The 72,089-nt window shown below is 46.2% G+C and overlaps 1 protein-coding gene and 1 long non-coding RNA gene across 3 annotated transcripts; one reads left to right on the top strand and one right to left on the bottom strand.

Moving 5' to 3' along the window:
• Positions 1–27,922: 27,922 nt before the first annotated feature.
• On the bottom strand, positions 27,923–63,871 carry LOC141100289 (uncharacterized). 2 transcript variants are annotated; one of them, XR_012234669.1, is made up of 3 exons: positions 63,759–63,871; positions 30,972–31,522; positions 27,923–30,677 (listed from the first exon to the last, which is right to left on the bottom strand). It is a non-coding gene; the product is annotated as an uncharacterized lncRNA (long non-coding RNA). The 2 variants fall into 2 exon arrangements; XR_012234670.1 differs by having other exon boundaries at positions 31,225–31,522; positions 63,759–63,869.
• A 24-nt stretch (positions 63,872–63,895) lies between these two features.
• Positions 63,896–71,173, top strand: TMED4 (transmembrane p24 trafficking protein 4). The gene is made up of 5 exons (XM_073588640.1): positions 63,896–64,134; positions 65,102–65,202; positions 66,012–66,137; positions 67,474–67,620; positions 68,447–71,173. The coding sequence occupies exons 1-5, from the start codon at positions 63,969–63,971 to the stop codon at positions 68,594–68,596; spliced, it is 690 nt and encodes a 229-aa protein (XP_073444741.1). The 5' UTR covers positions 63,896–63,968; the 3' UTR covers positions 68,597–71,173.
• Positions 71,174–72,089: the final 916 nt, after the last annotated feature.

Raw genomic sequence — 72,089 nt, 5'->3', positions numbered from 1 at the left:
TGGCTGCTTGGTCTGCTTGGTCGCTCCCTGTATTCTGTGCCCCTGCCCTCTGCCCTGTCGTGCGTCTCTGCACACGCTCTGTGCTTGTACTCTGCCTCTTGTCTTGTGCAATGTCTTGTGTTGCCTCTCGTGCCATGTTTGTCCTTGCCTTGCTTTGCCTTGTAGTACTTCCGCTGTTCTCTGCCTTAGCCTGTTTTGCTATGTCTCGCCTTAGCTATTCTTTGTTTTGTAGTCCTTCCTCTGTTATCTGCTTTGCCTGTTTCCATGTCTAGTCTTTGCTATTCCGAGTCTTGTAGTACTTCTCATGTTTCTTGTCTCTGCCTGGTTTTCCGTACTCTGCCCTTTGGTGCGCTCTTGCACATTTCCATGTCTAGTCCCAAGGCTCTGCCTTGGCCCGGCTCTGGGCTTCGGCCTACTCTCCGCTGCTAGTTCTATGTCTCATTTCCTGGCTAGTCCCAAGGCTCTCCCTTGGCCCGGCTCTGGGCTTCGACCTACGCTCCGCTGCTAGCTCTGTTCTCTCTCTGACCTGGCTCTGTTTCTGCCCATGTTTCCGCTCCGTTTTCCGTACGCTGTCCTGCATTGTCCCTTGCTTGTCCTTGCCTTGAACCCCGGCGTGGGTTCCCCTGGCCGCCTCCTGAGCCATGGTAGTGCCTCGTGTTTGTGTACAGCCGTGTGCACTGGCCAGCGAGGTGTGCCTCCTGCGTGGCTCCTAGCACGCAGCCCTTCCTTGAACCCTGGCGTGGCTCCTAGCACGCACCCTGCTTTGAACCCTGGCGTGGCTCCTAGCACGCAGCCCTTCCTTGAACCCTGGCGTGGCTCCTAGCACGCATCCTGTCTTGAACCTGGCGTGGCTCCTAGAACTAAGGTTCCCTTGCCCGCCTCCTGTGCCTTAGCCGTGCCTCGTACTGGCGTTACAGCCATGTGCACTGGCCAGTGAGGTGTGCCTCCCCATGGCTCCTAGCACGCGTCCTGTCCTGAACCCTGGCATGGCTCCTAGCACGCACCCTGCCTTGAACCTTGGCGTGGCTCCTAGCACGCACCCTGCCTTGAACCCTGGTGTGGCTCCTAGCATGCACCCTGCCTTGAACCCTAACCCTGGCGTGCCCTCTGCACGTGCAGGACTCTGCCTTGAACCCTGACCCTGGCGTGTCTATCTGCACGCGCAGGACTCTGTCTTGTACCTTGTGCCCTGGCGTGTCTCTACACACGCACTCTGTCTTGTACTTTGTGCTTGGCGTGTCTCTACACACGCACCCTGTCTCGTTTTGTGAACCCTGGCGTGTCCCCTACACACGCACCTTGCCTTGCACCTTGCTTTGACCTTGCTTTGAACCCTGGCATGTCCCCTACACACGCACCCTGCCTTGCACCTTGCCTTGGACCTTGGCGTTTCCTAACACGCACCATGCCTGGATATCTGTCGTGCCTCCTTGTCTGAACCCTGGTTTGCCTGCCAGATGCCCGGAACCTGCCGATCGCTGCCAGAGATCGTAAGCCTAATGATTGCGGCCTGATGTCCGGAGCTAATGTCCGCAGCCTGATGCCCTGATCATGTCGATCGTTGCCAGCTGTCCGGAGTCCGATGCCATTGTGCCTTTGCCTGTACCCAGGCGTGCCACCTGGCACGTACTATGCTATGGACCTTGGCGTGCCCACGCACGCACCTTGCCGTGTTTGCTTGTGCTCACGTTTTTTGCACTGAATGTTCCTGCAGTTATCTAAATGAAGATACTTTGAACTTACGTTTTGTCTTGTTTCCTGCTTGTCAGACACTCACATAGTGTCCCGAACCGGCCGTCTGGTCCCAGCAGTCGTGGAGGCTCACCCCCCTGGTCTTGCCCCTGACACTCCCTGTATAGGAGGTGGTTCCTCACAAGGTCAGCTCGCCCTCGGTGGGTGGGTGCCACGACCCAGAGGGTCCACTCAAAAAATGGGCTCAGCAGAAGCTGACAGGAATGTAATCAAGAGGATGAGGGATAGTCACAAGCCATCAAATAAAGAAGAACTGCTTACATTTTTGCGCCAGAAGCAGTGTGAAAATATGGTGGCAAGCATGCCAAGACGCATGAAAGCTTTGATTAAAAAATCATGGTTATTCCACAAAATATTGATTTCTGAACTCTTCCCGAATTAAAACATTAGTATTGTTGTTTCTAAATGATTATGAACGTCTGTTATTTGCATCATTTGAGGTCTGAAAGCACTGGGTTTGTTTTAATTTTGACCATTTCTCCTTTTCTGAAACCCCCCCCCCCACAAAATGTATTGCTTGGAAATTCGGAGACATGTTGTGAGAAGTTTGTAGACTAAAAGAACAATTTACATTTTACTCATAATGTCTCAATATGGAAACTGCTACTGGTACCAACCTATTGCACGGTACCACCAGCGGAACACCATCGCACCTCATACTCACACTCTCGCATTCACACTCTCACACTCACGCAGCCTCTTGCGCGATACCACCAGCGGAACACCGTCGCACTGCGCCAGCGCGAATTCCGGAACTAACTACACATGAACTAACACAAGGGACCTGGCAAAATACAGTTGCACACACTACAGAAACTACAAGAGGTATAGGGGGTTACTAAGGCACCTCACAATTGGGGACAGTACATTTTATACAAGATTTCTCCCAGCTATTGGCTGGGGCATATTTGCAGGTGTATGCTGCCCCTTTAAGAATGGGGGGACCGCGCGCACACGCCGCCGGGGAGTGCAGTGTGCAAAGAAAACAGGAGAGTGGGAGGTGACCGCGCAGCTGCGGCAGTGAATATGTAGGCGTCCCTGCATGGAGGGGGAAGGGGAACCATGTAGGCGAGTTGGCATCAACGTTACATACTCAATGTACTACTATTATTGGAATCCCGGAAGTAATGGGCAAAAGCAATGAAATAAAAAAATATGAGTTTTGGAGAATCATATTCCTTGCCTAATATCTGAAACCTTTACAAATGAGGGTAGTTTTATTCATTTGCCACTTTTTGTACCTACCGTACAATTTAATCAAGAGATTACACACATGTAGGGCTTTGCTGGTGGTCCCAATGTTAAAATAAGCATGTCCTCGTGAGTCCCAGGGGCACTGCTGTGCAGGTAAAAAAAATTAAAGGAGCCGCACTCTCACAACCAATATGGGGCTGGTGGTGGAAACCCCACTAATCAGAAAGTTAGAATATATCTGAGCATTATCTCATCACTTTTTTTTACCTCAAAAAAACTTTAGTAGAAGAATCTCTTCTAAAAATTCGTGTTTGTCGAAAAGTTTGTATTTTTGTTACAGCAAAGAACTTGACAATAAAGGTTGTAAAAAAAAGAATACAGCACTAGGTCAAATGAAAGATGATAGCAGCGAGATATAAATGGAAACCTTGTGACACGGACCAGTGTCCTGGAATCTACATTGTGCTATGTGTCTACTCTCTAGTTTTCCTGTTCTCACATTTTACTGTTCTCTTCTACCCAGGAAACACAACCCCTGCTGAGAAAGGACCCCTCCATGCTTGATATAGCACTAGTCATCACTGTATCTTTTTAATAAAGTTTATTAAAGGGGTATTCCCATTTCCAGGATCCTATCCTATATGTAGTAGGAGTAATACAGTAATATTATCAAATGCCTCTGTCATGATTTGTCGTTTTGCCCTGTCCTGTATTTTGCATAATATGTCACTTAACTTTTCTCTGGTTGTATTTGCTGTAAATTAACCATGTCTCCTTCCCCCAATACTTTGCAATGTCTTGTGATGAACCTGGACCATAATCTAATTTAGGCTTGTGTCAACAGCTAGTGGAACTGTGGCTATTGTTTCCTAAGCAGAAGATAACCTACAATACACATCCTGTAGACTCAGTGGAGCCCTTACATTTCTAGAATCTTCTGATGGACCAAACCATTGAATAGTAGGTGTGACCCCCTACCCCCCTTCAGATGGGCTGATCCCAGGAGCCCTGACAATACATTCTTCTTTTAAGATCAGTTGTGATTTGAGTGCAGACGTGAAGGAGTCACAAACTGAGTTGAGGCCAGCTCGTGACGTCCGTGGGATTGTGTGGAATCCTGTGGACTATAGCAAGGATTATTGTTATTGCATCTGGCACAAGGACTATCGTGAGGTGCCCGGATTTGTTTCCATTGTGTGGACTTATTGTGGACTTCTCATGGACTCCAAGGACATTATGGATATTTGATGTTGTATGCTCCCTGCCTTAATAAATCTCGTTGGATCGTCCCTAGGCCTGTTGTCCCTTCTTGCTCTGTCGTATACCCCGTCACAGCCTCTACTTAGAAATGTAGTATACTAGTTGTTCTTTCTCATATAGTAGTGACAGTCAGTTGTTAGCGATCGTAACCACGGATATCTAAACTACTGCAATGCCCTGCACATGGGGTAAGCAACATTGCGAATCAGGACAAATATACATTTCTAATTGAACATAGTTGCTAATACTATTAATAATAATAATAATTATTCATCTACTACATACTGTTACGCTGTGAACGCAGGTGACGAGAGTGGACCCACTGGGCCGTGGCGCCGAGCCCTCCCCGAGCGAGCGCACCAAGTGGACCGACCCCTATACAGGGACCGTTAGGGAACAGACTCGGGAAGTTCTAGCGCCACGGCAGCCAGGACCAGGGGTCGGCTCAGGAGGGTGAACAGATGATGAGGAACAGAGGAAGGTCCGGAGAGGAACCAGGATGACCAGGGTCCAGAGGCTGAGGAAGAAGGAGAAGGACGGAGGATGGCGGGGGTCCAGGAAGAGGCGAACTGAAAAGGGAAGGAGACACAGGGGTTAGCAGGAGGCACAGACCGGAGAGTCAGAGGAACACTGGGGACACAGGCGGAAGACACAGGGACTAGCAGGAGGCAAAAGACACAAGGAGTAAACTAGTGCGCAGCTTGCAAGGGACTAGCAGCAGGGAGCGCGGCCTAGACAACCGAGAGGCAACTCAATAGTCAGGCGCCTCCACTAAGGGAGGGCGGCCTGAAATACCTGGTGGTGGCCTCTGATAGGTCGGGAGGCCGGTCCGGGTCAGGTCACGCCAGACAGGTGGCTGCCGGCAGAGGCGTGCGGCTTATCCCTCCGGCGCGTGCGCAGAGGCACAGTGCGCGCGGCCGAGGGAAGTGGAGGAGAGCGTCGGGACGCCGGCCGCCGGAAAGCGAGGGGAGCGGAGGCGCGCGTGCAGGACGCGTCAGAGGAGAGAGTCGGGGCAGAAGCAGGAGCGGTGAGTATGGCAGCGGTGGCGGCGAAACGGGGAGCGGTGCTAACACATATTGGGATAGGATCTTGGAGATTTGAACACATCTTTTAAAGGGTTTTTTCAATCTAAGCAGCAAATAATTTCCCTAAGGAGCTCCTTGTTCTTGGGATTCTTTCACCCAGGTGTAGTGCAGCAGGGTGGGTGCAATGTGACAAACAGGCAGTGACCCAGGAAAGTTCAAAACAAAGTCTTTTAATGTTCAAAGAAAACTTACACTGGAACTCAAAAGGTATCCTCTAGATCACTGCTGGGAAAACAAGATAGCCCATAACCGGGACCGGTTGCCGTAGGCAACTGCACAGCCGTGTACGCTAAGGGGTGCCAGGCCTTTTGGCTCTGCTTGGTTCTGTGTTGCTTCACACAGGCTGGGCTCTGCAGAGCCTTCCACTCTGCACGCTTGCAAAACCAAACTGACACACCCAACACTCTGCTGCAGGGGTGTTCACAAGGAAAACCTGTCCGGGAAGGAATCGGACCACCCCTCTACCATCCTGTAGTCCAATTCAAAAATAAAAGCCCATGGCAGGTTGTCCTAAATCTGCCTTGGACAAATAGCTTGCCAAGAGGAACACTTACTTTTATTTTGCATTGCAATCACAGCTATGCCTGAGACTGCAATGCACTCCCGCAGCCTCAATACGCTTCTGTGCGCATCCTGGGGGACACATAGTGACCCTCGCATATAACAGCAGTCACTGCCTCACACAGGACAAAGATTCATTTTTCTACCTATTGTCCAGTGTTAGGAATGGCGGAACGCACTAAATAAATAAATAATAAAGTGCGTTCGCCACTTGGGGTCCACCGTGCAGAAGGTGTTAACACTGCTGCTAAATAATGGCAGACACGATATGAGGCGGTATATTGCACGCGGGTTAGACGTCACCCGGTGTGCGCTGAGCGTACTCAGCTTCACAGAGACGCCTAAGACAATAACATAAATGTGGAGCCTGTTGGACTCACAGGTCTCATAGAAGTGCACGCCAAGAGGAGCTGCAGACTTCAGCGCGGCGATAGACACTGCCGCTCAACAATGCCCGTTAGCAGGCGCACTGTTGGACGCTAGAGGATGTTGATGTGGCTTGTAGCTTGCCACTGGCTGGCGCAGACTCTAAAGCTAAGTCCCTATATACACTCGTAATATCAGAGGAAGGGGATCTTAAAGAGTCATTAGCAGGTTCATGCATCCATCATCATTCAGACAGTAGCAACTAGAGACTATACTAGCGCATGGCCGAGGGGCCATGCGGACCTTTTATAGCCGTGCGCTTCCGGGACCTTCCAGATCTCTGAGATGGACCAATGAGATCAGGAGAAGGACCTGAGCATGTGACTCCCGATCTCCAATGGAAGATCGTCTCGTGAGCATGCCCAGTAGCGTGATGAGAGGACTTAGCCTCTGGAGCATTTTGCTGCAAAGCAGCCTGCATTGCTATTGCTGACCCAAAGGTGGCAGCAACAGCCACACAACAGAACAGGTCTGGGCAGAGCATCTGGGATGCTGAGACTGCTGAGCAATCTCCTCTGCGGTCGATAGACAATGAGAGACCGCAGAATGAGAGGCTCTGGATTCCTGGTGAGCTGCTGCAGGAACCCGACGCCTAAAGGTACTGTCACACTTAGCGATATCGCTGTGTCTGATACTTACCTCCGACCGGCTCCCCGCTGGTTATCGCTGATCGCGCGAGAACGTCCAGGACAGTTTCTCGTCGTCAGCTTCCTGCGGCGCTTCCTGTGGAGAGACGAGCGACGAGCGTGGAGCCGGGCAGGAGGACGTCAGGATCGCCTCATCTGACAGGTAAGTAGCGACCCCCGACCCCAGCGATGTCGCTGGTGAGATCTGCCTGTGTGGCAGCTCATTAGCGACCACTTAGCGATGCACCAGCGATCCTGACCGCGTCATATCGCTGGTCGGGATCTCTGGTGCATCGCTAAGTGTGACAGTACCTTAACAGTCCAGTCTATACAAGTCATTGTAAGACTTGTTGGCACTACTAGGGCTTTGTTTACATATGCAGGTACGCATAATTTATGCAGTACACACCAGGGATCTACAATATCATTGTTTTAGCTTGTCCATTTTAGCTACCTTGCTAGGGGATTATTCTAAGTAGGATCCCTATATTGCCTTTTACATGGGATGTATTATGCTGCATATGATTACATTTATATGATGTTATAGCCTATTTATTTTAGCTCGGTGTCCCCTGTTATGGCTATACTGTTTGTAGATATTTTTTCAATAAAATATATACTTTTTTAATTCTATTATCATTGTGGGATCTCTTCTTGTGCCCCTCATATGGTTATGGGGGACTAGTTGTATAATATGGTTGAAGTGCCCTAATTTACATATCTGGACTCTGTTGATATACTATTGTCCAGTCTCTAAATTCCCATGGCTTGTTGGCACCTCTTCATTGGACTTAGTACCGCTACCATTTGTACCCATATAATAAGGCTGAAGATGGGTCCACAACCATACTTATAAGGGTTGTGTCCAAAGACATACTGATAGGGAATTTAGATTGTGAGCCCCATCGGGGACAGTGATGATAATGTGTGCAAACTGTAAAGCGCTGCGGAATATGTTAGCGCTATAAAAAAAATAAAGATTATTATTATAAGGCATGGTGACAGTGGTCAGCACTGCAGCCTTGAAACGCTGGGGTCCTGGGTTCAAATCCCACCAAGAACAACATCTGCAAAGATTTTGTATGTTCTCCCCGTGTTTGCGTGGGTTTCTCTGAATTCTCCGGTTTCTTCCCACATTCCAAAGCCATACTGATAGGGAATGTAGATTGTGAACTCCAATGGGGCCAGTGGTGATAATGTCTGTACAGCGCTGCAAAATTAATGGTCCGGCCAAAGACTTGTCTTGGGTTACTGTTTACCACGTTGCGGTGAAGATACCACCTGGTTACCCAAGTTAGCCAGTTATTATGAAATATCATGTTAACTCCTTATTGACAAGACTATTTTCTTAATATTTTTTCTCTTCTCTTTTCAGCCGCCATATTTTATTTATTTCTATAATTGACGAGGCTGCATGAAGCTTTGTTTTATTTTCTGCAGGACACACTGTAACACTGTTTAGGGCTGTTTTGGGATACATGTAATTTACTGTGTAATTTATATAATTTTTATTTTTTTAAGTACCATACGTTTAAAAAAAGCAATTTTCAGATTTTTTTTGTTCATATTACGATGCACATAAAATAATCTATTGAATGAATGGAGTGTGACACTAGTCATTTCTCACAGCTAAGCCATGAGTCAGAGTCCAAGGTCAGAAGCCAGTAGAGTAGATCATAAACAGAAGGAAGAGACAAAAGCATAGTCAGGTAACGTTCCGAGGTCAGAGTACCGGGAGGATAATGGATCAGAGCTGAAGGGGTTAAACAGGTGGGTGGTCAGAATGAAGGCCAAGGTCAGGCAACAGATCAAGCAAACAGAACACAAGTCACAGGAGAGCACAAACCTCACAAGATGAATGTACGTCTGGCAGTGGTCTGGGAGAAGCTGCTCAGTTAAGTAGGCATGGCAATTACCCGGGATAGTGAACACCTGAGACAGCTGACGCTTCCCAGTCACAGACTGGCTAGCCGAGCTGTCAATAAACACACTGGCAGCTCAGCGCACCCCTGAACCAGTCTGGATGGCCATGCTGTCAATCAAAGCACTGACAGCTTCAGCACGCCCCTGTACCAGATTGGACGGCCAAGCTGTCAGTAACTGCATCCCAGACACCCTGAGGGGTGGAACCGTGACATGGAGAATGTTATTATAAATGTTTGGATACATAATGTCAATATATTTAGAAAAAAATATTTTTTAGTATTTTTTAAGTGTTGTAACACATCTGTAAAATGTAATATCTCTAGGGAAAATTTTTTTTGTTTCTTTTATTGTTATTTTTTTCCCACTATAACTGGGGCATCCTAAAGTCCCAGTTACACGTGAAAACAGCTCCCTATGGTGCAAGGAATCACTAGTTGAGTTGAGCTGGGTCTGCTAGATCCCTGCAGCTCTGTTATGCTGGCAGACACCTGCTGATGCTGACAGCGATCGTCTGACCACCAGGTCCTGCAGAAGCATCGGCTATGCTAAGTTGTGAGCTACAGTATATTATACTACACATCGGCTACTTTAACTTAATGCATTTTTAAAAGTCACCCATTATATCGAAAATACCATCATGTTTTAGAGAGTAATTAGCTGAGCAGGTTTTTGTATATCATTGTGGCTTAACCCACTGATGACGGCAGATATGTGTCACGCCGCACTCACCTGCCCCGTGCCCAACGTCGCCTTTTCTGGTGCCATGGCCACCCGGGGGTCCCGTCGGATGCGCATGCACAACTGTCACAACTAGTCCCATGTCTGCACAACGTTGCTGGTGCGCAGACGCGCACTTCCCTGCTCTAGCTGCAGCCGCGCCATCTCTGTGGTCCTGGAGGACCTGACCTGGAGGTCCCTGTGCTCTTGCCCTGTATTGGGCTGCCACTTCCTATAGGAAGTGCCTGATTGTTGTTGTGCTTCCTGGCTTGGTCTGTTTGGTCCTTGCTTGGCTGCGCGCTGTATTTGGGTCCTCTGCCTTGTGCTCTGTCGTGCTCCTGGCACATGCTTCCTTCCTGTACTCTGCCTTGCCTTGCTTCCTAGCACATGCTCCGTTACTGCACTCTGCTCTGCCATGCTCTCTAGAACACCCTCAGCTCCTATACTGTGCCCTGTCCTGCTTCTTTGCTCGTGTTCTGCTCTAGTCCTGTGTTCCTGTCGTGCTTCTTAGCACACCCTCTGTCTTGCCTTGCACTCAGGCATGCCCCCCAGCACGTGCTCTGCCTAACCCTGTACTCTAGTGTGCTTCCCAGCACGCGCTGTTTAACCTTGTACTCTGGCGTGCTCCCTTGCACGCGCCCTGCTTTGCCCGCACCTGGGCGTGCTTGTCAGTGTGCGCCATACGAGCTCCCGCGTACTCGCCTTGCATTATCCAGTATCTAGCGCACTCCCTTGTACACGTCCTGTATTGTCCTGAACCCTCCGTACTTCTGTACACTCGCCCTGTACTGTCCTATACCCTGCGTGGCCCTGTGTCCACGCTTTGCACACTCTTGTACTCTGCACACTCCCTGTTGCACCATGTTAAACACACTCACTCGTATCTCCTGAGAGCCGGCCACCTGGTTCCAGCAGTTGTGGTACTTTACCTCCTTGGGTCTGCCCCCAACATTCCCTGTATAGGGGGTGGTCCTCACTAGGTCAGCTCGCCCTGGGTGGGTTTGTGCCACGACCCAGAGGGTCCACTCCAGGAGTCGTCACAATATGTGTTTTTATGGCAGTCATTAACGGATCTTATTCCTCAGCGTCACCTTTTACCTCACTGAAGAATACGTGAATTGCACCCCCTAATGCAGGGGTGGGGAATCTTTTTTCTGCCAAGGGCCATTTGGATATTTATACCATCCTTCGGGGGCCGTACAAACTCCGCCCACAAAGTAGATCCTGACTCTGGCACTGGTTTCAGGATGTAATCTTTTATTGCATGCCCTTCAGTGTTCAGTAGTGAACACTGTTGCATGTGTCTGCTCACAGAGAAAGAAGAAATTAATCAGCTGGTGGCAATCAAAAATATAACTCCCTGCCAAAGCACTGTGGTCCCTGAGAATCTGCCCGGGGGCCGTATAAAAGGTCATCGAGGGCCGTAAATGGCCCTGGGGCCTGAGTTTCCCCACCCCTGCCCTAATGAGTATAAATGCAGAGGGTGTTGGCTGTATATTATAACTGACACCTTGCTGCATAGGTCATGATTTGTATTAGCACCAATAGGGACAGTTTAACCCCTTAAATGCCATTGTCAATGTCAACAGCGGCATCTAGATGGTTGACAGGTGGAGAGCCTTTTTAACCTTATCAGCAACCCAGGATTGCAATCCCGAGTCTTAATAGTTGCTATTGGAGCCCGAGGCCAAGAAATTCGTGGCCTGTTAGACCCTCACATAATCAGGGTTTAACAGGCTGTGTGTCAATGTAAAACTGAGAGGTTTCTTGCACTGCAATATAGAAGCATTGCAGTGTATGAGACAGCAATGAAAGTGAAAAATATTTACTGTAAGGCCTCTTTCACATTGCAGTTGTTTGACGTCAGTTGAAATCCGCCAAATTATGAAAAAACGGATCCGTTTCCGTTGTGGCCAAAACAGATGCACCGAATACGCTTTTCGGACGGATCCGCTGCAGCCGGCAGTGTATGAAATTTAAAGGAACAGAACTCTGGAAAAAGGAGAGAGCGAGAGACCCCAGAACGGCTTCTGGGGTTAAATTACATGAATGGAAGCTCTTTCGGGCATGCTTAGTATAAAAAAGTGGAATCCGTTGGCGGATTCCGTGAATTGACGGTTTGCAACAGATCCATCGCCCATAGGCGTCCATTATAGCACATGGCGGACACCGACGGATCCGTTGCTATCCGCCGTTTTAACGCAGACAAAAAACGTTTGAATGTCCGTCCACTCCAGACAGCGGACGCCAAAATTTTGACGGATCCGTCAAAAAACAGAGGCAACGGACGACCATCCGTCACAATCCGCCGCTAATGTAAGTCTATGGGGAAAAAAACGGATTCCGCCAAAAAAAAATGGCGGATCCGTTTTTTTCGCAAATCGGCGGCTTTCAACTGATGTCAAACAACTGAAGTGTGAAAGAGGCCTAAGTCCCAAAGTCGGACTAAATAAATATGTAAAAATATTTTAAAAATCATGGAAAACTGTTTTGTCACGAAAAATGCAGTTTTTTTAATCTAAAAACAAAAATAAACAAACGTACACATAATTGGTATTGTTGCTAGCGGAATTACCTGAACTACAAAACATTCACGTCATTTGTACGTACACGGAGTACCGTAAAAAAAAAAAAAAAACTATTAAAAATACACCAAAAATTTTATCTTTTTAACCCCTTCCAGACATCCGACGTACTATCCCGTCCACGGTACCTGTATGACCGTGGACGGGATAGTACGTCTACCGCGATCAGCGGCGCCCACGTGGTGAGCGCCGCTGATCGCGGCCGGGTGTCAGCTGATTATCACAGCTGACACCCGGCACTATGTGTCAGGGGCGGTCACGGACCGCCCCCGACACGTTAACCCCTTGCACCGGGAGTTAAAGGGAAGCATCGGGAGGGAGGGGGCTCCATCCGTGCTTCCCTGAGCCCCCCACGGCAGCGCAATGTGCAGCGCTGCTGCCGGGGGCTCCTATCCTCCAGGCCCCCGAATCCAAGATGGCGACGGGGGCCTTCGGGGACCTGAGGAAGCTGGCTTCCTCAGTGCCTGCAAAGCGCAGGCAAGAGGAAGTCTTCTTCAATGCCTGTGACAGATTGCTGATCTGTCACAGTGATCTGTGATGTGACAGATCAGCGATCTGTCACAGGACAGTGATGTCCCACCTGGGACTATGTAATAAAGTAAAAAAAAAATTAAAAAAAAATGTAAAAATAAATTAAAAAAAAATAAATCGCAAAATAAATTAGAAAAAAAAATAAAAATATTCCCACAATAAATCCATTTTTTGGAAATAATAAAAAAAAAAACAATAAAAGTACACATATTAGGTATCGCCGCGTCCGTAATGACCCGCCCTATAAAACTGTCCCATTAGTTAACCCTTTTAGCCAACCCCTTAAAAAATAAAAATAAAAAACGAACCAAAAAATAATGATTTATTATCATACCGCCAAACAAAAAGTGTAATAACGCGTGATGAAAAAGACGCATATAAATATCCATGGTACCGCTGAAAACGTCATCTTGTCCCGCAAAAAACGAGCCACCACACAGCATCATCAGCGAAAAAATAAAAAAGTTATAGCTCGCAGAATAAAGCGATGCAAAAATAATTATTTTTTATATAAAATAGTTTTCATTGCATAAAACCGACAAAAACATAAAAAAACGACCTAAATGAGGTATCGCTGTAACCGTACTGACCCGAAGAATAAAACCGCTTTATCAATTTTACCGCACGCGGAACGGTGTAAACGCACCCCCCCAAAAGAAATTCATGAAACGCTGGTTTTTGTTCATTCTGCGTCCCAAAAATAGGAATAAAAAGCGATCAAAAAATGTCACGTGCCTGAAAATGGTACCAATAAAAACGTCAACTCGTCCCGCAAAAAATAAGACCTCACATGACTCAGTGGGTCAAAATACGGAAAAATTATAGCTCTCAATATGTGGTGATGCAAAAACTATTTTACAATAAAAAGCGTCTTTTAGCGTGCGACAGCCGCCAAACATAAAAACCGCCATAAATAGTAAGTCAAACCCCCGTTATCACCCCCTTAGTTAGGGAAAAATAATAAAACTAAAAAAAAAGTATTTATCTCCATTTTCCCGTTAGGGTAAGGCTGTGTGCACACGCTGCGGATTAGGTGCGGATTCATCCGCGTGGATTTTGTAAAATCCGCAGGTGAAACCGCAGGTCAAAAGACCTGCGGTTTTACCTGCGGATTGCTCTGCGGTTTTGTCCTGCGGTTTTTCATCTCCTCAATAGAGGAGATGGCAAACCGCAGGAGAATCCGCAGAAAGAATTGACATGTCAATTCTTTCTGCGGATTGAAAACCGCAGATAATCCGCGTGGAAAATTCTGCACTGTCTGCACTGCGGTTTTTGATTCCCATAGGGAATCATGGTACTATACACCGCAGCAGAAACTGCTGCGGGTCCGCAGCAGCCAAAACCGCTGTGGAACCGCAGCAAAATCCGCAGCGTGTGCACACAGCCTTAGGGTTAGGGCTAGGGTTAGGGCTAGGGTTAGGGCTAGGGCTAGGGTTAGGGTTAGGGCTAGGGCTAGGGTTAGGGCTAGGGTTAGGGCTCAGATTAGGGTTAGGGGTGTGTTGGGGTTAGGGTTGGAGTTATAATTGGGGGTTTCCACTGTTTGGGCACATCAGGGGCTCTCCAAATGCAACATGGCGTCTGATCTCAATTCCAGCCAATTCTGAGTTGAAAAAGTCAAATGGTGCTCCTTCCCTTCCAAGCTCTGCCATGCGCCCAAACTGTGTTTTACCCCCACATGTAGGGTATCAGCCTACTCAGGACAAATTGCAAAACAATTTTTGGGGTCCAATTTCTCCTGTTACCCTTAGGAAAATAAAAAATTGGGGGCAAAAATATCATTTTTGTGGAAAAAAATGATTTTTTTATTTTCACGTCCGAGTGTTATAAACTTCTGTGAAACACTTGGGGGTTCAAAGTGCTCACCACACATCTAGATAAGTTCCGTGGGGGGTCTAGTGTCCAAAATGGGGTCACTTGTGGGGAGTTTCAATAGTTTAGGTACATCAGGGGCTCTCCAAACGCACATGACACCCGCAGACCATTCCATCAAAGTCTGCATTCCAAAACGTCACTGCTTCCCTTCCGAGCCCCGACGTGTGTCCATACAGTAGTTTTCTCCCACATATGGGGTGTCAGCGTACTCAGGCCAAATTGGACAACAACTTCTGGGGGTCCAATTTCTCCTGTTACCCTTGGGAAAATGAAAAAATTGGGGACTAATTGATCATGTTTCTGGAATAAATACGATTTTTTTATTTGCATGCCCTGGCATTATAAACTTCAGTGAAGCCCTTGGGGGTTCAAAGTGCTCACCTCACATCTAGATAAGTTCCTTAGTGGGTCTAGTTTTCAAAATGGGGTCATTTGTGGGGGGTTTCCACTGTTTAGGTACATTAGGGGCTCTCCAAAGGCAACATGACACCCGCAGACCATTCCATCAAAGTCTGCATTCCAAAACGTCACTACTTCCCTTCCGAGCCCCGACGTGTGCCCATACAGTAGTTTTCTCCCACATATGGGGTATCACCATACTCAGGACAAATTGGACAACAACTTTTGGGGTCCAATTTCTCCTGGTACCCTTGGGAAAATAAAAAAATGGTGACTAAAAGATCATGTTTGTGGAAAAAATACGAATTTTTTATTTTCACGCCCGGGCGTTATAAACTTCTGTGAAGCACTGGGGGGTTCAAAGTGCTCACCACACATCTAGATAAGTTCCTTGGGGGGTCTAGTTTCCAAAATGGTGTCATTTGTGGGGGGTTTCCACTGTTTAGGTACACTAGGGGCTCTCCAAAGGCAACATGACACCCGCAGACCATTCCATCAAAGTCTGCATTCCAAAACGTCACTACTTCCCTTCCGAGCCCCGACGTGTGCCCATACAGTAGTTTTCTCCCACATATGGGGTATCAGCATACTCAGGACAAATTGGACAACAACTTTTGGGGTCCAATTTCTCCTGGTACCCTTGGGAAAATAAAAAAATGGTGACTAAAAGATCATGTTTGTGGAAAAAATACAAATTATTTATTTTCACGCCCGGGCATTATAAACTTCTGTGAAGCACTGGGGGGGTCAAAGTGCTCACCACACATCTAGATAAGTTCCTTAGGGGGTCTAGTTTCCAAAATGGTGTCATTTGTGGGGGGTTTCCACTGTTTTGGTACATCAGGAGTTTTCCAAACGCGACATGGTGTCCGATCTCAATTCCAGCCAAAAACGTCAAATGGCGCTGCTTCCCTTCCGAGCTCTGCCATGCGCCCAAATAGTGGTTTACCCCCACATGTGGGGTATCAGTGTACTCAGAACAAATTGCACAATAACTTTTATGGTCCTGTTACCCTTGGAAAAATAAGAATTGAGGGTGAAAAGATCATTTTTGTGGAAAAAATATGATTTTTTAATTGTATGGCTTTATGTTATAAACTTCTGTGAAGCCCATGGGGGTTCAAAGTTCTCACCACACATCTAGATAAGTTCCTTAGGGGGTCTAGTTTCCAAAATGGTGTCATTTGTGGGGGATTTCCACTGTTTTGGTACATCAGGGGTTTTCCAAACGCGACATGGTGTCCGATCTCAATTCCAGCCAAAAACGTCAAATGGCGCTGCTTCCCTTCCGAGCTCTGCCATGCGCCCAAATAGTGGTTTACCCCCACATGTGGGGTATCAGCGTACTCAGGACAAATTGCACAATAACTTTTAGGGTGCTGTTACCCTTGGAAAAATAAGAATTGAGGGTGAAAAGATCATTTTTGTGGAAAAAATATGATTTTTTAATTGTATGACTTTATGTTATAAACTTCTGTGAAGCCCATGGGGGTTCAAAGTTCTCACCACACATCTAGATAAGTTCCTTAGGGGGTCTAGTTTCCAAAATGGTGTCATTTGTGGGGGGTTTCCACTGTTTTGGTACATCAGGGGTTTTCCAAACGCGACATGGTGTCCGATCTCAATTCCAGCCAAAAACGTCAAATGGCACTGCTTCCCTTCCGAGCTCTGCCATGCGCCCAAATAGTGGTTTACCCCCACATGTGGGGTATCAGCGTACTCAGGACAAATTGCACAATAACTTTTAGGGTCCTGTTACCCTTGGGAAAATAAAAATTGGGGTGAAAAGATCATTTTTGTGGAAAAAATATGATTTTTTAATTGTACCGCTGTACGTTATAAACTTCTGTAAAGCCCTTGTGGGTTCAAAGTTCTCACCACATATCTAGATAAGTTCCTTGGGGGGTCTAGTTTCCAAAATGGGGTACATCAGGGACTCTCCAAACATGACATGGCGTCCAATCTGAATTCCAGCCAATTTTGCATTGAAAAAGTCAAACGGCGCTCCTTCCATTCTGAGCTCTGCCATGCGCCGAAACAGTCGTTCCCCCCCACAAATCAGGTATCAGCGTACTCAGGACAAATTGCACAATAACTTTTGCAGTCCAATTTCTCCTGTTACCCTTGGTAAAATAAAAAAAATTGAACCTGAAGTATTTTTTTTGTGAAAAAAAGTTAGATGTTCATTTCTTTTTAAATATTCAAAAAAATTCCTGTGACGCACCTAATGGGTTAATAAACTTCTTGAATGTGGTTTTGAGCACCTTAAGGGGTTCAGTTTTTAGAATGGTGTCACTTTTGGGTATTTTCTATCATATAGACCCCACAAAGTGGCTTCAAATGTGATGTGGTCCTAAAAATAAAATGGTGTTGTAAAAATGAGAAATCGCTGGTCAACTTTTAACCCTTATAACTTCCTAACAAAAAAAAATTTTGGTTCCAAAATTGTGCTGATGTAAAGTAAACATGTGGGAAATGTTACTTATCAAGTTTTTTGTGTGCTGTATCTCTGTGATTGATTTAAGGGCATAAAAATTCAAAGTTGGAAAATTGCGAAATTTTCAAAATTTTTGCCAAATTTCCATTTTTTTCACAAATAAACGCAAGTTATTTGAATGAAATTTTACCACTAACATGAAGTACAATATGTCACGAGAAAACAATGTCAGAATCACCGGGATCAATGGAAGCGTTTCAGAGTTATGACCTCATAAAGGTACAGTGGTCAAAATTGTAAAAATTGGCCCGGTCATGAACGTGCAAACCACCCTTGGGGGTGAAGGGGTTAATCATACTGAAACAAGAAATAGAATAAAAAGTGATCAAAAAGTGATATGTCAAAAAATGGTATCAATAAAAACATCCTCATCCTACAAAAAAAAAGAAAAATGAAAAAGTTACAGCTTTCAGAATATGGCGATGCAAAAACAAATTATGTTTTGTAAAAGTTGACCATAGCAGGGAGCTAATTATTCCTGCTAAGCTGCGGGACATATACCCATACTGCCTGCACTACAAGTCCCAGCAACCAAAGTATTCCTGCCTGGCTAGCTGTCCAGTGATACTGGTCATGACAACGCCTCCATTATCAGCATCGCCCACAGAGTGGATACGGAAATGCCTGGCGACAGAAGCAAAAGACACGTCAGCAGGTCCAGGTAAAGATGTGACAAATACCAAAGTGTTTCCAATAAATCTGTAAAATTAATCTTTTTAGTAATCTGTGGTCTATTATTTGCTGCCGTTAGTCTGGCCTGCATCTTTAATATGACAGGTTCCCTGCACTCTCTGTCCTAGAGGCAGAATAATTTCATAATTCTTATTATTGTTGTTTCAGTTTTTCTTTCATCCTAATCTTACGTAAACTAGACCAGAACATCCAGGGTGGACAAATAATTCAGGTTGTTCCACATTTAATGTATGTTGACTTTGCATTGTTCATAGAGGATCCCATATATCTTAGGTAAATAGGAACTTCAACCCTAAAAGCAGTCCCTGTACTGAGCATAATGTACGTCATTGTCTTATGATCGGTTGTCTCTACACACTTCTTCCATGGCCGACAACCAGTGAACATCATGATGACTTTCAAGGGTGGGTAGCCATAGTCCTGGCCATTAGACAGTGTGGGCCTCCAGACACCTGATGTATCAAGTAATATATTATGATGGTGGAGGTCATGTAATGGAACAAATGATGGACACACAAGTGCTCTGGTCCACAATTGGCAGATGACAGGGGACAAACAAAGTAGAGCACATAACACCTGCACTAACTTTTTACCTTCATGGGCAGCATTATATGTAGCAAGATATGACACTATATATAGTCATCACTATACATAACTAGAGAGTAAACGATGTAATAAGGGTCGGCACTAAACATAACAAGAGACAATGCTATACATAACAAGGGTGAAAGCTATGTAATAATGGAAACTATTATACATAATAAAATAGGACACTATCTAATAAACGAAGGCACTATATATAATTAGAGGACACCGTAATAAGTGACGATGCTATACATAACAAGAGAGGAGACAATGTAATAATAACCGGCGACACTATACTTAATAAAAGAAGACACTATGCAATAATGGACAGTGCTATGAATAATAAGAGAGAACATTATGTAATAAAGGACAGTGCTATACGTAACAACAGAGGACACTATGAAGTAATCCATGGCGTTTTACATAATAAGAGAGGACACTATAATACGGGACAGCACTATACATAAGAGGGGACACTATGGTAAACGTAACGACATAATACATAACAAGAGAGTACACTATAAATTAAGGGACTGTCACGGGGTTACTGCAATGGAGAGGAGCCAGAAGATCGCAGCATCTGGTTGCTCCTACTCCGCTGCTAGAGTAGAAGCACTTTTCCGGTTTATTAAACGTGTTTATTTCTTCCAGCAGAACAGGGGTTAATCGGCCATGTTGGAGATTCCTGTGTTCAGCAGTGCTGGGTTAGCCACTCCTTTTCCCTATAAAATCTGGGCTCTATTACCTAATCCTTATCAGAGTTAGCAGTTGCTGCATGACTAAAGGAGGGAGAGAAGTTGGTTTGAGAAGGAGTGCTGGAGGAGTTAGAAGTGACTGTTGTTTGGTCTGTATGCATAGTAATTCCTTATCCTTCCCTGTTTTGTTTTCTTCGCCTTCATGCACACCCTGGTGGATTCCTCTGTTATATGTGAGTGAATATTTTGTGTGTGTGGAGTTTTCAGTTTACCCTTGTCTTTGCTGCCCTGTTTGTCGGGTAGGTGTACTGCGGTGTACTGCAGTGTACAGTAGCGCCCCCCGCTTACCTGGGTGGGGGAAGGGGATAGACGAAGGGCTAACTTAGGAGATAAGGCAAGGGTGGAGGCACCGGTGTCTTCGCCATCTGAAGTATCCCGGGGAACAGGACGAGCTAGGGCACCTCCAAATGTTAGGGCCAGGCAAGGAGCCCATGGTCCCAGGTCACTCGACAACTGTGTCGTGACAGGGACACTGTAATACTGATGTTATCACAGGCCACAAAAGTCTGACTTATTAAGAATTAGCTAAAGACTGAAACCTAGGCAAGCTAGAAGGCCTTTGTTCTTTTCTATATACTTGATTTTGTTGTGACATTTAGACCTGGTACTAAAAACATAAAAGCTGATGCACTCTCCCGAAAGTTCTGTCAGTCTGACTCTGGGGACCTATGAACCAGTATCTATTTTCATTAAAGATATAGTTGTGTCTTCTGTTTCCCTAGAACTCGTAGAGGAGATATACAGAAGCCAAGAGTTAGCACAAGTTCATATTCACACTCAAATATTATGTATTCTATAGGAATTACAGTATATAACTCAGTTGTAAAGAATATGGGGGATTTACTAGCAGCTTACAATCCTCCTTCAGCATGTGTAGCTGTAACAGGACACCTGGCTCAGCAGGTGGCCCAGCCACACCAAGTAGTATCCAAGTCATACACGATGACCTCCTGAGGAGCACACGCTGTGTAACTGCTTTGTCCAGTCAGAGGGGAATTTCATAAGGAGACTAGCTGAAGAGCCCGGCATTGCCCGGGCACAGTAACTATCTGTGGTTAGTTATAACAAATTATAATGATTACGGTATATTGCACATAAAAATATTTCACATCATATATTCAACACTATAGATTTGCTACACAAATTAACTAAATGATTACTCAAGTATTGATACACCTCATGCTTCTGCTTTCTACACAGCCTCCCCCTGCACCTCACGCTGCTCCTTTTAGTATCATCCACAGGGGATATATAGTGTCCCGCTCTCTCCCTCCGCAGCCCCACTCTCCACTAGCAGTCCCGCTCTCTCCCTCTGAAGCCCAGCTCTCCACCCGCCATCCCGCTCTCTTCCTCTGCATGCTCGCTCTACATGCCCCATCCCGTTCTATACCTCCGCAGCCCCGCTCTCCATCCGTGTCCCGCTTTCCCTCTACCGCTCTACAGCCCCGCTCTCTCCCCCCACAGGCCCACTCTTCACGTGCCATCCCGCTCTATCCCTCCTCAGCCCCGTTCTCCATCCGTGTCTTGCTCACTCCCTCGCAGCTCCACTTTCCACCTGTGTCTCGCACTTTCCCTCTGCAACCCCGCTCTCCACCCACCAGTGGGCAGGGCTATGTGGAGTGGGCGTGGCTTGATACATACACACACATACATACACTCAGCTTTATATATATAGATTTAAGGAGAATATGGAGTTATCATATATCCTAGCCACGCACCGGACAAGTTTTCGAGTTCTCTGGAACAAGCTGAAAGCCTTCCAGGGTCACGATACGGTGCAGGCACCGGACAGCATCATAACACTATTAACCTGCAGATTAACTGCATATCTGGAGGTTAACAGTGTTATTTCTGAAGATGGGTTCCCTTTAAGCAAGTTGAAGATTAAATGATCTCTAAAAGGCCTAAAATTAAACATGACACATTTCCTTTATATTTTAGGCAAAACGTAATCTAATATATAAAGCTCGTGTGTATGTATGTATGTATGTATGTCCGGGATTGGCATCCGCACCGTCGCAGCTACAGCCACAAAATTTGGCACAGTCACACGTCTGGACCCCGAGTGTCCTAGGCTATGTTGTGAGGCGAAATTTTAACCCCGCGCGTTCCAATTCAAACAATTTTGCCCCTTTCTACATAATGGGGAAAAAGTGTGTGTATCAAGCCACGCCCCTCATCATGATGTCATAATGGTTGCCATGGCGACGCTGATGTCATCATAGGTTGCAAGCCCCGTCGCTCATTATGATGTCATAATGGTTGACTATGGGATGGAGGATGTGTGATGGGTATATGGGCACGGGACTATGAGATGACGGATATGTATGATGGGTATATGGGCACTCGACTATGGGATGGCGAATATGTATGATGGGTATATGGGCATGGGACTATGGGATGGAGGATGTGTGATGGGTATATGGGCACTGGACTATGGGATGGAGGATGTGTGATGGGTATATGGGCATGGGACTATGGGATGGAGGATGTGTGATGGGTATATGGGCATGGGACTATGGGATGGAGGATGTGTGATGGGTATATGGGCACGGGACTATGGGATGGAGGATATGTATGATGGGTATATGGGCATGGGACTATGAGATATAGGATGTGTGATGGGTATATGGGCACTCGACTATGGGATGGAGGATATGTATGATGGGTATATGGGCATGGGACTATGAGATATAGGATGTGTGATGGGTATATGGGCACTCGACTATGGGATGGAGCATCGGTATGTTGGGTATATGGGCACGGACTATTGGATGGAGGATAATTATAATTTGTTATAACTATCCACAGTTAGTTACTATGCCCGGGCAGCACCGGGCTCTTCAGCTAGTAATAAATATATGTCTTTTTTCATTTTGCAAATTACAAAAAGGAAAATGGGCCAATGCAAAAGAAATGCAAATGAAAATGGAGGATGTCCACAGACCAGGAGAAGGCTGTAAGAAAGCAAAGCATTTTAAAGTTGCTCTTTACTCAGTTCAAATGTAATTAAGACATGACAGTTAACAGGAACAGTGGAGGTCAAGATAAGGTCTGAAAGACCAAGCTAAATTTCAGTGAGAGCTCCTCGTAGGATTGCTAGAGAGGCAAATCACTACACTCGCTTGACTTCAAAAGACCTTCAGAATGAACTCTGGAGTTGTGGTAAATTGTTCTACTGTTCAGAGCCACCTGCACAAATTTGGCCTTCAGGGAAGAGTCATCAGAAGAAAACCTCTGCTGCATCTTCACCATAAAATTCAGCATCAGAAATACGCAAAAGAGCATCTAAACAAGTCTGATGCATTCTGGAAACAAGTACTGTGGACCAATGAGGTTAAAATAGAACTCTTTGGCCACAATGACCAAAAGTACGTATGGAGAAAAAAGGGTACAGAATTTCGGAGAAAGAATATCTCGCCAACCATTAAGCATGGTGGTGGATAAATCATGCTTTGGGGTTGTGTTGCAGCTAATAGTACGAGGAACATTTCACGGGTAGTAGGAAGAATGGATTCAATGAAATTTCAACAAATTTGAAAAGAGGATGGCTTCTACAAATGGGTAATGATCCTAAACACACATCAAAAACCACAATAAACTACCCCAAAAGGCACAATCTGAATGCTTTAAATGGTCCTCACAGTATCCTGATTTTAACATCATTGAAAATCTGTGGCTAGATCTCAAATAGCAGTGCATGCAAGACGACCCAGGAATCTCACAGAACTAGAAAATTTTTCCAATGAAGAGTGGATGAAAATCCTTCAAACAATAAATGAAAGACTCTTGTCTGGCTACAAAAAGTGTTTACAAGTGGTGATACTTTCAAGAGGGGGTGCTACAAGGTACTAACCTTGCAGGGTGCCCAAACTTTTGCCTTTGCCCATTTTCCTTTTAGTAATTTTTAAAATGTAAAACATTAAAAAATATTTATTTTTTTTTGCCTAAATTACACAGGAAATGTGTCATCTTTAACTTTAGGCCTTCTAGAGATCATTTCATTTTCAACTTGCTTAACTGTTCACAATAACAATAATTTTTACCAGGGGTGTCCAAAGTTTAACATGCGACTGTATATATATGAAAATATTATTTTCAAGGCCGTGGTGATCAAAGATCTGCAGAGACGAGTCATGGATGGAATATGTGAACATGAAAGTCTGAACAAAAGGGGAAGAAACTAAAGAAAATATCTCTAATCAGGTGAGATGTCAGCAGTAAGCCAATGGATATAAATAAATATTGTTTATCCACACTTTATGGCTTGCATAGAGATGACTCGAGTAATTCTTGTTACAAACCACTGTTCGTGGTAACCTGGCAGCTCTTACTACGGCTTCCACAGACAGGCTTAGCACTAGCCACTCTGTCTACCAGATTTTAGGGGTTGTCCTGGCCTTCACCCTTTAATCCCTGCACATTAATCTGGACTTACGTTAGGGCCCCTGGTTTGGGGCAACAGAGTAGGCTACTGTCCGGTGTAGCAAGCTGTCAGCAATAGGGGTCATGAAGCAAGGTTTGTACCAGGAGGTAAAAGTGACAGGCAAAATCATTAAGTAGGAAAATTGTCAGAAAATGGGCCAAGGTCAGAAAAGGGTAAATATCGGCACAACAGGCGCAAACAGACTGCAGATAATCAGAGTAATTTTCACTATCACTGGCACTGGAAACTGAGTTTTAAGAGATTACTGGAAACTGAGGTTTAAGAGTTAAAATAGAGAGCAGACCCTCCAAGGGCTGACAGCAGGGAGAAAAAATAACTAGCCAAAAATTAACCTCCAAGCATTCGAGCTTGACAAAACCATGAGTCCCAGGAGGGTTACCGTGTTGTTGCTTCACATCACCAACCAAAGCGGACATAGAAATTGATAGGCCCTGGTACCAAAGTCACATTACCCCCACTTATGATGCGAATGCTTAGGACAAGGCTTGCCAGGGAAAGAACATTTGAACTTCTTAAAGGGAACCTGTCTGCAGGATTGTGCACAGTAACCTACAGACAGCGTCAGGTTGGCGCTGTTATACTGACTAAAATGATAACTTGGTTGACGACATCCGTCTTGTGGTTGCTGTTTAATCTTTATTTTCAGTTATTGATATGACTGGTGCTCTGATTACGTATTCATGTGGATTGCTTCTGACAGTTCACTGATCCCTCACTGACCTGCCCCCCTCCAGTTTACATAATGAATATTATATACTGTGTATATATATATACTGTATATATCGTGGGGAAAAAAAAGAAAACCCTTCTGCAGGCAGGCACCGTGTCACGCCGCTGCCGCGTCCCTCCCGCTTGCGGCTCCCCGCCCCCGGCACACTTACCCAGCACACGCTCCTGCTCTGTCTCCTGCGCTCCGACGGGCGTGCGCCCCTGCCCGGCTTCCTGCTCCTCGATGAGCGCGCGCTCACACTGTGTACAGGAGCGCGTGTACCCTCCATTCCCCCTGAAGGCACGCGCTCTCCTCACTCTCACTCATGTTTCCCACTTCCTCAACATGATGGGGTTTTGAAAGATCATACATTTTCTTCTCCATTTCAGAAGAAAATCTGAAGCAAGAGAGAGAATATGCATTAGGGAACAATGTGCCTGAGAAGCACACTTTCATTTGTAAGAAAATCTGCCTTATTTATATGAAATATCCACAAACCTTTCTCTATCCATTCATAAAACAAGCTAAATAAACAATAGTAATGACTAAAAACATTACATACCAACCTTATAAAGTGTGATGTGTTTGGGACCAATGAGCCTGAGAAGCCAGCACAGCTATATCTTCCTTCCTGAAGCTCTGCAGACCAACTGTGGTATCAGGTTTCACACAGCAGCTAGAGCCAGGAGACTATCTAGAGGGAGGGGGTTTCCTGAAAATCTGGTGAGAAGGGAGAAATGAAAGTAGAAGAGCTGCGCCTGTCAGATCCATTGTTCCTGACGGAGGGTTATCCAATGCCAGCTGCATATTGAATTGTCGCCTCAGCAGTACCACACCGTCCGAGCCAAAGTAGCCTTTGTGGTATCCCACTTGGAGGGTGAGGCGCTGGCCTGGGTAAATCCCTTGTGGGAACGTGACGATCCGTTAGTCTCCCAGCTTGCAACCTTCCTGGAGACTTTTCGTAAAGTCTTCGATGAGCCCGGTCGCCTGGTCTCAACCACCGAGTCCTTATTCAATCTCCGCCAGGGTACTCTCTCTGTGGGGCAGTACGCCATCCAGTTCCGTACGTTGTCCTCCCTTCCGTTCTTAGGCTACATCATCTCCGACTCAGGCTTACGCATGGACCCAGAGAAGGTGTCTGCCGTACTCAACTGGCCGCGCCCCCACGGCGTGAAGGCAATTCAGCGATTTCTTGGTTTCGCAAATTACTACCAGCAGTTCATTCCTCATTTTTTCTCTTTGACTGGTCCCATCTCCTCTTTGATCCGCAAGGGAGCTAATCCTCACGTCTGGTCATCCGAACCCGAGAACGCCTTCTTGTCTCTGAAACAAGCCTTCGCCACGGCACCCGTGCTCCATCGCCCAGAGGCTAACAAACCTTTCATCCTCGAGGTTGATGCTTCGGCAACCGGGGCCGGAGCAGTCCTTTCTCAGAAATCCCCCTCTGGTCGGCTTGTTACGTGCGTTTTCTTTTCCAAGACTTTCTCCACATCGGAACGGAACTATTCCATTGGAGACAGGGAACTGCTTGCCATTAAGTTAGCCCTGGAGGAGTGGAGGTATCTATTGGAGGGAGCCGTACATCCGTTTACAATCTACACGGACCACAAGAACCTAGCTTTCATTCGATCGGCACAGAGACTTAACCCTCGGCAGGCCAGGTGGTCCCTGTTCTTTGGCCGATTCGATTCTGACCTGCACTTCCGTCCCGGCAACAAGAACCTCAAGGATGACGCTTTGTCCAGGTCTTTGTTGTCCGCAGATATTGAGGAAGAACCCACGCACATTTTGGACCCATCCAGGCTCATCACGGTGGCACCTGTCACGTTAGTTTCGCCACCTCCCGGTAAAACTTTTGTGCCAGAGAAGGATCGGAGACGGGTCTTACGCTGGGGGAATGCTTCCAAACTTGCAGGTCATGTCGGCCTTAAGAAGACGCTTGTCCTTGTGTCCCGCTACTACTGGTGGTCTACTCTTCTCCAGGATGTCCGAAGTTTTGTCGCCTCCTGTCCGTCCTGTGCCAAAAACAAGGTGCCCAGGCAGCTGCCCTCCGGTCTTCTACACCCGCTTCCAGTTCCTTCGGCTCCTTGGCAACACGTTGCCATGGATTTTATTACCAATCTACCCAAGTCTGCAGACTGCACCGTCATCCTTGTGGTGGTAGACAGATTCTCCAAGATGGCACACTTCATCTCTCTCCCTGGGTTACCTTCAGCGCCTGACTTGGCAAAAGTTTTCATTCATCACATCTTCCGTCTCCATGGACTGCCCCAGCATATTGTTTCGGACAGAGGAGTCCAATTCACCTCTCGATTTTGGAGAGCCCTATGCCGGTCTATGGACGTCACACTTGACTTCTCCTCATCATACCACCCACATTCAATGGTCAAGCAGAGCGGACTAACCAGAATTTGGTGAACTATCTCCGGCACTTTTCTAATGCCCACCAGAATGACTGGTCTGACTGGTCTGACTCCCGTGGGCTGAATTCGCCTATAACAATCACATCAGCGAATCTTCTGCCAAGTCACCTTTTTGTCGTCTACGGGCAACATGCGGGTGTACCTATACCAGTCCCTCCTGTCTCGGGTGTACCGGCGGCTGATCTTCTGTCCGGGGATTTCTCCAGGAGCTGGCAGGAGACCAAGACCGCTCTCGAGTTAGCACGTGACAGGGTGAAAAGACACGCAGACAAGAGGCGCTTGGATTCCCCACTATATCATCCGGGTGATAAGGTTTGGCTATCCTCCGAGTTCATTCGTCTAAAGATCCTTTCGCATAAACTGGGACCCCGGTACATTGGACCCTTTGAGGTCTTGGCTCGTATGAACGATGTCTCCTACAAACTGCGGCTTCCCGCCTCACTCCGCATCCCTAATTCCTTTCACGTGTCCCTTCTAAAACCTGTCATCCTCAATCGGTTCCATGCCTCTGCCACCCAGTCACCTCCACCTGTCTCCACTGATGATATGTTTGAGGTTAAAGACATTTTGGCTATGAAAAAGCAAAGAGGGAGGACCTTTTTCCTGGTTGATTCGAAGGGCTTTGGTCCCGTGGAGAGATCCTGGGAGCCTCGGGAAAATATCCAGGCTTCTCGAATTTTGGCTTTCTTTCCAGTCTGCGGAGGGGGGCGCGTAGGGAGGGGGGTACTGTCACGCCGCTGCCGCGTCCCTCCCGCTTGCTGCCGTGGTCCCCGCCGGCTCCTACACCACTGCTGCAGCGGTCCCGGTCACTGTCTGCTTCAATAAACAAAAAAAGAAGAAAGACTCTGCATATATGTGGGATCACCACGCATGAAACAATTATATGGAAATATAAATTTTTATTGATTGCACAAAAGCAGCAAAAAACACCACACATTAAAAACAATTAAAAACAGATTGATCAGCATGTACACCGCTGGCTGCAGAATATAATGGCACTAAGTATGGATCAATCAAGCTATTAATAAAGCTCCATATAATACAGACAATCCAGTGGGAGCAATAGAAAGAAAGAATGACTGGACAAATTGTTATAACCCTGTAGTAATATAATATGCTGAATGTATAACAAACAGCAAGAAAGACCAATTAATAATCCCTGATAAGAACCCAGCAGTGTTTAGTAAATGCCTGTTGGAAAAAGGTACAGAAAAACCTGGGTAACAAATGGAGCTCCTCATGGAGTGAGATCACCTATTTAACAAAGCAACTAAAGCTCAAAAAATGGAAGAGCTCATAAAGTGCAATAGTTCCAGACCCCAAAATGGAGTGCAATACATCACCCGGGAGCAGAACAGTCAAAGAGTCCAGTCAAGGTCGCCCCAATGTCTGTGTGAAAGGCCAGCAGCCACAGCGGGGTACAGTAACCCACGCGTTCCGACACCACAGGTGTCTTTCTCAAGGTGAGTGCTAATGTTGCTTAGTAGAGCAGCTATTTAAGTCAAAATAATCAATGATAAATCCTTGCCAGGTGGCAGCTGGAGGCGTGCAGACGCGCAGATAGACGAATATGGCGTCATGAGTTTCAAGTGTACTGCGCAGGCGCCGTCGCATCATGACAAACAAACATTAAGATATAAGTCGAAATCTCGTGAGAGTTAGATGTCACGCGCATGCGCACTGCAATCAGGCAGGTAACCATAGCGCTATTTGTAAGCGCCATCACACAAATGCAAAGCGGCGTTAGTTTTAAGTCAAGGTCTCGCGAGATTTACAGATTTCACACATGCGCAAGAAAGCCCTAAGGTAACCATGGCAATACAACCAAGTGCTAACACATCATACACGGCGATAACCAAGATATCATAGGGCCCATACATAACATGTAGGCACAAATCAGCTGAACATATGACTAAAGCAGTAGAGGCTAGACAGAAATGTGAACACTGTCATAGTCTCCGCTACGTTGCAGAAAACAATGGCTAATACACACATATTAATGTGAAAAAAGGGCAGCGTTTGATAGAAATTAAGTCTCATGGACTTAAAGCAGCCCGTGCATACGTTGTGTATTTAAAACTATGGATCAGCATCTTATTACAAAGTCCAGCGCAGACGCACTGCAATCAGGTAGGTAACCGTAGTACAATTTGTCAACATTATCACAGGCGTCCGTTGCAAGTCAAAGTCTCGTGAGATTTACAAATCTCACGCATGCCCAATAAGGCCCTGAGGTAACCATAGTGATAGAAACAAGTGCTGGCACGTCATACAAGGCGGTAAACCAATATCTCATAGGGACCATACATCACATATAGGCACAATTCGACTGGACATATGTTTAAAGCAATAAAGGTCAGACACATGTATTTAGAATATAAGCGCTGTCAAAGTATCCGCTAAGTTGCGGAAAACGATGACAGAGATGGTGGCGCTTGATAGAGGTTAGTTCTCATGGACTTAATACAACCCGTACTACAGGGCGGTGCTTGGTGTAAGTCGAAATCTCATGCGGTATAAAAGATCATACGCATGCGCAATCCAGTCCTGAGATAGCCATTACAGTACAATACATGCAAGTATTATCATGGTATACAAGGTCCCATTTAGTGTAAACCCAAAAAACTCATAAGGCCTACACAACATGTGTAGGCACAATATAGCTAAGTAGATGACCAAGATAAATGCTAAACTAGACTCACATGTTTGATATACCAGCGCTAATGCGACAAGAGGGCGGCGCTTAATATAAACTAGTTCTTATAGGACTTACACACCCCTTACAAAAATAGTGTGGGTGTAGACAATAATAGAATTGAGGCACCTTATAGTGGCCCGTATGCAAATCAGTGTAGCAAAGTATAAGACAAAAATGCATACCAGAGCCATCAATGATGGTACTAAAGTCCGAAAATATACAAATGTTTTTAAGTCAAGCCTGATGTCAAATAACTAAACATATATAAAATAAATGCAAGGCATAGAAAAAACAGGCGCCCGACCAATGCAGGTATAGACCAAACACTGCTAATATAAATAAAAAAAGAGAGAAACTAATCCAGCTCACCGCACTGCCTTGCTGATAGTATGCAATGGCACAATAAAATGGATTTTTAATTTTCCATTCCTGGCGCTTTAACTTCTTTTTTCTTTCCTAAACACTGCTAATGACCCATTGAACCCAAATATGGGAAAGAATGGACCAATTTGAGTACCAACAAATTGGAGTTTACTAACATAAACATAATGTCTAACAACATATCTTAGTGTAATACATTTGAGTGCTGATTTAAGAAAAGGAGATAACGCTTGGAAAAACAGTATACAGGGGGTGAATACATAATCCAGATGTTGATATACCAGGGTACCAAGATATCCTATACACATTATAATCTCCCATTTTTCAAACTTTCGCAATGTATCTGAAAAGACATAATATAGAGTCCCAAAGATGAAGAAGGTGGAAGGCAGATTGACACCATCCTCCTATGTTCAGCGTGGTTCCCAGCCTCATGATGAAATGTCATTAGCGATGTGCAGATTGAATACTTCAAAGTGGGAAGTCTCAAAGTCCAGCCAAGTACAGGAGAGACGTCCCGAGGTCCGGTATATAGTAAGAGCCAGGAGCTAGATGCTGAGAGGAACAAAAGGCAGGAGACAAAAAAATATATATTAATAAAGTGACATAACACGATTTATGTCTTCTTGTAGAAGCCGTTATAAAGCAACTCCTCATTGAGGCCTCGAGGCGATAAACAATCCAAGGCATAGATCCACCTAGCTTCCCGACGGAGAAGCTCATCTGAAATATTGCCCCCCCTGATGTTAACACGAACCCCCTCTAGTCCCATAACCTTGAGGGAGTCGGGGGAACCCCCATGAGTATCAAGGAAGTGGGTGGCCACAGAAGTCAGCGGTTTCCCCTTACCCCTGTCTGACCGTGCCGTCATAATATTCGAAAGGTGCTGCTGGGTCCTCCGTCGTAGTTCTTGCGTTGTCTGCCCCACATATATTTTCTTACATCCACAAACCAGGGCGTAGACAATATTGCGAGAACGGCAGTTGAAATACTTTGAGTCACTTAGCAGAATACCCCAGTTGTTCCCAAGGATTTGATAAACATCACTCCACTAATTGTGGAACCTCGTAATGAGGCTAATCCGGTTTCGGGCATCCCTTACCCGTGGGGTTAAAAATTCCTCCCTGCGACGGTTCCTGGAGAACTCAAAGGCTCCAGATATAGTCCTCCTTGGATATCCTCTCTCACGGAATCTATTAGATAGTTGGCGTGATTCCCTCATGAAATCTTCTGTACGGTTGCAGTTTCTCCTGATTCGGATAAATTGTCCTTTGGGCAAATGTGCAGGGTGGAAGCTGTCAAAGTGTAGTACGTTGTTAGTTGCTGTTTTTTTGCGGAACAGTGTTGTGGTGATACGGTTGTGGCAGATTCCAATCGTAAGATCCAAAAAATCCACCGAACTGGAAGAGAAAGCACACGTAAGCTTAATATTTCAACAATTCTCATTTAGTGCTGAAATGAAATCCATTTCAGACCCCGACCAAATGATGGCAATGTCATCGATGTATCTAAACCACTTGATCACCCATTTAGAAAAGCTGTCTTGTTGGTAGACGTGTGTCTCCTCCCACCAACCCAAAAAAAGGTTTGCGTAGGAGGGCGCACACTTTGCCCCCATAGCGGTACCAGACACTTGCCTGAAAAATGCCCTGTCAAAAACAAAATAGTTTTTTTCTAGGACAAATTTTAACAATTCAAGAATAAACGTGTCATGACCCCTATCGCCCGTGGTATGGTAGTTTAGAAAGTAAGAGACAGCCTCCATACCAAGATTATGACTAATGTTGGTGTAGAGTGCCTCCACATCAAGGGTAACCAAAATGGTGCCATCGGGTATTGCCAGGTCCTTCAGAAGTAACAACAGAGGAGTGGTATCTCGAACAAAAGAATACAACCGCTGTGCCAGAGGCTGCAAATAGAAATCAAGATAAGCACAAGGTTTCTCATACAACCCCCCCAGCCCGGATACAATGGGTCTGCCCGGAGGCTCACTAATGGATTTGTGTACCTTTGGTAATAAATAAAATGTTGGTACAACCGGATGGCTGGTAATCAGAAAATCATGCTCTTTTTTATTGATGATGCCACTCAGGAGTGCCCTAGAAAGTAATCTATCTAGCTGTCCCTTGAAGATAGTGGTCGGGTCTGAAGGTAAGATTTGGTAGTATTGAATGTTATCAAGCTGGCGGTGGGCTTCCAGACAGTACATGTTTTTAGGCCATAAAACGATGTTCCCGCCTTTATCAGCTTCCTTAATTTCAAAGGAGTCATTATTTTTCAGACTCTTCAAGGCCAGCTTTTCCCCTCTACTCAGATTGTTTTGGCGAGGCTTGTCCAGCCTAAGTCTCTTAATGTCCCTGCATGTCTTTTCAAAGAAAATCTGAATTGTTGGAAATAGAGAGAAACTGGGAGATGCCTGAGAGGGCAATCTTCCAGTAAATCTTCTCCGCCCAGAACCAGCCTCATTCTCCGTTAACAGGTCTAAAAGGTCACGGAGGACTTGTCTGTCCTGTTCAGGTAATTCCTCGATGAGGGAGGGTTGTTGGTACAACATTTTAAACGTCAATTGGCGACAAAAGAGATATAAGTCTTTTGTAAGCTCGAATTTGTCTAAACAGTTAGTTGGTGAGAAAGATAAACCTTTAGATAGGAGTTTAGTCTCTACCTCTTATAGTTCATAAGAGGATAAATTTATTATACGCAACCCATCCCCATCCAGTAATGTACTGGAATGGGAGGTGGCCCCTAATAACGTCTCCTGTTGTTGAGTCTCGTCTCCCTTCTCGAGTTCGGTGACCAGGCTCGTAAATTCCTGTTTCTCTTGGTCCGATGTCTTAGGTTTCCTTCTCCCCCTTCTAGACTGCTTTCCCTGTCGCTTGTGTCGGTGGATAAAAAATCACTACTATGAGTAGTTACACCCAGATTAGTGGTATCATGACTTTTAGTATTAGTAATTATTGGTACCCGATGTCTCGAGTTACCCTGATGGGTCCATCTATAGACCCGTTGTTTATCAGAGTCTAATTTGTCTCGTTGGAATTTACTCTTTTTGCCTCTAATGATGTCTTTCTCATATCGGTCCACCACTTCCTTGAGTTGATTCCTAAAGGGATCAACTAATGTGTTTTTGTCAAAGGTATCCAGTCTGAGCTCTTTATTCCTGATCTCATCCTTGATCCTGGACAAAAAGACTTTATCCTGCTCAATCAACATATCAATAATAATATAAGAGCATTTCTTGAGGCCAGTCTCCCACACCAATTTAAAGTCCTGATCAGCTTCCCATGCCGGGAAGATTTGGACCCTCAATCCTCGTGGGATAAGGCCTAATCTTTTATATTCCTCCAAGCTCTTAATGTTCCACCAAGTCTTCGTCAACTTCTTATGTAGACCCAGCAAATCAGAGGACAGATTCTGGAATCCCATATCCAAAACAGTATTAGAGGTCAAAGACTCACCATCCCTACCAAAAATCTCTCTGACTTGTTCCTGCCACGCTGCCTCTCTGGCATTTAAATCCATACTAATAACAACAAGATGTGCCACGACTCTAAAGAAACCTCATGGAAGATGAGGAAGGCAAATTGAATAAATACAAGTGAGTGGGCACCATCCAGCTATATCTGAACAGTATACTAATGCAGGGATCACCACAGGGGTCACTGTCTGCTTCCACGCCGCGGTCTCGGCCGCCTTGGTCCCCACCACGGCTCCCCGCCCCCCGGCACACTTACCCAGCACACGCTCCTGCTCTGTCTCCTGCGCTCCGACGGGCGTCCGCCCCTGCCCGGCTTCCTGCTCCTCGACGGGCGTGCACTCACACTGTGCACAGGAGCGCACGTACCCTCCATTCCCCCTAAAGGCACGCGCTCTCCTCACTCTGCTCTGGGAGGGGTCATGACCCGGAAGTCCCTGACACGTTCCCTATATCAGGCCGCCTCTTCCTCCTGGCGGTGCCTGATTATCACTTGTGCCCAGCTAGTGATTCTGGCCCCACTTCCCGCTGTGCGTACCCCTGCTTTCAGCCTGCCTATATTTTATCCGTCATCTCCGCTGTTCTCTCTCCTAGGATCTGGAAGTCCGGGGTTCCGTTCCGTCCTGTTCAGGCCTCACAGCTGTGTCCTCCAGTCCGTGCCTGGTCCCTGCCGTCTTGCCCCTGTTCCTGTACTGTCCGCCATTCGTGTTCCTGTCCTAGGGAGACCCTCCGCCAGCCTCTCCGGCCTCCTGTCGTGTCTCCTGTGTCCTTCCCTGGGTACCATCTGCCGTTGTGATAGTTACCCGCAGGTCTGCCCCTAACACTCCCTGTATAGGGGGTAGTCCACCTGGTCAGCTCACCCGTGGGAGGTTCGTTGCCACGGTCCAGCGGGTCCACTACAGGAGTACTTCTAAAGTCTCACACACCGGTACCTGCGCTGCAGCCTGATCGCATATGTAATGAATTATAAACACATTTTTAGGGGCGGTACGGTGGCTGCAAGGAGTTTGTATGTTCTCCCCGTGTTTGCGTGGGTTTCCTCCGGGTACTCTGGTTTCCTGCCACATTCCAAAGACATACTGATAGGGAATGTAGATTGTGAGCCTCATCAGGGACAGTGCCAATAATGTCTGTAAAGTGCTGTGGAATTAAATGAGTAAAATGAAAAAAAAAAATCGTTTGAGGTAATTCCCAAAATAAGAAAGAAAATCTGTTTGAAAATGGGGCCGCTTGCGCAGTAGCAGCTATCATCTTGCTAGAGAACTAAAAAATTATTTCCTCCTCCAAAATAAAAATAATAATAATAATAATCTTTATTTATATAGCGCCAACATATTCCACAGCGCTTTACAGTTTAACAGTTTCAAAACACAAGTCATAAGTAACAACGTTAACAATACAATAATTAAAGCAAAATAAGACGACCCTGCTGGTGAGAGCTTACAATCTACAATGGGGTGGGGGAGATACAAAGTACAGGTGTGTATTTACAATGATGTATTTACAATGATGGTCCAGCCATCTTAAGGGAGTGAGGGATGGATGGAGATAGTGAATGGGCTACACAAGCACACTTACACAGAGAATGACTTTGATTAGTGAACGTGATAGGCCGCTCTGAACAAATGTGTTTTGAGGGAGCGCCTAAACTATGCAAATTGTGGAGAGTCCTAATTTCTTGGGGTAGAGGATTGCAGAGGATTGGCGCAGCACGGGAGAAGTCTTGGAGTCAGAAGTGGGAGGTATGGATTAGTGCAGAGGTTAGTCGAAAGTCGTTTGCAGAGCGCAGCGGTCGGTTAGGCCGATGGACAGAAATGAGGGAGGAGATGTAGGGGGGTGCTGCACTGTGGAGAGCTTTGTGGGTGAGAACAAGTACTTTGAATTGGATCCTATAATGAATGGGCAGCCAATGTAAGGAATGGCGAAGAGCAGATGTGTCCGAGTACCGATTAGTCAGATAGATGATCCTGGCTGCTGCATTAAGTATGGACTGGAAAGGGGAAAGTCGAGTAATGGGGAGGCCAATTAATAGAGCGTTGCCGATAGCTGCTACTGCGCAGGCGGTGAAGGTTCCATATATTGTTCCAACAGTGTAATGGGCCATACATAGTGTTCCATACAGTATATATTGCTCCATACAGTGAAATGTGACGAACAGCACGAACCGCCGTTCGTCCACTTACGGAGGCGACTAACGGGGGTCCCGCTGCCACCAAAACGCGACGGACAGCGGACCCTGTGTCACCACTATGTCACAGTCCCACCACTGACACGGGTGTATCAGCGGACGGTGGACGAGACACAATGCCGGCACACGGCTATCACAGGCACAGTTGGGGCTTATCTTAGTTATCCCACCACTGGCACCATGTGACAAAAATATCCAGCAAGCTACTCTCGCTCTACAATTTGCCGCAGGGGGAGTTTAATTTGGATGCCCCGCCACTGCTATCAATCTTCCAAGTACTGCGGGGATTTATGTATATCCCACTTTCTCAGTTCCACTTTGGAACTCGCAGCTCTCCGGCGCCCCCCTTACCCTCAGGTCAGTCAGGGAACTGCACCTAGGATAATTAGTCGCCGGACGGACTGCCTGTTGTGAACCGGCAATTGGGCTTCTGCAGTAAGGGAATTATCAATGCTGTGGCCGCAGCCCCTTATTCAGCAATATAAGACCCTTCTGTACTGCCAGCAAGCCGCAATGGCCGTACACAACGCGCTGCCACCAGTCACGGTTACTTAATTCACAGTGTTAAATTAAGAGGGTCCGTGGCAAACCCCTTGAATTAGTAGCGATTATCTATCAAAGGAGTATAGTTCGAGTCTTAGAGCATGGAGACAGATCTAAATAATTATATCATTTATTCCCCGAAAAGGTAGGGCAGTGATTACAGATAAAAAGTTGCTATAAAATTGAGACATAAAATATGTACATTAGACAAGTATAAAGCAAAGTGGATGAAAGAAGAAGGTACACTCACATTTAGTCAGTTGTTGTTAGGCATCCCATGTGGCTTTAAGGGGGGTGGAGGCGGAGCTGCACGTCTCCGCTCATCTGGGTTCTGCTCAGCACAAGGATTGGAGCTCTTGTGAGCTGGTTTGCCCAGGGAATGCCTTATAGACTTTCCTATGTGACATCACGGAGAGGTGCATTCTGGGTTGATCCCACCTCTCTCATCCAAGTTATGTTTTGGCTACAAAACTTAGATTAGCTATAACTTTATGGGAGAAGCTGGTATGGACTCATCAGTGGTATCATGTTTCCCAGCGTAATGAGCCCATCAAGAAAACATCAAACATCTATGCGATATGACCGTCCATTTGGGAACAAATCATATCTCATGTTCTCGACATGTTAGGACTTGGGAAGTGACACTGTAGCGGAGCTGGGACCGCTTGGATCACAGAGATATGGTTATTATATCTCTATGTTGTACAGTTTTCGCAGGGCAGGCTCTTAAAGGTTTACTTCTAACCTTTATTTCAAACAAAGACCTTTTTCCCGCACTTTTTTCCAGCTGAGAGAAGCCAAATGGGGTGACAGGAAATTGGTTTATGGCACTTGGGGGAAGGGAAGCTGCTGCAGGGTGCAATGTAACTGAGACACTGGCAGGCAGTTTCTCACAAAATGGAGGATTTGTTAGCACATTGCAACAGAAAACATATCTTGCAGACATTGTACATCACACCTCCCCCCTTAAGAGGGCGCTAAGGAGGCATTACCTCTCAGTAATCGGCCATGCGCACTTCAGCGGGTTCGCCCCGGCGGGACAACCCATCGGCATTGCCGTTTTCACTGCCCTTCCTGTGTTTTACAGTAAAGTCGTACTGTTGAAGGGCAAGGCTCCAGCGGAGCAACCTCCTGCTCAGTGGCCTCCCCTCGAACACTCTCGCACCCCTCCAATCTATTCTAAACTCAGCTGCCCGACTAATACACCTGTCCCCCGCTATTCCCCAGCTTCTCCCCTCTGTCAATCCCTTCACTGGCTCCCCATTGCCCAGAGACTCCAGTACAAAACCCTAACCATGACATACAAAGCCATCCACAACCTGTCTCCTCCATACATCTGTGACCTTGTCTCCCGATACTTTCCTGCACGCAACCTCCGATCCTCACAAGATCTCCTTCTCTACTCCCCTCTTATCTCCTCTTCCCACAATCGCATACAAGATTTCTCTCGCGCATCACCCCTACTCTGGAACTCTCTACCACAACATATCAGACTCTCACCTACCATCGAAACCTTCAAAAAGAGCCTGAAGACCCACCTCTTCCGACAAGCCTATAACCTGCAGTAACCACCGATCGACCAAACCGCTGCATGACCAGCTCTACCCTCGCCTACTGTATTTTCACCCATCCCTAGTAGATTGTGAGCCTTCGCGGGCAGGGTCCTCTCTCCTCCTGTACCAGTTATGACTTGTATTGTTCTTGTTTTTATGTATACCCCTCCCTACATGTAAAGCGCCATGGAATAAATGGCGCTATAACAATAAATAATAATAATAATAATAATAATAAAATGAGTTACATATAATAATCAATACATAAAAACTATTAAAATACTCACCTATGACAGTTCCCCCACTGCTTCGGTCTCCTCAGCGTCTTCTGAAGCTCTGAATTGCTCGGCACAGAGGATGCGGTGTAGTGACGTCATTGTGCCCTCTATGCTCAGATGCATAGGGGAAATGATGGCAGAGGGAGCATCAGCTGATGGATCCCTCTCCCATTATTGTTTTCAACTGTATCGGCATCCAGGATGCCGAAAAAGTTGAAAGTACGATGCAGGGGGGGTTCCACGCCGGCTCTGGGTCCCCTGACCCATAGCGGCCATGTAGTCTGCCGCCATTGGCGGTACGCCACTGGTGCCTAAGTGACTGCGGGGTCTTGAGAAACACCTGAGATGTTTGGTCTGCCAAAACGAGAGGCGATGAGAGAGAACATAAAGATTTTAGGCCCATCAGTGCCCCCTCATCTCTCCGGGGATGTACTTAAGATGCTTTGGGCCAAGGTGGATGATGTCCTATTTCCCAACACTTTGCATGCTACTAATTTCTATATTATTTATTCATTTCTATTCAAATTAGAACACTGCATGATCCTCTTGCAATTAGGCTTTCACACGAAGATTGGTTGGCCATTGGTCCTTAAATTGACAGAGATTATTTGTAATTGTTTCTGGCACCAGTTTGCATATTTAGGTGCACTCTGTGACCCAGGTATCTCTGAAACAATTGCAGAACTGTATAGGGTGAATTATTTTTGTCACTGGGATAGTACATTTAGCATAGACTTTTGGTGTTGGATTTTTTCTGCGGTGATCCTTGATGAACACTTTATGTAATGTTTGTGTCACTTAGATAAGAAACTAACAAGAACAAAGGGCTCATGGTGACAGAGGTCTCAAGGTAAACACACAGTAAGTGCCAGACAAATAGGATCAAAGAGCATGGAAACTATTTACGTAATAGGCAGATCCAACCAGAGCAGCAGAACAGGTAGGAATAATCACTAGTGTCTATATGCTTAGACAGTATATCTTTGGGGATATCCACACAGGGATGGCACAGGAACACAGGTGCACTTAATTCTAATGAAAACAACTTAAATTTAATCCAAATGGGGCACAAATTGTTGCAGACACAGACATTAGTATGCAGCTTCGCAGTTACCAACTTTGGCACTCAGCTTGGTGGTTATAGTATACAGTAGTCACACAGCTTGGCTGTTATAGTATATGGCACACAGCTTGCTAGCTACAGTATATGGCACAGCTTGGAGGTTTTTGTATAGTCACACAGCTTCATGATTACAGTATATCACACCGCTTGTCGGTTATGGTGTATGGTACACAACTTGGCGGTTACAATATATGGCACACAGCTTGGAAGTTATGGTACACAGCACACAGCTTGGGGTTTGCAGGTTATGGCTCACAGCTTGGAGGTTAGGGTATGTGCACACGCTGCGGACTCTGCTGCGTTTCCGCAGCGTTTTTGGCTCTGCAGAAACGCAGCAGATTTTGCTGCGTTGTACAGTACCTTTATTTCCTAAGGAAATAAAAAAAAGCTGTGCACATGCTGCGTTTTTTTCCGCGCGGTTTTCTGCGGTTTACAATCCGCAGCATGTCAATTGTTTGGTGCAGAAACGCTGCGGTTTTACACCTCATCCATTATGAGGTGTAAAACCGCAGGGCAAAACCGCAGAAAAAACGCAGATAATCCGCAGCACTTTGTCCTGCGGATTTCCTGCGGTTTTCTCTACAAAATCCGCAGAGACTAAAAACTACGTGTGCACATACCCTTACAGTGCATGGCACACAGCTTGGCAGTTACAGTATGCAGCTTGCCAGTTGCAGTATAGGGCACACAGCTAGATGGTTCTGAGTAACTCTGGAAAGCCCACAGATGCTCTCTATAGCTAGTCCCTACAAAGTTCAGTGAACACTGTGCCAAACATATGACTCCAAATGCACTGAAACACAACTTGTCTACATACATAATCTCTCAGAACAGACTTCTCTGCTGCTGGTGGGTGAATGTCTTGCAAGGTATCGCTCGCTTGAGTCAAACTTTACTCATCCACACATGAATTCAGCATATACCCACATGTGTGGAGTGTGCAGACCTCATGGATACATGACCAATCTTTGTAGCGGTACCAATGCACCCTTATTTAAACATCAAACTCATATCATACGAGGGAAACTTCAATGACTTGAGTACCTGCTAATCAAATTATGCATAGTTTCTGTTAGGCGTCGGATTCCTGGCACTGCACAGCGGGAATCCAGAGTCAGACATCCTGCGGTCTCTCATTCTCCTCCGACCGCTCAGACTCCTGCTCAGCAATCACGGCGAGCCAGGCATTTCCCTCAGACTCGTTCTGTGAGCCTGGATGTTGCTGCCACCTCTGGTGCAGCAATGGTAGCGCAACCTGCTTTGCAGGGAACTGCTCCAGAGGCTAAGTCCTCGGGCCGTGCTACTGGGCATGCCCGCAACTTGTCCTCTCAGTGGAGAGCAGGGGTCACATGTGCAGGTCCTATGTCGGATCTGATTGGTCCTTCCCAAAGTACTGTAAGGTCCCGGAAGCGCATGGCTATAAAAAGCCCGCATGGCGGCTCGGCCATGCGCTAGTGTAGCATATTATTATGTGTGTGTATGGTGATGGATGTATGGACTGGTGTCTGACTCATTATGAAACCCCTACCCTCTGATATTACGAGTGGTGACCGAGTGTGAATAGTCAGCTCCAGGGTTGTGGCAAGCTACACGCCACTTGCTCCTCACCTACACTAGCATCCGTCGGCGCCCGGGCCTCGGCGCCGACACTCGCGGCTTTTCTCTGCCGCTGCGCTGTAGTAACAGCAACTATTGGTGTTCGCGGCTGCGACGCCACACGCAGGCCTCTGTGACGCTAACAGGGCCTGTGCCTTTGCTTTAGCGTTCTCCAAGCAACTCTGTGTTTGTACAGAGTCGCCCTTAGCGTTCGGGTGACGTTAACCTGAGCGCAGTCCCGCACCTACTAGGTGCATCTGCCATTGTTCAGCAGCGGTCTTGTCACCTACCGCACGGTGGACCCCGGGCGGCGAACGCACCTACTATTATTTATATTTGGTGCGTTCCGCCGACCCTAACATTACACTAGCGCCAGCAAAATGTGATTTTATAGCCGAGAAGGCCTTGGAGACATGTTCTGACCAAGCATTGGGGTTAGCTCCCTTCTTGGTGAGAGCAACCAAAGGAGCAACCAGTGTGGAAAAGTGTGGTATGAACTGGCAGTAGTAATTCACGAACCCCAAAAAGCGCTGCATCGCTTTGAGGGAATGGGGTTCCTGCCAGTCCATTACCGCTTGTAGTTTGGTAGGATCTATGGCCAGCCCCTGGGCCGAGATGATATAGCCCAGGAATGGCAAGGACTCCTGCTCAAACTGGCACTTCTCCAGCTTGGCAAATAGCGAGTTCGCCCGCAGACGGTCGAAGACCCTGCAGACGTCTCTCCGGTGGGTGGTCAAATCTGGCGAAAAGATGAGTATGTCATCCAGATAGACCACCACCGAGGTAGAGAGCATGTCGCGGAAGACGTCGTTGACAAAATCTTGGAAGACAGCTGGCGCATTACAAAGGCCAAAGGGCATAACCAGGTATTCGTAATGGCCATCCCTGGTATTAAAAGCTGTCTTCCATTCGTCTCCCTCTCGAATGCGGATCAGGTTGTATGCACCCCGCAGATCTAATTTAGTAAAGATCCGGGCCCCCCGCAACCTGTCAAATAACTCCGAGATCAACGGTAGGGGGTATTTGTTTTTAACCGTGATAGCATTGAGACCTCGGTAGTCAATGCAGGGGCGTAACTCTCCGTTCTTCTTCTGTACGAAGAAGAACCCTGCACCAGCCGGTGACACAGATTTCCTGATGAAACCCCTAGCCAGGTTCTCCCGGATATATTGGGACATAGCCTCCATCTCAGGGAGTGATAAGGGGTAAACACAGCCTCGGGGAGGCTCTGTGCCTGGCAGGAGATCAATCGGGCAATCATAGGAACGGTGCGGCGGGAGCGTCTCCGCAGACTTCTTAGAGAAAAGCCGCAAGCGTCGGCGCCGAAGCCCGGGCGCCAACGGACGCTGGTGTAGGTGAGAAGCAAGTGGCGTGTAGCTTGCCACAACCCTGGAGCTGACTATTCACACTCGGTCACCACTCGTAATATCAGAGGGTAGGGGTTTCATAATGAGTCAGACACCAGTCCATACATCCATCACCATACACACACAGAATAATATGCTACACTAGCGCACGGCCTAGCCGCCATGCGGGCTTTTTATAGCCATGCGCTTCTGGGACCTTACAGTACTTTGGGAAGGACCAATCAGATCCGACATAGGACCTGCACATGTGACCCCTGCTCTCCACTGAGAGGACAAGTTGTGGGCATGCCCAGTAGCACGGCCCGAGGACTTAGCCTCTGGAGCAGTTGCCTGCAAAGCAGGTTGCGCTACCATTGCTGCACCAGAGGTGGCAGCAACATCCAGGCTCACAGAACGAGTCTGAGGGAAATGCCTGGCTCGCCGTGATTGCTGAGCAGGAGTCTGAGCGGTCGGAGGAGAATGAGAGACCGCAGGATTTCTGGCTCTGGATTCCCGCTGTGCAGTGCCAGGAATCCGACACCTAACAGTTTCATGGTTGGTAATGTTGAAAAAAGACACAGGTCTATAAATTTCAGCCTATAATCCTAATGTGTTGATCCAGAGGAAGGCAAAAAATCCACAACGTCAGATCCAAATTATTATTTGTCTATTTTACTCGCTTATATAGCGCCATCATATTCCGCAGTGCTTTATTGACATTGTCATCATTGTCCCATTTGGCGCTCATAGTCTACAATTTCTTATCAGTATGTTTTTGGAGTGTGGGAGGAAATCGGACACCCAGAGGAAACCCACGCAAATACAGGGAGAACATGCAAACTCCTTGCAGATGTTGCCTTTGGTGAGATTTGAACCCAGGACCCCTATGTCACAACTCTGTTGTTGGGTGTCCCGAGACCAGGGGCTCCTTCCCTGTCCTAGCGCTAGGGGGAGCCCTTGCTCGCCCTTTTCCCCAGGTTACTTCTGAAGGTGAAGATGCCAGGGCCAAGTAACTTGCCTTACCTCCTGAATTGCCCTTAGTCTGTAGCTTTCCTCCACCGAGGCGAATGGGGACTAGTAGTGCACCACAGTAAACCAACCAGACTCACAAGGTAATATGAACAGGGGCAACGGAAAATACCAGGCTGTGAGGTTGCGTTGTTATTCGGGTAGGGGATACTCGCTCAGCAGCCACAAAATCAGATCCGGCACAGATTTTCCATCAAACTCAGAACGGTCCATGCAGGGTGGATTTGATTTAAATCTAACTGATTTAAATCACGATTTAAATCACTAGTCAGTAAGGCTTGATTTAAATCAGTGATTTAAATCAAAGTTTCTACCTAAACTAGTTCTTGCTACTTTAACATGCAAGTAGATGAAGATTTTTAGAATCACTTTTTATATTACTTTTTTCTCCCCAGTTTAATGGGTTAATCATTCATATTTGGACACCACTGTTCTGTTGTACTTAGGAAGGAGAAAAATAATCCTGACCTTAATAACAATTTAAATAGATTTATTCAACTGAAACAATAACAACATTACAGCATAAGTTATTTGCTTAAACAAACATCCATGTTTGTTAACTAATTTGGCTAAACAAAATATATATATATTTTAAGAAACTTAGACTGTCAGCCCAGCCGACACATGAAAAACTTAAATACTACTGTCCCTGCTGTCCTCTGTAGCTCACTTGTCGTCATCTTCATCATCATCTTCTTCTTTGTTCCTATTCATAATCTGGAAAAGAAAAACAAGCTTTCCTGCTTTATTGGGTCCCAACCGATTTCTCAATTTAAAATGAATGAGTCCAAAGGAAGAGAATATTCTTTCAACGCCTGCAGAAGAAGCTACTGCTGTTAAAAGTGAAATCATTACTTGAACAGTCTCTAAATCCAAGCGCTTAAGTGACTTCCACCAGTTTACTGGTGTGACCTTCCTTAAAATATCTTCAGCAAACATATATTTCTTGAATGGTTCCCCCTTAGCTCTGAAGTTTATGATAGTTGGCATTAAAGATGGATGATTGCTGGATACCCATGTCATAGCTAACTCCTCTTCCTCAGCACTTAGGTTTTGACCCTGATATTGGATATTGACAATATTTGCCAAAAAATGAGCTGGAGTCAGTGCTTGTCCCATTCGTTTGTTTACTGCTTGTAATTTAATTCTGTCCATGTGTAGTTCTGTTTTTAAGTGTTCACTCAGTTCCTTCCAAATTTCAACAGCATCCGCAATAAAACAGCTATTTTTCTGTATTTTGTTTAAAGCTTGAGAGATGGGTTTCAGGAAGCTCAGCATATGTTCAACATTTCTCTTAAGCCCAATGTTGAGGATTTTGGCCGTGACAGTGCCATCTATTTTATCTCGATTTTCTTCACAAAGTGTCATCAGAATAGGCCAGTTTTTGATATACTGCTCAAAACAGTCCACCACAGAGTTCCATCTAACATCTTGTGGGAGCGTTAGCTTGGTTCCACCCATCCTTTTCAGAGCTGCTGCAGCAAAATGATTATTACGGAAGTATTTAGCAATTTCAACAACATTAGCCTTTATTTCTGGAACACTTAAGTCTTTGGCTAAGAGGTGCAGCAAATGAGCACTGCAACCATATGTTATTAGCAGCTTTGTATTCCCTCCCTGCTCTTCTAAATCTCTTCTCATCTTGGATACGTTTGCAGCATTGTCAGTGACCAAACTGCGTACTAGACATTTGAATTTTTGTTCACATGTCGTTATAGCTTTTACTGCCACTTCTTGTAAGTATTCTGCTGTGTGTGCATTTCCTGACGTATCAGTTGTTTGTGCAAGGAAGACTTTACCTTCTTCTGTTGTTATACAAGCACATACAATAGGATCATTGTGGACATTACTCCACCCATCAATACTTAGGTTAACAATTTTACCCTCCAGAGCGGTTGCACATTGCTCCATTTCTCTGTCATACACTTGATCCAGCAGTTTCCCTGCAACATCAGCTCTGCTGGGTGGACTGTATCCTGGTCTCAGTGACTGAACCATATTAATGAAATGTGGGTTCTCAGTCAGACGGAAAGAAGAGTTAGTTGCATAAATAAACTGGGCAATTTTTTCATCAATCAACTCTTTTTCTAATCTGCTAGTTCTTATCACAAACCTATCTATGGTGGTTCCAGGAGGTAAAGGTTTTTTCTTCCTTTTGGGTGATGGTGATATGTGGCTGTGGGTGTCTGATGATGATGCTGCTGCTGCTAGTGAAGCACTATCCTGGATGGATAACTCTGAAACTGTAGAACAGGATGATGGTGATCTTGGAGGTGGATAGTTTCCAGAATCCATGAATTCCCCTAAACAAAAAAAGTCAATGCTGTTATTTTATTGTTTATACAATTTCTGCTTATTGTACACAACACATCACTGCCCCTGCCCCAAAAGGAATATTTGTTTTTCTTCATAACTGTACCAAATGACAGTAACATGCAGTAATAATAAGAAATATAATTTTTCTCACACATGACAGTTCAGTCTTTAGAAATAGGATTCAATAAAAATGTTTACCAACCTGAAGATCCTGCCTGTTCAGAAGTGTTTCTTTGGTCATCTTCATCACCGCACTTCTCATGATGTTGCCTCATTCGCGCCACCAGGCCTTGCATCTCTTTGTTGCATCGTTTGCATTTTGCAAGCATGCCTGCCTTACCGATAGGCGAAGGAGCTTCATTAAAATATTCCCAAACTGGGTCTCTTTTACGGCCTGCTGCCATTATAAGGAAAGAATGTAATAAACCTCAGATCATACACACAAACAGATACAGACTTGTCTGTCTGTGGCTATGCTGCAGTATTGTGCTCAAAGTTTCACTTTCATTTTCTTGTCTGCTTGCCCTTCCTCCTCCTCACACTTAGATTCACATTCTTCTTGTGTTGTGCAGATCTATTCCACTCCAAGCAATCAGAAACATATTGTCTAACTTCTTGGACTTGGCACTGAAGGGGTTGATTCTGTATTCATAGGTTTGTAGAACAATAGGATTAAGGTCTTTTTCTCAACTCTGTTCATGTTGTAACATTTTTGCCGTGAAGAAGAGGCTGGGACCTCTGCGGAGTCAAATTCAGTTTTGAGAACTGCGTAAGTAAAGCGAGCGTCTGTGATAATATAGGAGAGAAACTGCCCACTAATCCTACAGAAACCTCTGGAAGAGGATGGCATTGTGAATGTTACACATATACAGCCTTTATTCTACTGAGTTAAACAACTCAGCTTTATCTCATGATGGAAGTACCTTTGGATGGTAAAATATTTTCCTCAAAAAGCAGTTTATTGAAAAAAATCCGATTTAAATAAAAAAAATCCGATTTAAATAAAAAAAATCCGATTTTTTTGATTTTTTTTAAAAAAAACATTGATTTTTATCCACCCTGGGTCCATGCGGTTTATTAAACATCATAAACCATGACCAGCAATACATAAACGGCATAGCGTCCATGACAGAGCTTCACTCTGTTAGCAATGTCCTATACGCAGGCTTTTCAGCCTCACAGTTATATCTCACCCCGTCAGGGTTCTCTCATGGCTGCTTCTCCATACGGCAGACATTAATTCCCTCCAGGGAACTCTCAGGCACTTGCAGCCATTAAACACTGCCACTCTACAGGCTGTTAGGCAGGAAGCCCCATCTCAGCGGGACCTTCCACACTGGACCAACCAGGTCCCAGCATTCACCCCCATGTGACCTACCCTGGCCACATTATATGGTCCATAGCCACGCCCACCGGGTCCCATGACTCTGACCTCCTCACAGGTCCTTCAAGCCTTTACACACTCTTTACAATAGTGCTTTAAACACACCCCCTGGGTGGGTTTGTAGGTAATCAGGTCCGCCCATCTCTCTAGTTACCTGGAGACTTTCTCCCTTACACATTGAAACAACACTTCAGCAGTATCACTGCTGTTCAACACATAAGTCTCCATCCCAAAGCCACCCACTTTGAGATACATAATGGCCATTCAGTACTCTGCCATTTCTCCTGGGACATCCACACAGCGCCCCTAGCGGACTCAGTGGTTACTACACCACAAGGCATACAAATATACACTCACATATAACAGTTATAAGTGCTGGAGTAGGAGAACTCAGACACAGGAGTATTCTGCCTCCTCTCTGTAACCCCGTGACACCCTAGCTGCAAAGCAACAGTGATAACTAGTGCCCCATATAAGGGAAAAATTCCTTTTTGACTCCAGATATGGCAATCAAAATAAATATTTGGATCAATGCCTTATCTGCAGAACTCTAGCACCCATAACCTATAATTTAATATTATTCAAGAGAGGCACTCAGGTGCTTCTTGAACTTTGACCATTAGAACATCGTGTGTCAGAGTCTCATAGTCTGAAGATGATGAAACCGTCTTTCCTTTAGACGTAGAGGATGCCCCCTGGTTGTTGTTTCTGGCCTAGATGTAAAAAGATCATTACAAAGATCTGTGCACAGTTCCTTCACACAACTGTGCAATGTGATAAGATTGCTGCTAAGCCGTCAAGTCTGCAATGTGATGGTATGTCCCCAGCAGCAGTATGTTACGCGTAGACCCACCATATTACTCATAATGTATAGAATGCAAGATGAGAGACCTCGAGTGCACCCTTGCATAATTCTAACTTCCTTTTAATGAATTGATCGGCAGAGGATAATTTTTTCTGACTGAAGCAATCTGAGACTGATTCGACAGTACATCCATCCTGCCCTTAGAGGGATTGTCTTGTATTTTTAATGGTTAATATTACAAAGTGCTTATAAAAGAAGTAACTTTTCAATGTATTTGTTACTAAAAATAAAAATCCTCTTTTTTCTCAAGAATGGAGGGATTATTCACTCAATTGTTTACTACCTATTCTATAGAGCTTGTAAGCGCTGCTCTGAAGCTGTCTGGATTCCTGGTGTGCACTGTTAGCTCCCTTTCCGGCCAGCTTCAGGTCAACTGCACTTCTCTGATGCTGCAGATGCAAAGTTGCCTCTGCTTGTAGCACCGTAAATTTCACAGTGCGGGCAAATGCTTCTGCTCCGACAGGAGCACATTTCCTACCCTAGAAGCAGGAATCCTGGTGAGTTGTGTGCTCCTGCAGAACCCTTTAAAGGGAACCTGTCACCCCCTTTAGGGCGGTTTTAAGTAAAAGAACCACCTTCACCAGCACTAAGGCTGAATTCTGTGAAGGTGGATCTTCTGTTTCTGACCCCTAGTAACGCCGAAATATTGACTTGTATAACTAGATCCCCATACCTGTATTGTGTCCATAGGTATGGTGTGTCCCCCTGTATCAGCCACCTCCCAGCCGCCCATCATGCCCGACTTGCGTCTCGGCGCCACCTCCAAGCCATCCATCATGCCCCTGTCTTGCGTCTGGGTGCCGCCTCCCATCCGTCTCTCATGCCCCTGTCTTGCGTCTGGGTGCCGCCTCCCATCCGTCCCTCATGCCCCTGTCTTGCGTCTGGGTGCCGCCTCCCATCCGTCCCTCATGCCCCTGTCTTGCATCTGGGCGCCGCCTCCCATCTGTACATCATGCCCATGTCTTGCGTCTGGACGCTGCCTCCCAGCCCTCCATCATGCCCCTGGGCACCGCCTCCCATCCGTCCATCATGACCCTGTCTTGCGTCTGGGCGCCGCATCCCAGCCCTCCATCATGCCTCTGTCTTACATCTGGGCGCCTCCTCCCATCCGTCCATCATGCCTCTGTGCGCCGCCGCCTCCTCCTGTGTTGTATGCCGGTGCCTGCGCTGTGACAACAGTTCTCGGGCATGCCCAGTGCGTGCTGCCCGGGAACTGCCATCAGGCCATCAAGCCTGCGTGTTTTGGAGTCCCCTGATCCCGCCCCGCCTCCCATCCGTCCCTCATGCCCCTGTATTGCGTCTGGGTCCCGCCTCCAAGCCAACCATCATGCCGCTGTCTTGCTTCTGGGCGTCGCCTCCCATCCGTCCATCATGCCCCTGTCTTGCGTCTGAGCACCGCATCCCAGCCATCCATCATGCCCCTGTCTTGCGTCTCGGCGCCGCCTCCAAGCCATCCATCATGCCCCTGTCTTGCGTCTGGGTGCCGCCTCCCATCCGTCTCTCATGCCCCTGTCTTGCACCTGGGTGCCGCCTCCCATCCGTCCCTCATGCCCCTGTCTTGCATCTGGGCGCCGCCTCCCATCTGTACATCATGCCCATGTCTTGCGTCTGGACGCTGCCTCCCAGCCCTCCATCATGCCCCTGTCTTGCCACTGGGCGCCGCCTCCCATCTGTCCATCATGCCCCTGTCTTGCGTCTGGGCGCCGCATCCCAGCCCTCCATCATGCCCCTGTCTTACATGTGGGCGCCGCCTCCCATCCATCCATCATGCCCCTGTGCGCCGCCGCCTCCTCCTGTGTTGTATGCCGGTGCCTGCGCTGTGACAACAGTTCTCGGGCATGCCCAGTGCGTGCTGCCCGGGAACTGACATCAGGCCATCAAGCCTGCGTGTTTTGGAGTCCCCTGATCCCGCCCCGCCTCCCATCCGTCCCTCATGCCCCTGTATTGCGTCTGGGTCCCGCCTCCAAGCCAACCATCATGCCGCTGTCTTGCTTCTGGGCGTCGCCTCCCATCCGTCCATCATGCCCCTGTCTTGCGTCTGAGCACCGCATCCCAGCCATCCATCATGCCCCTGTCTTGCGTCTGGGCGCCGCATCCCAGCCCTCCATCATGCCCCTGTCTTCCATCTGGGCGCCGCCTCCCATCCGTCCATCATGCCCCTGTGCGCCGCCGCCTCCTCCTGTTTTGCATGCCGGCGCCTGCGCTGTGACAACAGCTGTCACATATGGGGTATCAGCCTACTCAAATTGCATAACAACTTTTGGGGTCCAATTTCTCCTGTTACGTTTAGGAAAATAAAAAAATTGGGGACTAAAAGATCATGTTTATGGAAAAAATATGATTTTTTTTATTTTCACGCCCGGGCGTTATAAACTTCTGTGAAGCACTGGAGGGGGGGTTCAAAGTGCTCACCACACATCTAGATAAGTTCCTTGGGGGGTCTAGTTTCCAAACAAAATGGTGTCATTTGTGGGGGGTCTCCACTGTTTAGGCACATCAGAGGCTTTCCAAACGCGGCATGGCGTCCAATCCCAATTCCAGCCAAAAAAGTCAAATGGCGGTGCTTCCCTTCCGAGCTCTGCCATGCGCCCAAATAGTGGTTTACCCCCACATGTGGGGTATCAATGTACTCAGAACAAATTGCACAATAACTTTTAGGGTCCTGTTACCCTTGGGAAAATAAAAATTGGGGGTGAAAAGATCATTTTTGTGGAAAAAATATGATTTTTTAATTGTACGGCTGTACGTTATAAACTTCTGTGAAGCCCTTGAGGGTTCAAAGTTCTCACCATATATCTAGATAAGTTCTCTTGGGGGGTCTAGTTTCCAAAATGGGGTCACTTGTGGGGGGTTTCCACTGTTTAGGCACATCAGGGGATCTCCACACGTGACATGGCGTCCGATCTGAATTCCAGCCAATTTTGCATTGAAAAAGTCAAATGGCGCTCCTTCCCTTCTGAGCTCTGTCATGCGCCGAAACAGTGGTTCACCCTCACATATCAAGTATCAGCGTACTCAGGAATCATAGAATCGTAGAGTTGGAAGGGACCTCCTGGGCCATCTGGTCCAACCCCCTGCTCAAAGCAGGATTCGCTAAATCATCCCAGTCAGATGTCTGTCCAGCCTCTGTTTGAAGACTTCCATTGAAGGAGAACTCACCACTTCTCGTGGCAGCCTGTTCCACTCATTGATCAATCTAACTGTCAAAAAGTTTTTTCTAATATCTAATCTGTCTCCTCCCATCCAGTTTCATCCCATTGCTTCCCAATAACTTTTGCAGTCCAATTTCTCCTGTTACCCATGGTAAAATAAAAAAAATTGGACCTGAAGAGGTTTTGAGCACCTTGAGGGGTGCAGTTTTTAGAATGGTGTCACTTTTGGGTATTTTCTATAATATAAACCCGTCAAAGTGACTTTAAATGTGATGTGCTCCGTAAAAATAAAATGGTGTTGTAACAATGAGAAATCACTGGTCAACTTTTAACCCTTATAACTTCCTAACAAAAAAAAATTTTGGTTCCAAAATTTTGCGGATGTAAAGTAAACATATGTGAAATGTTACTTATTAAGTTTTTTGTGTGCCGTATCTCTGTGATTTAAGGGCAGAAAAATTCAAAGTTGGAAAGTTGCGAAATTTTCAAAATTTTCACCAAATTTCCATTTTTTTCACAAATAAACACAAGTTATTTGAATGAAATGTTATCACTAACATGAAGTACAATATGTCACGAGAAAACAATGTCAGAATCAGTGGGATCCATGGAAGCGTTTCAGAGTTATTACCTCATAAAGGGACAATGGTCAGAATTGTAAAAATTGGCCCGGTCATGAACGCGCAAACCACCCTTGGGGGTTAAGGGGTTAAGCCAGTTAATGGACTGAACGCCTACGCTGCCCAATATGTACCTGCAGGGGTTAATGTTTACATTTTCTTAAAAAATATTATGATTTGTTTTTAATTTAATAAAATATGAATAATAATTTTAAAATGTTTGGCATTTCCACTTGTTAACACTAGGGGGAGCAGCTACTGAAATTTGACACAAAACCTAGTGTACAACTAGCTCACATTACTGCCCTGCAGTAATTATGGGCGGAATCTGCTGACATGGGTGTGGTGTTACTCCTCTCCTCCCCTTCTGGGTGTTTGCTAAGGGATAAGAGAGGATGACATTTAGGAACACAGTGAGCAGCCATTTTGATGGTGACTGCAAAGTTACTGACAAGTAGAGAGTCACTGAGGATGGCAGGCAGCAAGGATTCTGGGAGCAGGGTGACAGCAGCACAGAGTATATTTCAGGAGAGCAGTGTGCTGATCTGGGGGGGGGTCACAGATGGAGATATATGGTGGAAGGAGCAGGGTGACAGCAGCACAGAGTATTTCAGGAGAGCAGTGTGCTGGTCTATGGGGGGCACCCTGTTCGGTGCCAGGGATTGTACATAGAGCACCGTCTTTTATACACATGGATGGACCGTCTGCTTGTCTGCTCCACAGAAATCCAGGAAACATTTCTACTGACTGATGGCCTGTTCTGATCCAGACTTTCCATGCAGAGACCCCATTCCCCTCCCCAGATCCTGTCCTGGTGATGTGTGAAAGTGAGGTGACAGGCGCAGTCCGGGGTGACGCTGGGAAGCAGACTGGGGGAAATGTAGCCATACAGTAACGATAAAAATGAGACCCCTCTCGACAGCTGCCTCCCCAGCCCTCCCCTGACTGCACCTATACTGCCATAGTGTTCTCACATAATACCGCCATATACTTCACACATAATACCGCCATATAGATCACACACGCTTCCATGGATCCCGGTGATTCTGACATTGTTTTCTCGTGACATATTGTACTTCATGTTAGTGGTAAAATTTCATTCATATAACTTGCGTTTACTTGTGAAAAAAATGGAAATTTGGCGAAAATTTTGAAAATTTTGCAATTTTCAACTTTGACTTTTTATGCCCTTAAATCCCAGAGATATGGCACACAAAAAACTTAATAAGTAACATAAAATACCCAAAAGTGACACCATTCTAAAAACTGCACCCCTGACGGTACTCAAAACCACATTCAAGAATTGTATTAACCCTTCAGGTACTTCACAGGAATTTTTTGAATGTTCAAAAAAAAAAAATGAACATTTAACTTTTTTTTCACAAAAAAATTAATTCAGATCCAATTTTTTTTACTTTACCAAGGGTAACAGGAGAAATTGGACTGCAAAAGTTATTGTGCAATTTGTCCTGAGTGTGGGGGGGAACCACTTGATGGCAGAGCTCGGAAGGGAAAGAGCACAGATTGACTTTTTCAACACAAAATTGGCTGGAATTGAGACGCCATGTCGCATTTGGAGAGCCCCTGATGTGCCTAAACAGTGGAAACCCCCCACAAGTGACCTCATTTTGGAAACTAGACCCCCGAAGGCTCTTATCTAGATGTGTGGTGAGAACTTTGAACCCCCAAGTGTTTCACAGAAGTTTATAACGCCCGGGCGGGAAAATAAAAAAAAATCATATTCTTTCCACAAACATGATCTTTTAGTCCCCAATTTTTTTATTTTCCAAGGGTAAGAGGAGAAATTGGACCCCAAAAGATGCTGTCCAATTTGTCCTGAGTACGCTGATACCCCATATGTGGGAGAAAACTACTGTATGGGTACATGTTGGGGCTCGGAAGGGAAGAAGTGACGTTTTGGAATGCAGACTTTCATGGAATGGTCTGCGAGAGTCATGTCGCGTTGAAGAGCCCCTAATGTTCCTAAACTGTGGAAACCCCCCACAAGTGACCCCATTTTGGAAACTAGACCCCCCATGGAAATCATCTAGATGTGTGTGAGCACTTTGAACCCCCAAGTGCTTCACAGAAGTTTATAACGTAGAGCCATAAATATAAAAAAAATCATATTTTTTTCCACAAAAATGATATTTTTGCCCCCAATTTTTTATTTTCTCAAGGGTAACAAGAGAAATTGGACCCCAAAAGTTGTTGTGCAATTTGTCTTGAGTAGGCTGATACCCCATATGTGGGGGTAAACTACTGTTTGGGCGCATGGCAGAGCTTGGAAGGGAAGGAGCACCATTTGACTTTTTCAACGCAGAATTGGCTGGAATTGAGATCAGATGCCATATCGCAGTGGTCCCCAACCTTTTTTGCACCAGGGACCGGTTTCAAGCAAGACCATTCTTCCATGGCCCGGCAGGGCGGGGATGGAGGTGTGGCAGGGGCGGGACTTTGGTCATAAGGGGGCGGGGCTATGGACACGGTTGTAGTGTAGCAGTGCATACTTATAATTAAATAACATTTATAATGTGACTCAACTCACCATAGGTTTTGAATAAGTGCTCCATCACCCCCTTCTCCCCATCATTGCCTTCACCCCATCACTCCCTTCTCCCCATCATTGCCTTCACCCCATCACTCCCCTCTCCCCATCATTGCCTTCACCCCATCACTCCCTTCTCCCCATCATTGCCTTCACCCCATCACTGCCATCTCCCCATCATTGCCTTCACCCCATCACTCCCTTCTCCCCATCATTGCCTTCACCCCATCACTGCTGTCTTGCCATCATTGCCTTCACCCCATCACTCCCTTCTCCCCATCATTGCCTTCACCCCATCACTCCCTTCTCCCCATCATTGCCTTCACCCCATCACTGCCATCTCCCCATCATTGCCTTCACCCCATCACTGCCTTCTCTCCATCACTGCTGTCTCCCCATCATTGCCTTCACCCCATAACTCCCTTCTCCCCATCATTGCCTTCACCCCATCACTCCCCTCTCCCCATCATTGCCTTCACCCCTTCACTCCCTTCTCTCCATCATTGCCTTCACCCCATCACTCCCCTCATGGCCTTCTCCTCATGTCCCCATCTCCTCCAGGGCCAGGCTACACAAACACAGACACACACACACACATTATACATACACACAGACACCACCTCTCTCCTCTCACCTGTCCGCAGCATCGCCCGCGCTTCCTCGCTCTGACACAGCAGCGGCGCGCTCCTCTCTGTGTCAGTCAGACAGGAAGCGCGGGCGGCGGGCAGGAAGCTGGACGGGTCCTTGCAGCTCCGCTCCTGCTATTCCCTCTTGCAGGCAGCGGAGCTGCTTGGATCGCTCCCTGGCCGCCGCTAAGAACTGCTGCGCGCCGCCCCAGCCCCTGCTACGCCACTGACCGCCCCTGGCTCCCCTTGTGTCCGCGGACCGGCAAGGGCACTGCAGCGGCCCGGTGCTGGGCCGCGGACCGGCGGTTGGGGACCCCTGCCATATCGTATTTTGAGAGCCCCTGATGTGCCCAAACAGTGGAAACCCCCCAATTCTAACTCCAACCCTAACCCCAACCCCTAACCCTAATATCAATCCTACCCCTAACCCTTGCCCTAATGGGAAAATGGAATTAAATACATTTTTTATAACTTTATTATTTTTCCCCTAACTAAGGGGGTGATAACGGGGGGTTTGATTTGCTATTTATAGTGGGTTTTTATTTTTGGCAGCTGTCATACGATAAAAGACGCTTTTTATTGTAAAAATAGCTTTTGCATCACCACATTTTGAGAGCTATAATTTTTCCATATTTTGACCCACCGAGTCATGTGAGGTCTTATTTTTTGCGGGACGAGTTGATGTTTTTATTGATACCATTTTCAGGCACGTGACATTTTTTGATCGCTTTATATTCCGATTCTTGGGACGCAGAATGAAGAAAAACCAGCATTTCATGAATTTCTGTTGGGGGGGGGGGGCGTTTACACAGTTCCCCGTGTGGTAAAATTGATAAAGCAGTTTTATTCTTCGGGTCAGTACGATTACAACAATACCTCATTTATATCACTTTTTTATGTTTTGGGGCTTTTATGCAATAAAAATAATTTAACGTAAAAAATAATTATTTTTGCACTGCTTTAGGCTATGTGCACACACTGCGGATTGGTCTGCGGATTTTTATCTGCAGAACCGCAGGTAAAACTGCAGGTAAAATGACCTGCGGTTTTACCTGCGGTTTTGCCCTACGGTTTGCCACCTGGACAATGGAATAGGTGGCAAACCGCAGCAGAATCCGCAGAAACAATTGACATGTCAATTGTTTCCGCGGATTCAAAACCGCAGCTTTTCCGCAGTTAAAAATCCGCATGTGCACAGCAGAATGTAAATCCCATAGGAAAACATGCTACTGTACACTGTCTGCAGAACTGCTGCAGTTCTGCTGCGGCCAAAACCGCAGCGGAACCGCAGCAGAAACCGCAGCGTGTGCACATAGCCTTATTCTGCGAGCTATAACTTTTTTATTTTTTCGCTGATGACACTGTGTGGCAGCTCGTTCTTTGCGGGACAAGATGACGTTTTCAATGGTACCATGTTTATTTATATTCGTCTTTTTGATCGCGTGTTATTGCACTTGTTGATCGGCGGCATGATGATGAAGCATTGTTTTTTGCTTTTTTTTAAGGGGTTCACTAAAGGGTTAACTAGTGGGATAGCTTTATAGGGTGGGTCGTTACGGACATGGCAATACTAAATGTGCACTTTTATTGTTTTTTTTATTTACAAAAAAAAAAAGAATTTATTAGGGAAGTTTTTTTTATTTTTTATTTATTAAGGAATTTTTTCAAAATTATTTTTACACTTTTTTTTTTTTTTTACTTTATTACTTTGTCCAAGTGTGGGACATCACTGTATAGTGTCAGATCGCTGATCTGACACTTTGCAGGCACTGCAGGAGGCTTTCTCAGCGCCTGCTCTCAGCAGGCATTGAGAAAGCGGCCTCCCTGCAGGACCCCGAAGGCCCCTGCAGCCATATTGGATCCGGGGGCCTGCAGGAAGGAGGCCCTCGGAACAACGTGAGCACATCGTGTTGTTCCAAGGGTCTCAGGGAAGCACGCAGGGAGCCCCCTCCCTGCGTGATTCTTCCCTACGCCCCTGGTACACTGCGATCATGTTTGATCGCAGTGTGCCAGGGGTTATTGTGCTGGGGGCGGTTTGTGACTGCTCCTGGCACAAAGTGCTGGGTGTCAGCTGTGATAATCAGCTGACACCCGGCCGCGATCAGCAGCGCTCCCCCCAGGAGCGCTGTTGATCGACGATGACATACTATCCCTTTTCACGGTCATACGGGCCCGGGTCACGTGGACGGAATAGTACATCAAATGTCAGAAATGGGTTAAGGGCAATGGTACAATATACTAATGAAATGTATATAAACTTATCACTTTGAAGTAAGCAATAAAAATGCCTTAAAACATTCTCTCTCTCACTATTCTGGCACTTGGCAAATATTAATAATTATGGTAATCCTTATTGACCTAAAACGGGAAAGGTTTATTCTGATTTCATGTCAGATATTGAGAAAAACATGCAGATGTGACTTTTTATACAGTGTATGGAAACTTCTAGTTTCAACTGCAGTGGGGGAACAGGGAGAGGTGAGTATTTGTTTATTTTATATGTATTGAGCACTCTATGGGGCCCATTATACTGTATGGAGGACTATGTGGTGCCAATTAGGGTCTGTGCACACGCTGCGGATCCTGCTGCAGATCCGCAGCGGATTTGGTCCTACGGATCCGCAGCAGTTTCTGCTGCGGTGTACAGTACCATTATAATCAATGAAAAATGAAATCCGTAGTGCACACGGTGCAGAATTCTCTGTGCGGATTTGCTGCCGTTTCAAATCCGCAGCATGTCAATTCTTTGTGCAGATTCCGCTGCGGTTTGGCACCTGCTCCATGGCAGGTGTCAAACCGCAGAGGAAACCCACAGGCTAAACCGCAGAAAATCTGCAGATAAACCGCAGGTCTTTACCTGCGAATTTACACAAATCTGCGCGGAAAATTCCGCTGCACAATCCGCAGCGTGTGCACACACCCTTATACTGTTTGGAGGACTATGTAGTGCGCATAATATTGTATGAAGGACTATGTTGTGCCCATGATACTGTATGGATGTGGTGCCCATAATACTGTTTGGAGGACTATGTGGTGCCCATAATACTGTTTGGAGGACTATGTGGTGCCCATAATACTGTTTGGAGGACTATGTAGTGCCCATAATATTGTATGGAGGACTATCTATTTATTTATTTTTTTGTGTGGGAGGGCAAAAATAGAACTTCTGCTATAGAGCCCCATGTTTTCTAAGTACGCCCCTGCCTCTGTGTAGTGTGTATCTTGAGAGGAATTTTAAGAGCAACTAAAGTGCAAAGTTTCTTGTTTGTACAAGCACTTTAGCCATCTACTGTTGCAATGTTCCAGAGCGGCTTTACATGTATTTCCATACCATTCCATGACCACTAGATGTCTCCTCTGTGTAAAGGATTTGTTTATATTGATTTTAAGGCTGGTTTTACACTTACTGTGTTTTTGCAGGCCGATTTTGCGGCACGCAAAGATTCCACGGTGCGCCGTGTGCCGATTGGCCGGAAGGGCCTTTTTTGCGGCCGTAATAAAAGATCGAGTTTGCTCGATCTTTTATATGGCGTACCGACACAGCCCCCACTGTAACCAATGGGGCCGTAAAAACAAACAGAAGTTTGTTTTTGCGGCGCACCGTGACTTCCGGTTTTGCGGAATGCCGTTTTTTTTTTCCAATACTATTTCCATAGTATTGGGAAAATGAAAACCGGCGCTCTGCAAACTTTTTTTTGCGGTCTGTTATTGCGGTACACAACAAAAAGTGCGGCGATACGGCCCACAATAATGGGCCGCAATAAAGGGTCGCAAAAAAAGCAGCAAGTGTAAAAGCAGTCTTACAGGTCAAAGTTTGCATCTTACTGCGGTTTTCAGGAATTCTGATTGACCCCATGGTACATATATATATATATATATATATATATATATATATATATATATATATATATATAGGGGAATAAAAAAAAAAGATAGCTCATTACAAAAAAAAGGCTCTCATTAGAAAATATGTTGGCGCATTCTGAAAACTTATTTGCAAACTTCCCAATCTCTCGCTTTCTGATTACTGCTCTGTGTATATACTCAACATCACCGCCCGATGCTTGCACTAACAGTTCGCCGTTACCAATCCCCTTGTCCAAGGGCTGAGTCCCTACAGACTGATACTGTCCAATCATCACTGACAGTATCAGACTCTGTATTCAGCTGTATATATATAACTGTAAATATATCTGTATATATAACTGTATACACTCACTGGCCACTTTATTAGGTACACCATGCTAGTAAGGGGTTGGACCCCCTTTTGCCTTCAGAACTGCCTCAATTCTTCGTGGCAGAGATTCAACAAGGTGCTGGAAGCATTCCTCAGAGATTTTGGACCATATTGACATGATGGCATCACACAGTTGGCGCAGATTTGTCGGCTGCACATCCCTGATGCGAATCTCCCGTTCCACCACATCCCAAAGATGCTCTATTGGATTGAGATCTGGTGACTGAGGAGGCCATTTGAGTACAGTAAACTCATTGTCATGTTCAAGAAACCAATCTGAGATGATTCGAGCTTTATGACATGGCGCATTATCCTGCTGAAAGTAGCCATCAGATGTTGGGTACATTGTGGTCATAAAGGGATGGACATGGTCAGCAACAATACTCAGGTAGGCTGTGGCGTTGCAACGATGCTCAATTTGTACCAAGGGGCCCAAAGAGTGCCCAGAAAAAATTCCCCACACCATGACACCACCACCACCAGCCTGAACCGTTGATACAAGGCAGGATGGATCCATGCTTTCATGTTGTTTACGCCAAATTCTGACCCTACCATCCGAATGTCGCAGCAGAAATCGAGACTCATCAGACCAGGCAACGTTTTTCCAATCTTCTACTGTCCAATTTCGATGAGCTTGTGCAAATTGTAGCCTCAGTTTCCTGTTCTTAGCTGAGAGGAGTGGTACCCAGTGTGGTCTTCTGCTGCTGTAGCCCATCTGCCTCAAAGTTCGACGCACTGTGCATTCAGAAATGCTCTTCTGCCTACCTTGGTTGTAACGGGTGGCAATTTGAGTCACTGTTGCCTTTCTATCAGCTCGAACCAGTCTGCCCATTCTCCTCTGACCTCTGGCATCAACATGGCATTTCCGGCCACAGAACTGCCGCTCACTGGATTTTTTTTCTTTTTCGGACCATTCTCTGTAAACCCTAGAGATGGTTGTGCGTGAAAATCCCAGTAGATCAGCAGTTTCTGAAATTCTCAGACCAGCCCTTCTGGCACCAACAATCATGCCACGTTCAAAGGCACTCAAATCACCTTTCTTCCCCATACTGATGCTCGGTTTGAACTGCAGGAGATTGTCTTGACCATGTCTACATGCCTAAATGCACTGAGTTGCCGCCATGTGATTGGCTGATTAGAAATTAAGTCTTAACACACAGTTGGACAGGTGTACCTAATAAAGTGGCCAGTGAGTGTATATATCGTCGATCCTGGTATATATTCTCCTTCCTTGCCCCCATATCCCCCATGCTGGTATACAGTTGTGGCCAAAAGTATTGACACCGCTGCAATTCTGTCAGATAAAACACAGTTTCTTCCTGAAAATGATTGCAAAGACAAATTCTTTGGTATTATTATCTTCATTTAATTTGTCTTAAATGAAAAAACACAAAAAGAATTGTCCTAAAGCCAAATTGACAAGAGATTTCAACGCAAGATTGTGCGGATGTTGGATAAAGAACCTCGACTAACATCCAAACTAGTTCAAGCTGCCCTGCAGTCCGAGGGTACAACAGTGTCAACCCGTACTATCCGTCGGCGTCTGAATGAAAACGGACTGTATGGTAGGACACCCAGGAAGACCCCACTTCTTACCCCGAGACATAAAAAAGCCAGGCTGGAGTTTGCCAAAACTTACCTGAAAAAGCCTAAAACGTTTTGGGAGAATGTTCTCTGGTCAGATGAGACAAAAGTAGAGCTTTTTGGGCAAAGGCATCAACATAGAGTTTACAGGAGAAAAAAAGAGGCATTCAAAGAAAAGAACACGGTCCCTACAGTCAAACATGGTGGAGGTTCCCTGATGTTTTGGGGTTGCTTTGCTGCCTCTGGCACTGGACTGCTTAACCGTGTGCATGGCATTATGAAGTCTGAAGACTACCAACAAATTTTGCAGCATAATGTAGGGCCCAGTGTGAGAAAGCTGGGTCTCCCTCAGAGGTTATGGGTCTTCCAGCAGGACAATGACCCAAAACACACTTCAAAAAGCACTAGAAAATGGTTTGAGAGAAAGCACTGGAGACTTCTAAGGCCGGTTTCACATTAGCGCTTTTTCAGCGCACGCACGGCCGGGGGTAGCTCCGCCCCCGAGCCGGCTCTCTGCCCGGCGTGCCCGCCCCTTGCTTGTAGCGCCGCCTACTAGCGGACAGCGGCGCCTGCGATCGGCGCACCCTATCTTTAGCATAGGGTGCGCAGATCGTGCGCAGGCCGTGCGCTAGTTGCGCTTTGACCTGCGCTGCGCACTTTTGACGGTGCGCCGTGCGCGCCAAAATCCGAAAAGTTGGATTTTGGCGCGCACGGCGCACCGTCAAAAGTGCGCAGCGCAGGTCAAAGCGCAACTAGCGCACGGCCTGCGCACGATCTGCGCACCCTATGCTAAAGATAGGGTGCGCCGATCGCAGGCGCCGCTGTCCGCTAGTAGGCGGCGCTACAAGCAAGGGGCGGGCACGCCGGGCAGAGAGCCGGCTCGGGGGCGGAGCTACCCCCGGCCGTGCGTGCGCTGAAAAAGCGCTAATGTGAAACCGGCCTAAGGTGGCCAGCAATGAGTCCAGACCTGAATCCCATAGAACACCTGTGGAGAGATCTAAAAATGGCAGTTTGGAGAAGGCACCCTTCAAATATCAGGGACCTGGAGCAGTTTGCCAAAGAAGAATGGTCTAAAATTCCAGCAGAGCATAGTAAGAAACTCATTGATGGTTACCGGAAGCGGTTGGTCGCAGTTATTTTGGCTAAAGGTTGTGCAACCAAGTATTAGGCTGAGGGTGCCAATACTTTTGTCTCACCCATTTTTGGAGTTTTGTGTGAAATGATCAATGTTTTGCTTTTTGCTTCATTCTCTTTTGTGTTTTTTCATTTACGACAAATTAAATGAAGATAATAATACCAAAGAATTTGTGATTGCAATCATTTTCAGGAAGAAACTGAGTATTATCTGACAGAATTGCAGGGGTGTCAATACTTTTGGCCACAACTGTATGTCCCCCATCCTGGTATATATTCTCCTTCCTTGCCCCATATCCCCCATGCTGGTATATGTCCCCCCCATCCTGCCGCTGTTCTTTAATGCATAGAAAAAAAAAATAATTATATTCACCTCCCCTCCGCCGCCCTGTGTGCCCTTCTGAAGCCGTCAGCTGACTTCAGCACACAAGCAATGGGTGCGCATGACATCATACCATGCACCCCCCTGTCCCACACACGCCAACGTGATCTGCTGGCCTCTGATTGGCCGGCAGCAGGTATTGCCATTCATGTACCTGTCGGGTATCTGACGCACATCCAGTTGAAGTTTACGATGACGTCACTCGCACAGGCCCGGTAACGACCTCTACAACCGTTATCATTACGCCCCAGGGGAAGAGTAACACCCACTTATGCATAAGGTTTGGTCTAAATGTCAGCTTTTTGTGATTACAGGGATTTACTATGACACATAGCTAAGAGCTCACTTATTTACCCCTTCATGTCCAGGAATTTTTTGCACTTTTGATTTTTTTCCTTCCATTCTTCCATATGCCATGTAGTTTTAAATGACCCCATTGACTTTACCAAGTTTTAATAGTTTTTTGGGTTTCCTTAAAACTACTTTGAACCTTCAATCACTTGATCGTTTATACTATATACTACAGTCTTGCAGGATATGGTTAAATTGCTTTTCTACTGTGAAGATCAGTCACAGGCTGGATTTTATAGGAACAACATAGCAGCCATGGGACACTTCAGCAGACCCCTTGTTGCCATTGTAACCCAACAGCCAACTCAGACTCCAGAGGCAACAAAGGTGCGGACGGACAGACACGGTGATGTCATCGCGCCGGAGCATGCACAGAATGTCAGAGCCTCGATGCTCCGCCGGGACCTGCTGTTCTGCAGGCCGCAGTAAAGTGAAAAGCCTACAGAATGCTTAAGAAAAGTCCACATTTGGACCGAAACGTCGCACATGGGCTAATAAACTACATCCGTTTTTTTTTTTGGAGTGCTGCCTTCATTTTTTGGATCAGAGCCTACAGAATAGAGAGTGGTAGTGCAGTGAGACTATGTATTCCTGATGTACCGCGGAGCTGTGTGTTGTGCTCGCCGATTCAGTTTAGGGTGGCAGTTGCTACGTGTGGACCCCTCAAGAGTCCAGACCCCTCTGCCCCAGAGGTCCAGAGCTGAGTTTCTGCCGCCGTTCCCGGTGTCTGATATCGTCTGCAGCGCTGACATCACAACAACGCTGCATCCAATCAGTGAGTTCGGTCAGAGGCAGTTTGCTCACTGATTGGCTGCAGCGCTGTTGTGATGTCAGCGCTGCAGACAACAACAGGGGCTGGAAGCAGCGGCAAAGACTCAGTTAGACCGGGGGAGGGTGAGTAAAGCCCAGGGGTCACACACACAGATAGCTCCCCTCCCTCTGTGAGTTGGGAGTAATGGAAGGGGCTTGCTGTCTAGCGCAGTTCATTAGCTCAGCCAGCCCCCTCCTACATATGACGACATGCAGGCGGTCTTATATCGCAGCCAGCGGGTCAGTTTTCAGGAATATGATACGTTAGTAAGCTTTAGTCACCATTATACACCTGTTTTACGTCGTCGTCACTCTTTTGGCACAAGGTATTATGGGCTGCAGCAAAATGTACCAAATAAACTCTAAATGGGTGTTGCATTAAAACCTCCACCTCCTACACTGCTCTGCACGATAATTAAGCATTTGTATCAAAATCTGCTTTTAATTAGAAATGTTCAGAAATGAGCAAAAACCTGCGCGCAGTGACGTCACTCACCCGGATGCAAGATGGCGGCTGTGAGGTGACGTTCCCCTCCAGCCTGTGGTGACGTTGCCATTTTCCGGAACCAAGCCTCGCTATGAGGTTCGCTTAACCCCGCCCTTAGACAGGATACAGCCAATCAGCAGTCGAAGATGCTTTCCGGACGGAGGCGTGACACGCAGGAGGCTTCAGCCGCAGCGAGCGCACAGCCCTGTACTGTCAGTCATGTCTCCCCTCGCCCCGGGCTGTGGGACCCTCAGACCCAAACTAGTCCCACTGCTCGTGCTGCTGCTGCTGCACCTCGGCCTGGCCCGGGGCCTCTATTTTCACATCGGGGAGACGGAGAAGCGATGCTTCATTGAGGAGATCCCGGATGAGACCATGGTGATAGGTGAGAGCGGCAGGTGCAGCTTGTGCTGAGCGCTGGTTAATACAGGGTTAAAAGCCCTGACAGGCGCCCTGCAGTGTTGCCGTGGCAACGATTGTATACTTTTGTAGCAACGGTTGTAACAAGCTCCGCTGCTATGGAAACAGATTTAAAAGTTGTTTGAATTTAAAGAGACAGTAACCGAAATTCTGCTACTTGTGCCAGAGATTTGGGCGTCATGTAACATTATGAGGCAGATAAGAGAGCAACAGCCCTTTAAGACTAGGTGGATTTTTTTTTTTTTTTTTTTGCATCTGCTTCAGTGAAACAATCTTACATTGTGATGTGATTTTTATATATGCGGTAATAACAAATGCCTTCTTAATCATTTATGACATTTGTTAATTTTTAACTGGGAAAAATACAGCTTTTTGCATTTTTTTTTTTTCTTTAATCGTTTTAAAAACTTTTTTTTTACTTTCTACTTTTTTGCCTGTCACATAGAGAATTGAACCTGCAGTTATTTATGTACCATATACTGCAGTACTATGGTAAAAGCAATCGGTGCACTGTATTATAAGTGTGTGGTAAAAATCACGGTCTCCTATAAACCCCGGTAGTTTGTGGTTGGACTTCACAGGAGAACTAACATGGCTGCAATAGGGGTCTCCAGCAGATCCCCTGCTGCCCATCACCATCCTGCAGTCATGTTGAGTGGAAGTCGATGGACACCCAAACGGCCGCTCGGGCTGAGTCGTGGAGGAGGAGGGTATCGGCAGCCATCAGTGCTAGCCCCTCAGGTCGCTTCTGTTAGAGGCAGGTGCCGGCTGTGTAGCACAGTTTGCGTCTGTCCCATGTGTACTGAGCCCAGGTCCACACACCCGGACTCACTCCGTGACGCATATATCCAGCATAGATCATTAAAGGTGTGGGTCCAGTACGAATACTTATTTTAACCCTAAAGGTCTATTTAATTTCTTTTTAATTGCAGGAAACTACAAGACTCAGCTGTGGGACAAACAGGCCGAGACGTTTCTGCCCTCTACGCCAGGTCTGGGCATGCATGTCAAGGTGAAGGACCCCGATGGCAAGGTAAATGGAGGCTGTTCTCACTGCATCTTTTATATTGTCTCCTGACACGAACTAATGACCTCATATGTGTATGTCACGCTGATAATTCGGGTCAGAAGACCTGCAGTCGAGCCGGGAGTGACGTCCTGAGCACGGACTGTATAATGGGGACATGTGATTCCAGCCTAATGCCGGGGTCTCGTGGAGCGGCGGAAAGGCAACATTGGTGCAGCTGCTTAAAAAAAAAAACCCTGAAGTTGTAGCAGCTTTCAGCTTTATTATTAGACCTTTATTGCAAACTGTTTGCTGTTAACCATTAACAAGAAGAAATTATTTTGCTCTCATTTGTTATTTGACAGCCACTCTCAGGACTGGGGTATAAGGCACCAGCACCTCATCCGTGCTCTGATATCTGTGTGGCCCTTCCCTAAGGCTATATGTGATATTTTGTAGCAGTGCTGTGTTTGTCAGAGTCTGGCAGTGTGGGGTATACGTGATATTTTGTAGCAGTGCTGTGTTTGTCAGAGAGTCTGGCAGTGTGGGGTATATGTGATATTTTGTAGCAGTGCTGTGTTTGTCAGAGTCTGGCAGTGTGGGGTATACGTGATATTTTGTAGCAGTGCTGTGTTTGTCAGAGAGTCTGGCAGTGTGGGGTATACGTGATATTTTGTAGCAGTGCTGTGTTTGTCAGAGAGTCTGGCAGTGTGTGGAGTATTGAGCATGAAGCTTTATGTATCTCTTCCGTCTAATAACAGATTTGCATTATATGTCTTAATATTTACCAACTAGTTTAAATCTAATTTCATCTTTATTTTTTATTTCTTTTGTAGGTCATCCTCTCCAGGCAGTACGGTTCAGAAGGCCGATTTACCTTCACATCTCACACCCCCGGAGAGCACCAGATCTGCCTGCATTCTAACTCTACTAGAATGTCCCTTTTTGCTGGAGGCAAACTGGTATAATTATTACTGTGTGTTTTTTCCGTTAGTGACACACAGGATTGGGCGCAGCCGTGGTGTTCAGCCTTATCTCACAGTAATACATCACTCTGTCTCTGGAGGACCTACTCTGCTTATTGATTTTACTAGACCCCATGTAATTCTTCTTCTCCCCTGTGGAGGTGCTGCAGCTTCATTCTGCCATAGATTACATCTGATTGCAGTGGTAGAAGGTTACCCCACCCCCCCAAAAAAAAACGGACTGTAAAACATAGTTGATAATACACAGTACAATGTATCACAAAATATCTGTTAAGCTCACAAAAAGCTACTACACCATAAAATTAGTAACTGATGGAAGAGGGATGTTCACAAAGTTAAAGGGGTTATCCAGGATTTTGCAGCCCTGTGACTGTCTCACCTGGCTAAAGGAGGTCACAGACCGCTCCTTCTGGCGATTTTCCTGCCTCCTGTGATGTCACGCCGACAGAGCTGGTCCTTCTCTTTCACTCTGCTCTGTCGATGGATCGTCGCTACTGATGTCATGCTTATTCCCCGCTGTGTGAGGCTGAGCCGGGTGTCAGTCAACATGCAGAACTGCAGCCTAGTATATTGTCAATGAAGTGCTCCAGGCTTACAGAGACTTTACACTTTTTAAGGATCTACTTTAAAGAGATCATTCGGTCTCCTCCCCTGGCCGGCTTCTCGCAGAGCCGCTGCAGGTGATTGACAGGTCTCTTGCTGTGCTATCTTGCCACTTATTGGCTGTAGCAATCCTAAAAGTCGGTAACGAGCCTTGCCGCATGACTTAGACTATTTTACTTTTAGGATTGCTACATCCAATAGGTATCACTAGAGTTAGATTCCTCTCCCAATCAGAAGAGGATATGGCCTATAAGTCTCCTCACCCTGACCCGTCACTGTCCACAAGGAGAAGTTTTATCCCTTATGATCCACAGAAAATGTCCTATTTGGGTGGGTGACATTGTTGTCTCATCACTGCTGTGTTCAATCAGCGGATGCTGACCGACTGCTGCTCATCAATATTCCGTCAGAGCAGACGTCTGCTGTGAAGAAATATTGAAGGCTGCAGTCAGTCAGTAGTTGCCGATTGGCTGCAGCACTCAAGTGACATGAAAATGTCATGTGAGCACAGGGAGATCCGACGCAGACAACGCTAGAATGGCGCCGGTGCAGAAGGTATCGGCTTTTCTTATTTATCTCGGGGACCATGGGCATTTAAAAGGGGCTGCCATAGTGGACCACCACTTTAATTGTGTGTGTATGGAAAACTGATTTCTGGGAATAACCCTTTACTACTTGGGCATGACATCAGGCTTTCGTTCCATTGCAGAGAGTTCATTTGGACATCCAGATAGGAGAACACACCAACAATTACCCGGAGATCGCAGCAAAGGACAAATTAACAGAACTACAGCTCCGGGTTAGACAACTCCTGGATCAGGTGGAACAGATCCAAAAGGAGCAGAACTATCAGAGGGTAAGATGGGGGAGTCCAAACCAAGTTTACTATTCTATACATCGTACTTTACTAGTTTTCCATGGTTTAGACAAGAACTCTGGTATATGGATCTCAGCGGCACAATGTAACACCACTTGTAATGTTCATCATTGGCGTCACTGTAAGTCGCCTGGGACCTGGATACGATTTGCAATTTTTCTTTTGTCATGCCACAACCAAATAATTTTCCAGGGCCAAGGGGGATCATCAGTGGAGCTTGATATCTTGCTTTGCATATATAAAGAAGTATTGGTGTGCACTCAGTAAGACTGGGAGGTGCTGGTTATTGGGATATGGTCCTCATGGTCAGGTCATGGGTTAGTCCACAGCACTACTCGAGATTGAAGATACAAAACTAATTTTATTGTGCAGCTATAGAGTAGGCAATGCGGAGGTATGTGGACACTGGCGGCATAAATTTACAACGTTTCGACCCCTTCTTGGTAATAATGTAGTCGCTCTGTCCAAACAGAGAAGAGCCAGTGCTCCGGCGCTAATGCAGTCTGTGAGGTTCTTCTCCATCTGAATAAAGCGAATACATGATTAATACCCGGGAGGGGTCAAAATGTTGTAAATTTATGCCGCCCATGTCCATATACCTACATGTCATATCTGCACAATAAAATTCCTTTTGTATTTTCAACCTTAAAGAGTGCGGCGGTGACGCCCCCCCATTTATTACATCCATACACACTAATAGGCTAAAGTCCCACGTGAGACCTCTAGGGCTGCAGCCCTTTCTTTTTAGAAAAGCCTTGTCCTAATACGAGCCGCGTAGCCACTGATTCCTTTACCTTTGTTGCAGTATCGTGAAGAGCGCTTCCGACTAACCAGCGAGAGCACGAACCAGCGCGTCCTGTGGTGGTCTATTGCCCAGACTCTCATCCTCATCCTCACTGGCATCTGGCAAATGAGACACCTTAAGAGCTTCTTCGAGGCCAAGAAACTAGTGTGAAACGTCTGCCTACTGTGTACCCGCCTCTTGTGGACAAAAAGGAATGGTTTTCCCCTATTCCCCATCTGCTCGATACAAGTAGATATTCTCTTTATATGTTCAGACCTACAAAAAAAAAAAATCAAAAACTAAATGAAGACCAGTGGGTTCTAAGCTCCAATCACTCAGGTCCTGGCTGCTGCCGTCACTTATATTTATAGGTTTCCACCATTCATTCCCGGCGTCAACGTCAATATGGAGGGTAGGAAGCTTTGTAACAAAGAAAAGTGAACTGTTATTGGTTCCTGCAGTAAGTGAATGGAGCCGTATAATGATGAGGTTCCAATTCTTGCATTTGTGTTTCCACTTATCTATAAGGTCATTAAAGGGGTTGTCCGGCCAGCAAACAATTTTCAGAATGGGTTAAAATGATAATGGGACGTTATACTTGCCCTTCTGATCTTTCGCCGCTCCTGTTCTGCCGCTTCCCCTTCTCTTGGTCCCCACTGCTGAGCTGACTGGTCCGCAGGAAGTGTCTGAACAGGAGCCAAGGGTGATGGGTTAGGTAGGACTTTTTTCATGTTTTCTTAGCTGAACAAGCCCTTTTAAAAGATATTGCGATCCAAAAGCATTCGCTTTCAGATAAGTATATGTTCAAATAGTTGTAACATCTGCTTGTGGGAATGCTGGGCAATAACCAGTATGGCTGCCAGTCCAGGTCCTCAGCAGCTGTTACTAAGCTCTCTTAGATTCCTAAATGTAGGCATTGCTTAGCTTGGCCATTATTGGGAAAGCAGTAGACCTGTAAAAAGGGGGGGTTCTTTTCTTGTGGTACGTTTTGGATAAATTAGAGAGAAGAAAGCAAATAAATGTTCAGGGGAAGTGCTCTTTAAAGGGAATCTGGGGGTAGGTTTTTGCTATGACATCAGACGGAGGAGCTGAGGCATTGATTTCAGCAATGTGTCACTTATTGAGCTATGTGCTGTTGTTTCAATTCAATGAGTATTTTATCAGCAGGAGATTATCACTGCATGACTACAGCTCACATGCATCCTGGTCCAACCCCACCCCCAACACTGATTGGCAGCTTTGTGATCATAGACAATGTACACATAAAGCTGTGGTGTGGGTGGGATCAGCTTGTTGAGCTCTGCTGTATTGCTACATCTAAAATCTCTGATTTTATCACAACTGCTGCACCCAGTAACCTAAGTGACACATCGCTGGAATCAGGGTCTCTTTTTCTACATTGTGCTGCTTTCAGATGAGAAAGCAGAAACCTGGTGAAAGGTTCCCTTTAAATGCTATAGGGAAGCTGGTGCAAAGGAAAAGTGCAGGAGCAGATGGATGAGAAATCCCATTATAGACAGATATTCACAATTTGTGCATTTAGTGATTATCAGACTTGTTGGTATGTTAGTAGACTGTAGATATAGGGCATGAACTGCAGCAACGAGCGGACAGTCGGGTGCCGGCTTATATATTATTTCTACACTTGTCTACTAAAGCTTGTGCACCGATATAAGCTTAGTGTAGAAAGTAAGCCCCTGAGTCTGCAGCCCCCATCCACTGCATAATGGGGAGACATGGCCTTGATAATTGATGAGAACAACCCCCACCCCTTACATAAGCCCCCTATATATGCCAGGAATCACCTCGTTGGTCACTGTCTGATACTTTTATCCCCCAGCATACGTCACTGTTGTCAGGATTGTGCCCCCAAGGGAAGTATTCTCCTGTCACTACCGCTATAGGGTGGGATAACGACTATAGACTACTTTTAAAGGGAATCTGCCACCAAGTTTTTACTACCCAATCTGAGAGTAGCAGGATGTAGGGGCTGAAGCCCTGATTCCAACGATGTGTCACTTGACTCCCTGTAGTTTTGATTAAAAACTGTTTCCTCTAGCAGTTCTCTGAATGCTGAGCCCTGTATAACTCCGCCTACCCACCGGTTTGGCACCTTTCTGTGTACGCTGTGCATAGGCAGAAAGCTGCCAATCATTGGTGGTGAGGGAGGGTTAGGACTACATGCCAGCAGGTTTACTAGCCCCCCTAGTGATAATATTCTGCTGATGAAAGTGATTTTATCAAAATTACAGCAAGCAGCCTAGTAAGTGACACATCACAGGAATCAGGGATTCTCAAGCATTATGCTGCTTTCACGGTAGCAAAGACCTGGTGACAGATTCCTGTTCATAAGACAGGAGGAATAAATGTCTGGGAGAGCTGTGGGATTAACCCTTCGTTTACACTGCAGATTTTTTTTGTTTTGCATCTAAAAGGGGTTTTGTAAATGTCAATGTCCGCGCTGCAGCAGCTTCTACGTTCATCTTTCCTTTAGCAGAAGTTTCTGCCGCCGGTGGTCCCAGCCCGACTCCTCCCTCCAACCCCCCCGCAGTCACTCTAAGGGCGAGCACTGATCTGTACCTTACAATGAGTAGGGTAACACTACACATCATCCCCCCCCCCCGCTCATCAGCAGCGGCACAGCCCCCAAAACGGTGTGTCTGATATTTTATTACTGGGGGATAACATTGAAGAATATTTGTCTCTTTCTGTGACTATTGACTTGTAATAAAAGAGAATATTTCTGTGTCCGTGCGATCGGTGTCTGGTGTCCATAGGTGATATGTAGGGTCCACATCTGAGGAGTCGGGGGTCCATGGAAGGGAGAGTGGGCACAGGACGTGTGTGCCTGTTTAATGAGCGTTGTACACTGAGTGGCCTCTATATTAGAGGCGCTTCTTGTGATTAAATGTCTATAAAGATGGCGTAACTCCAGCGGGCACCGCAAGGCCGGGGGTCTTAAGACAATTCAGGCAAGAATCGTCCACAAATTGTAGACATCCGGGGCTCAATCTCTATTCATAATCACAGACGTTACACCTCAGAGCTGTGTTCCTATCGCTGTTTACACCATGGGATTCCCCCACAGTAAGGCCTCGTTCACACACCCGTTTAAACACGTCAATGATATAAAGGTACTGGTGTCATCAGTGTACGATCCGTGTGTGCCTTTGAAGGGAATTTGTTACCAGGCTTTTTCCTATCCCATCTGAGAGCAGCATGATGTAGGGGCAGAGACCCTGATTCCAGCAATGTATCACTTACTGGGCTGCTTTCCGCAGTTTTATAAAGATTTGGTTCATCTGCTGCAGATCTCTGTATAAACCCCGCCCACACCACTGATTATTGGCAGCTTTCTGTGTACGCTGTGCATAGGCAGAGAGCTACCAATCTGGTAACGGTGGGGTTATATGGAGCTCATGAGTATGGAGGACTACATTGCAGCGCGTTTACTAGGCCTCTAGTGATAATCTGATGATAAAACAGGTGTCTAAGGCTTCATGCTGAAATGTGAAGGTCCACTACTGAGCCCAGTGTTACCCAGGATTGAGTTTTCCAACCTGGATCATTTTGTGATAGATTATAATGGTATCATGTTGTCTCCAAAAAAAAAACAACCCCTGAACACGGACGTGTGGATAAGGCTTGAGATCATGCAAAGTCC

The sequence above is a fragment of the Dendrobates tinctorius genome, unplaced genomic scaffold, assembly GCF_039654945.1.
Source record: "Dendrobates tinctorius isolate UK_male_01 unplaced genomic scaffold, ASM3965494v1 ptg000104l, whole genome shotgun sequence".
Classification (NCBI taxonomy): domain Eukaryota; kingdom Metazoa; phylum Chordata; class Amphibia; order Anura; family Dendrobatidae; genus Dendrobates; species Dendrobates tinctorius.
Note: the sequence above shows the minus strand (reverse complement) of the source record. Positions and strands in the feature narration are given on the sequence as shown.

Bases quoted from the DNA above. Each gene is read 5' to 3' on its own strand.
- TMED4 (XM_073588640.1), top strand. From the start codon at position 63,969: ATGTCTCCCCTCGCCCCGGGCTGTGGGACCCTCAGACCCAAACTAGTC. The intron at 65,203-66,011 runs GTAAATGGAGGC...TTTCTTTTGTAG, and splicing joins TGAAGGACCCCGATGGCAAG to GTCATCCTCTCCAGGCAGTA. The intron at 66,138-67,473 runs GTATAATTATTA...GTTCCATTGCAG, and splicing joins TTTTTGCTGGAGGCAAACTG to AGAGTTCATTTGGACATCCA.